Here is a 72,089-nt window from a genome sequence, read left to right as displayed (position 1 = left end):
CTGACAAAGTGACAAGTTTGGAACAGTTAGATTTCGAAACGCTTCCGGTTTGACTTGCGACAAATTTCTAGAACTTAGTTTTTATGTTAACTCGACTTACGCGACTTGGGATGGAATTATTGCTAAACAAAAAGATGGCATATGCATTAAACCATGTATTGCTCCCAGCTTATGTGACTTATATCTAGCTGACGTGACCAGGTTCTTGATGAATGCCTGAAAAATAACACCGATGTCCTGAAAGTGTTCAGATGTATCGATGATTTTCTGATTATTTTGAGTAACGAATCGGACAATTTTGACCCGGTGGTTTCAAGAACCCTAACCTCGTTCACTGAAGAATTGTTCCTTTTGTATCTGACTTATGAAGTCCCCGTAGGCAATTTCATCAGGTTTTTAGACTTGGCCATTGCAGTTTTCACCACAAAAAGTCTGCTGGAGTTATCAGCTGAGATACAATAAGACAGTCCTACCATTTCGTTCCGATCACTAAAGACTCGTAAAACGCGCAATGATAATTCTATCATGAAGTCATGTGACCACAAAGTGTAAACCAGTATCAGGGATCAGGCCAAGCGCTTGGCAGATTTGGCTACCCGTTGCGTATGCTCACCTAGGTCCCGGAGTGCTTGAGCGGGAAATATACAAACGCATCAAATGGAAGCAGTACAGCCCTGCTAGAGCAAATAAAGTTACTGTGGTATACCATACGTTCATTGTATTTCGCATAATCTCAGAAGTATTTTTTTCTGCCCCTCAGCGTCTACAGAAGCTATGCAAACAGGTTAATTCTGAGAATAACAAGACGAACGCATGTTCTTCTAATCATCTCAAACATTTTGTAACCTGCATTCATAACGTTGTCTTTGCCATCCCGCTTTCGTGCAAAAAAGAGAAAAAAAAAAAGAAAAACGTCTGTTGGTCAAACTGGATGCATCAATCAGAGGCTAAAAGAACATCAATATAACGTCACTAGAGTAATATCGGGCCATTCATTGCCGAGATCAGTGTGGCTGCAATGCCATGTTTGAAAGTACTTCTCTTTTATATAAGGCTCATAGCAGGATCAAGTCGTTATCTGAAGAAAGAGATACGATTTCTCCGTTTATCGTTGTAGCTGGCAGTGTATGTTTTTACACGTGTACGGTTCTTCGATATGCACCACTGAGTGTTCTTTTTTGCCCTTTTGTTTCCGCTTGTTCGGTATATATTAACAGTTCGTGCGAAAATTAAAATCTAAAGGTGAAAGTAGCGCTGTCTCTGCGTGTCTGTTTCTACGTCCTCGCGTTCAGTCGCGTTTACACATTTCATCATGAAAAAATGAAATGCTGTCCCACTTCTTGCTTTGAACAAAATGCCTTCTGAATCAGTGCAGGAGAACTTAGAATACCAATCGATTTCTTTGCGCAATTAGCGAAGACATTGGCTGCTGAAACATGGCGCATGCTCCCAGAATTTTTAAAAATTCGATATGCCTTGCGAAATTCCTGGTTGCAATTCGTAACTAGCGGTATGGGCCCCAAATTATTTAAATATTAATTAGCCAACTTGTTAATTAGCCTATTACGCGTTTAGATTTCTTGTGCAAACTGTGTTTTCCTCTTTGATAAACCCAGTTGAAGAAGTAGAATTGTGCTATCTACCTCAGCCAACGTTTTGGCTGAGGTAGATAGCAAAATTGTGTTAGCACAAGTTGTGTTGTGTTCGATTGTGTATACATGGCAGTATATTCTCGTGCATTCTTATTAACCGCGCCTCAGTGTCCTCGTATTTTCAGTGTCTTTCCGAAAGAAACAAAAAAGAAAGATAAATCATTCTTTAACATATCTATGAAACCGCTTAGAAGGCCGAGGCCAAGAACAGCATCATTTCTTGCTTCAGGATTTATCAACACACATTGGGAGACTCGCCAGTCGAGGCACGTATCACGGCACTATCAGCAATGTTTCAATCTGTTATCTTCGTTTGTATTATTGTACTGATTCTTTCAACATCGTCCCTGGTACGCACATCGAAAGCGGGATGGACGGACAAGGCAGAGCGTGGATCAGCTGTTGACTGCCAAAATTTAGGCCTACTCAACTGCAGTTGACATACGCGTAATGCGAAGCATGCTTCGTTTGGCCAACAATGGCTGTTACGAATAATATATTTATTCTGCAGCGAACGATTAATGCTGTTGCGACATGTTGCGAACTGATGTAGCGCATGGCGTTGTTTGTTGTGGTAACCAGTGAACCAAGTTGGCTTCAAAGAAGTTCATTGAATAGCGGCACATATACCCAGTAACACACATCCAAGTTGATGTCAAATAGGTTCAGTAAAGAGAGGCACATATCCATTGGCATATAGCCAGTGGCATATACCGATGGCAACGGCCCACATTTATAGACTGTACTACTGTCAAAATCGGCCCAAATATTTAGACTGCACTAAGTTTGAGATTGGCTCACATTTTTAGATTGCACATACCCACGGGAATGGCCCACATTTTAAAACTTGACAACTTTCGGGATTGGCCCGCATTTCTAGGCTGCACTACCTTCAAGATCGGTCCACATTTTTAGGCTGCACTATATGTTGGAGATTCGGCCCACATTTTTAAGATTGCACATACCGACGGAAACGGTCCACATATTTAGACTTCACAACCTTCGGGATTGGCCCGCATTTTTAGGCTACACTATACCTTCGGGATCGGCCCACAACAACGGCCAGATAGTCTCCAGATAGTGAGCAGACAGCCGCCAGATATTCGCCAGATTGTTGTTACAGAAAGACAACGCGTCGACGTCTCCGGAGGGAATCGAACAGACAAAACCTTTCGTGGTGAGCGTCAGCACGCTGGTTCACGTTCGAAGCTAAGCTAAACCACACACCATATACGTAGCTCAGAGGTGCTTCTTTGGACACCATATCGTTTCCTATATACAATTGCTATAGAGGGAACTCTGGCCTAAGCGTCTACGGGAGCTGCAGGTATAGCGGTTCTGCTAGCATGGGTACGATGGGTACGATGGGTAGTGCATGTAATTTCGTAAATTTCGCCGCTCTGCTTCAAACGACCTCGTCGGTATGCAGATTGATCATTTTCAACAGAATATTGCTTTGTAAATGGAACATTTCGCAATGACTATGCATGTGTGCAGACTTATTGCCTTCCTGCATGAGTTTAGCAAACTATCAAGAGCTTGGAAATTTACAGAGGTAGATCATTATAACAAGAACGTCCAAAGCCACAAGCGTGAAGATCAAACAAGTACATTTAACAACTCATCATTCTCGCGGTTTCTTGAACAAGTGCATCGCCAGAGCAAATTTCTAGTAATTTTCGTACGAAACTGAATGCTGGACACGTGAAAATTCCGCCATGCCGTCGAATTGCACCACGTTGGCATTTTGGTCCAATCGTAGAAGGTGTAGCCACCCTGTCACCCAATCACAAGTGACGAGATTGCGAACCGGACCACATGGCGGAATTTGAAAAGTGTCCTGAATAGCATTCCAGATTCCATCCTCCATGCACACGGTGTAGTAAAAAAAAAAAAAAAAAAAAAAAAAGTCTATACGCGAAGGCGTCTTGAGCGCTGCGAGAATCATTTAGACACGTCATCGAAGAGCAGACGACACTAGCCCTGAGCAGACGTACGGCGTAGTGCGACGGCGTCTGGAGTGCCCCGTGCGGCATTGCGACACATCATCGATGAGCAGACGGCACAAATATGGCAGTGCGTCGGGGATGGTGTCGTCGGGTACGTACGCGGGGATCGAGCCAGACGCCCTAATAGCCATCACAGATCTCTCCTGTGGTCGTCTCTCCCGGGTGTACGAGTCATTTATCGTTCCTTCGACAAAGAAATAAAAAGAAAGGAGACGATTAAAGCAGAGGCAGCTTGCCAACCACGCAATTCCATACACTTTCCTATATTAGATGCGTGCAGCGCTGAGGGAACACTATAGGTGCCCGTGGTAGTTCCGTGGCTGTGCCGTTCTCCTGCCGAGCGCGAGTACGAGGGTTCGACTGCCAGGACGCTGCGGTGTATTACATGAAAGCTCGTGTTCTTAGACATAGATGAAGTTTGGTTTTGGGCTTCTCATCGCTTCTCAGAGCACTTTTCCAAAATGCAGAAGTGCTCTCTTCAGGGGATTGATGAATAGATTTAAATGATACATACTGGATTTAAAGGAAAACACAAGATAAGTTCTAGATACTGCTGGGTGCACGCTATTTAACGTGACTACGTTAATGGCCCCGTGTCGCAGAAAATCCGGCGTCCGGCCGGCGTTGTCTGTCGGAGAAAAATCATCCCGAACCACAACTACGCAGGCTCTCGGCGTGGAGCACAGGTGTTACTGAATTGAATTTCTCGAAGTAAAATGTGTCAGAAAATTCGTAAGTACGACTTACACACAACCTACAGGCATGATAGCGTCGGACTGTAATTTGAATATACGACAAAACATAATTCTGTTACGGCTGAAACTCACACACAAACCCCTTTTGTTCAGGTCCCTTGTTCATCTTATACGAAAACGAACGACAACGGGGAAAAAAATCGAGTATAGATGAATGAGTCATTAAGTGTGCGTCTCTGTAACTCCGCATGCAGCGATAACTGCTGTTGCATACTTACAAACTGCATTTATTAGGGCCTCTGCCAGTTTTCAGCTCCAGCTGAAAACTGGCAGGAAACTGTAAGTACGATCTGGGACACACAACTAAAACTGGAAACTGGAACGTGTATATAATTGCAAGCGTGAAATCACGCAAAAATGGAACTCGAAGAGCAACTGCGATCGTGGAATAATGATTGGTTTGGCAAGTTGTTACGGCCGCATCGCTGGGAGCCAGCGCACGGACAGCACCGACTGAGAGATGATCGACACGACACGTCGCTCGGCTTTCGACTAAATATATTTATTAGAAAAATGAAGATTGAATACGCACGTACACTGTCTTTCTTCTCTTGGTCTGTGTGTTCCGTGCGCTGATCCCCTTACGATGTAACTGCAATGCAACTGGAATACTTGGAATAGAAGTTGAAACGTAACTGTAAAAGGAAGGCAACTGGAAGTTGGAGTTGGAATGTTGCTGAAAGTTAGCAGGGGAAAGAGGCAACTGGAAACAAAAACCTGCAATGTAACTGTACCTGCAACTGCTCTAGGGTAACTACAATGCAATCAAATGTTGGTACACAACTTAAACCGGCAGCAGGAACGTAACTGTATACCTGGAAGGCAAATGACTGGAACTCAAACCGCAACTTCAACTCAAAAATGAAGAAGGGGAAATGGTGCACAACTTGAATCGAGAGTTGGAATATAACTGCAACTGGGATCTAGAACTGTACCTTGAAGCTGGAATACGAGTGGAAACTGAAGTTATAGTGTAACTGTAACTACCATGGAAGCGGAAACCGAAACAAAACTGCGAGTGGTAATTGTAACGTAACTGAAACTGGAAGCTCGGGAGTCAACTGTAACACTGCAACAGTTTGTCAATAATTAACACTGTATAGCTCGCAGTACATAGTGTATCTGCAGTGCAAACACTGGAACTAACAATTGCAACGTGACTGAAACTGGAAGCTCGAAGTCAACTGTAACTGGAAGCGGCAACGTAACTGTAACAGGAAGTTAAATGTTAACTGAAACCGGGTGTGCAAGTGGAGCATGAACTTGGCAAATATAACCAGATACATCTGCCACACCTGTGACTGCAGAGCCTGCGATGCAAGTGGAGCTTGACCGTTTGCTATCGACAGCTCTTCGCTAGCTTCAACAACGCTGCCCGTTTTGAGTACGGCTATCTACACAAACGTGAACAAGTAAAGAAGCAATGACGCGCGAATCGCAGACACAGCAATCCCTCTCCTTCCTCTACGGCGCTGCACTTTCACTTGGCGAGCCTTCGCCGTCCGGTCTGTGTTGCAACGCAAAGCCGCCTCCAGCCTTCTCGGCTACCACCCGCCACGGGCCGCCCATCTACGAGTGTAATTATCGAACAGGTGCTTGCCAGTTCGCCCACGGTAGGAGTAATTAATCGTCGATTTGGGCCGCGATTAGCAGGCTCTGCGACGCTTCGACATCTCGTCGTTGCAAGAGAGAGAGAGAGAGTCTCTTCGAGCAACGTGCGTCTAGCAGGAAGCGGCAGCGGGGATTCAGCGTCGAGCAGTCACGCGAGGCGGCGCTGCGGTCGCAATCGCGGCGCGCGACGTCGCCGAGCCGGAACTCTACCGCCGATGCGCGCGCGATTGAGGGAATGCGGAGGTGGTATTAGCGGAGGACCGGTTGAATGCCGCCGTGCGTGAAAATTCAAATAACGAATTGAGGCACTGCGCAGAGCTTCGCAAAGTGGAGGAAGCTGAGAAAGCCCACAGGGGAAACAGCGCCAATGCTGGGAAGTAGAGACCTCGAAGGTAGTGGCAGTAGTTGTCATGGCGGTGGTAGTATAGTGGTAGCAGTGCTAAGTATTAGCAGTAACGGTGGTGTTAGTAGTAGTAGTAGTAGCGGTGGTTGTAATAGTGGTTGTAATAGTGGTGAAAGTAGTTGTAGCAGTTAGTAGCAGCATCAGCATAGTATAGCAGCAGTAGCTATTAATGGTTAGTAGTAGTAGTAGTAGCAGTAGTAGTAGTAGCGGTTGCAATAGCGGTGAAAGTAGTTGTAGAAGTTAGTAGCAGCACCGGCATAGTATAGCAGCAGTAGTTATTAATGGTTAGTAGTAGTAGTAGTAGTAGTAGTAGTAGTAGTAGTAGTAGTAGTAGTAGTGGTTGTAATAGCGGTGAAAGTAGTTGTAGCAGTTAGTAGCAGCACCGGCATAGTATAGCAGCAGTAGTTATTAATGGTTAGTAGTAGTAGTAGTAGTAGTAGTAGTAGTAGTAGTAGTAGTAGTAGTAGTGGTTGTAATAGCGGTGAAAGTAGTTGTAGCAGTTAGTAGCAGCACCGGCATAGTATAGCAGCAGTAGCTATTAATGGTTAGTAATAGTAATTGTTGTAATAGTAGTAGTAGTGGTAGTGGTAATAGTAGCAGCATCTGAATGGAAGCATGAAAGAAAGATTAGTAGCGTGAAATGGGGCAAGCCTTCCCTTCTATGGAACATGCAGCCTCATTATTGGTTAGCCGGCACGAACCCTAGCATACGCTTCTTTGCACGTAGTTGATGAGACAAAGTACCGAAGAAACAATTTCGTAAGCGGTACGGTACGCCCTATTATAGGCAGCTGCATGTAAACGTCGCGCAGTTGCCCGCGCCGATCACGTGATTGCGGACGAGTCTCTCCACGGCTGCTTTCTCTCTTATCTTCGACCTCCACAAAAGTGCACAGACCGCACGTTTGCAGAGCTCGCGCCTCCGCGAGTAATTTCTGAGGGCGTCGATCGGTGCTTCCTTGCATACAAATGCCTCATTAGCGGCAGATCGGCACTGACGCTCAAACGCGCCGTATGTGTGTGTGTAGCGGCCCACAACTGAGTGCTTCGGTTCAGATGCAGAGATGCGAAGATAAAGCGTGTAGTTTATTATCTGGGTTTATTATTATTTTTTCCTTTTTTACGTGAACCCGCCGTGGATGGTTATGGCGATTATGGCGTTCTGCTGGTAAGCACGACATCGCGGGTACGAATCCCAGGGCTGTGGCAGCCACATTCTGATGGAGGTGAAAGGCAAGATTCGCTCGGGCGTTTCAATTAAAGTGCATTTTGAAATGTATGTAGAAATATATTATAATATAAATTGATGTGCACTATGCTATTGCTATGATAATTAAGATATTATACTATGTTAACTAGACTTATATCGCACTTACAGCATGGCGAACACGCCGTTCTCAACGGGAGCAGAGACCTGGTAAGCCGGGGCAGACTCAGAAAGAGAGAAAAGAAAAGGAAAACTGATGGCGATCCCACCACGAAGTAATCGCTACACTTTCTCGTGATGTCATTGATTTTGTAAGTGTCTTCTCGGAGGTTAGCTTGCCAATAATAAAAAGAACAACTGCATTGCCTTCAGAAGTAACCCAGCACTCAAGCTCGCAACTTTTGGCAACATTTTCTGCTTAGGAGCTGACGGAAATGAGCTAAATGCAGCGGAATTTGTGACTTTGTGACGTACGTCTGACGTCGTCGGTGCTATTGACTTGGCGCGAAGTTCGAGAACAGAAACGCATGTTTCACTCTTTCCGTTACCGATCAAACTTTGCCTGTCAAGGAATGTCGACAGAACGTGTTACGAGACTTCATATTGCTTCTTCTTAGGTTAGGCTCGGGTAGATCAGTGCCATTCTTATATAGCATTAAAGACCAAAGTTGTAAATTAGACTGGTAAAGTGTTGTTCAAAAACTCAATTTTAAATCATTTTTGCTGATAAGAGCGGCGCTACTATTGGAGAAAACGACGAATGAACTGAACTTCGTGCCAACAGCATAACGCCGGTATACGCTGGAAGGACGTGCGTTATGTGAAGTACTCAGCCGAGAGCCCTCGAGAAAGACACCACAGCATGCAAAATTTAATCTTCAAGCAAAGCCAGGCCAGCTCTGAAAGCCAGGCGTTCCGAACGCGCGCACCAGAACACTGACAGTGCCGTACGCGCCACGAGCAGTAGTTCTTCTAGCAACTGGCGAGAGGTGAACGCCCAATATCGGTTGGTGTGACGTCACAGACTTCAAGGCAATGTCTCGTATTCAGGACGAACTTTCTGCAGCAATGAAGGGAAACCTACGGAGGCAAAGTGCGCGCAAGTAGAAAGAGCGCTCCATTAAATAGTCCCACATTTTCAACCGCTTCAGATTAAGCTGGGGAAGAGAAAACGTAAGCGCGTTGTTGAAGACGGCAAAATAAGAGACAATACCCCATTGAGTGTTAAATTTGACTTTTATGTCTGCTTTTGTCATCCGAGTTCGGGGGCTAATGCGAAACCGTCGCACGTGGAAAGCTACGCTGATTCAGCATCTGCTCCAAGAGACCAAGAACGCTGCCGGACTACTTAGCGCAGTAACGCATACGCAGAAGCTCCGCCCCCTTAGCTTTCCCTTCAATGCCACAGAAAGTTATCCGCGAGCATGTAAGTTCACTACTCGGTTGCCTTACAATTCGATGTACTTATTATGTTACCGAAAAACAATTGATTACACCAGATTAGGAGACACTGTCACAAAATATTGAACTTTCGTTTGCTCCGCGATAGCTATGAGCATTTTCTCACCAAATCGATGAAAATAGGACTTTCAGGGCCAATTTTATCTGTCTTGACTGATTGAATGTTCTTCGGAGAGGCCATAAGGTAATGCTTCCTCATTATAATTACCACGATGGTGCTGCTTCATACTTATTGTTCATTTTACAGTGAAGCTGATAGCCTCTAGTTGGTCGGGATTTTTTCGTGTTCGCGTGCTCACACAAAAATGTGGGCCGATCCCGGAGACGTGCAAAGAAGCGGGAAGCGCACAGCGCGCTGCTTCTCCAATAGACATCACATGACGTCATCAGATGATATCATCACATGACGATGATGTCATCGCGTTACGTCACATTTGACGTGATGAGGTCATCAGACCAAGTCATCAGGCGATATCGTGACGTGACGATACCGTTAGCACGTAACCTAACGTTTGACGTGATGACGTCATCACGCGACGTTTGAGGTGATGACGTAATCACGTTTCGTCATCATGTCAAACGTGACGTCACCACTTGTTCGCATGGGTTTCGGTACCATCGGATGTTAACGACGGATGTTTTCGCCTTGTGACCCATATAATGATTTCGTATTTATAAAGAATACCCCCTCAGCAGTTGTAGTGGCGGTTTTCCAGTTTCGATGGACATCGACTTTCGTAGGGCCGGGATGGCGAGCCATATCTTTCGTCAGGTCTGAAGTTGAGACGTAGCGCAGTAAAATGCACAATGGTAACTTGAAGGAAACTGCTGCATTAGGCTTCGTAGCCGAGCAAGATATAACGTGACGTTCCACGCCGTAGTTGTTATACAGGGTGTTTCAGCGAACACTTTCAAACATTTTTTAAAGGTTGCCTTTGGCAGATAGCACATTTCTAGTTCATAAGCTGGTCTACTCGAAGAGGCGCGGACATTCCTTGCAGAAAAAAAGGAAAATGCATAATCAACTAATTAACAAAGATCACTAATCAAGTTTCTAACTAATTACCTTATTGCCCAAATTGTAATTTACAAATTCTAGCCGTGGAGTTCGCAAGGCGGATCTACTTGGACCGAATTCTCAGGATGACACCAGTTTCGAGATATTAATTCGCGAACTTCGGCGGAGAAATGCATTGGCGTTCCAGTTACTTTCTTAGCATAACGTCGTTTTATGAATTGAAGCACCAAAACACCAATGCATCAAAACTAACACTCCTGTTACCAATATTTCAGGTTTTCCTTAAATACTCGATTCTTAGGCTCTAAACGTAAAAATGTATACATCTGTACAAAGGCTACTATGCTAAAAGTGTACTGGCGCGCAGCCTTATTTTTTATGTGTGACACTTAATTACACACTCACAATTTATAATGTCAGTCAGACCAACATTGCTGTTATCACAATCAATCAATTGACGTGCCCAGGAACAACACTGGAGTCTTATTGCTGGTAATAATAATCAATCAATCACTCAATCAATAAGATGTTTATTATGGTATCCAGGAAGAACTACACAGCCTTTGCACTTGTGCAACTAAATAGTAATACACAAGGACACTACGTACAGAAAATACAAATGTGGTAGACATAACAACGTGAGGAAGAGAAACAAAGAGCGGGCTGTAAAAGGGAGTTGATAATACATTATTATCTGCACATGTACATAACACAGGTAATGAACTCTGAGATATATCAATACAGGCAGAACACTTATTACATGTTTTTTGAAGTGGAGCCAAAGGGCAGTGACTGCTGCAACAAGGCCATGCAGAGAACGCGGAATGCCGCCTTCTATACTTTGCGGCACAGAAAATTGTACATGATCAAGAAGCTTTGGGCAACGTATAATGCCATGAACCATCCTGTAAAGGAGCAAAAGGTCTGGTTTATCGCGTCATGATTTTAGAGGTACGAGTTGAGGTACATCTGCGAGGGCTCGATCATGGTCGCCAGAACGGACAAAAGCGGTGCTTGAAACGGACAAATTCATTCTGGACGCGTTCGATGAGGTCAGAATTAGATTTGCAATTTCGGCCCCAAACTTCAGAGGCATACTTTAGCAGTGAAAGGGACACGGTAAAACACAATTTCAGAAAGGCAGCAGGGGAATGGAAGTCACGTGATATACTACAACCAATGCCAACAGGCGCGAAGGTCACGCTGTTTCGCAGTGTCCCCCTAACGTGTGAAGAGAAACATCGAGTTTTGTCGAAATACGCACAAAGATATTTCATTTCGTCGACCCTGGACAGTGGAGCATCCCGAAGGGTGTGCGAAAATTGCATATGGTGTGTTTTCCGCGTTTAACTTAACACCGCAGTTTTGTAAACGTTGAAGATATTGATACGGAACAGCCACCACAGCGTGGTTGCACTGAAGAGGAGGTTGTAGTGATCCTTGCTACAATAAAATTTGCGAAAAGAACCACAGCATCTAAATTCAAGTTTCTACTGAACAATCAATCAATCAATCAATCATCAACCAATCAATCACTCAATAAATCGACCAATCAATCAATTAAACTTGCTTACACTACATCTATAGAACCAGAATTTTGTCATATTCGTGTAAAACCCCTAATATCATCTTCTCTTATTCTGTGGGTCGTGCAACACACAAGGGGTTATTGAAATAAGCAATCTCTGTGTTTTTCTATAGTACGTTAAGCTTCTCTGACCAGTCTAAACGCGTAGCATCGCAAGGTCTGCGCACGCTCGGGTCTGTCTGCAGACTTACAAGAGAATTCGGTACCCGGCCGACTTCCCTTCCGCAAGTTGATTAGATGTATATGCCTCCCATTACTTGAATACGCCTCAGTGGTGGGAAATGACACGAGCGATTCAAATAACACGCAGAAAAAGTTCATGAGTGAGTTTAAAAACGATGTTTTCTTACCTGGTTTTCTTAATTGGTTTTTCCACGTAAAACACCAGAAAGAAGGAATGTAGCACGGGTAGTGCCCGTACACAAATCGGGTGCTAGAAGTGCAATTACTAACTACCAGCTTATAGCTATCCTCTGCGATGCGTTAAAAGTGCTGAATCTGCATTGTATTCCCTGCTTTCTGTTCAGTGCCAATAACATTTTAATAGATGACCTGCATGATTTTGTAGCGGAGCACTCGACAACAATGTTTCCCGTGAGCACCTTATTTAAAAGCTCACGCAAGTGGACATACCTTCTTCCATCACTGCCCTGGTATCAAATATCAGGCCAGAGCAAGTTACAGCTCAGGCCGACCTCTCTGCCTTTCTGTAAATAAATTTCTCTCTGGTATCAAATTACCTAAGCAATTGATCGTGCTTCGTTGGCCTTAATAGACGGAGTTCTAATAGCTATGAGGTCACCAGCAGAGTTCCTCAAGGATCTGTTCTTGGCCCTCTTCTCTTTCTAGTGTTCATAAATGACATTTCGTCAGCAATTCGACACTCTTCATTCCTACTGTATGCTGACAACTTAAAGCTATTTAAAACTGTAAGCAGTGTTAAGGACCGCATTGACCTCCAAGAAGACATTTTTTCACTCTCAAGCTGGTGCAGAAACAATAAGCTACTCTTAAATGCTTCCAAAACTATGGTGTGAAGTTATACCTGGTAAACACAGCATGTGCAATTTCCATACACCCTTCGGTATGCTCCACTGCCCAGGGTCGACGAAGCGAAAAATTTTGGTGTGTATTTCGACAAAACGCTAAACTTCTCTTCCCACTCTAAATATACGAAACAACGTGCCCTTCGCGCTCTTGGTGATGTTTGTCGTATATCGTATGATTTCCACTCCCCTGTTGCCTTTCTGAAGTTGTATTCCTCTGTGGGCCCTCCACTACTAGGATATGCCTCTGTAGTTGGGAGCAGAACAGGCAAATCTAATTCTGACCTCATTGAACGTCTCCAAAATAAATTGATATCCATTATCGAGCACCGCTTTTGCCGTTCTGGCGACCATAGTCCAGCCTTCTCAAACATACGTCAACTCACACCTCTAAAATCAAGACGTGTTAGGTCAGACCTTTCGTTCCTCTAAAAGGTGGTCCGTGGCATTACACATTGTCCAAAGCTTCTTAATCATGTGCAATTTTCTGTGCCGCAAAAGTATACCATGCTACATTCCACATTTCCTGCCCGTCGTTCTTGCCTTAAAGACTGTCCAATCGCTCGACTCCAAATGACATGTAATAAGTATTCTGCCTACATTAATATATTTTAGAGTTCATTTACAGTGTTTTTCATAAATGTAGATAACCACGTTCTTTGATTAACTCCCTTTTACGCCTGCCTCACCGTTTTCTGTTTCCCTATTTGTTTCTCCATCTCGCATTGTTTTATCTACCCCATACGTCTTCTTTGTGCATATTGTCTTGTGTGTCTCTTGTGTCTCTTTAAGTGCACCAGTACGAAGGCTCCGTAGCTTTTTCTCGGCACTATAAAAAACAATTAATTGATTGATTATAATTATTACTTTTGTTATTATTCTGCTGTCGAACAAGCAGACTACCAAGAAGCACCGAGCTTGTTATCACATACACCACACACTTCTTTCTTTCTTTTTTTTTTTGCCTAACCACTGGCCTGAATGAAGCGACGTCCTAGGCGACAAAGAATCATCGCCGGTGCGCACTTCGGCTCGTCGCGTGGTCTTCTTTCCAAGGGCGTCCGCGACATAAACTCACCCACCACATCCAAGCAGCGCGCGACAAAGCCGCTGCGTTGTCGTCGATGCCCCGAGGCGGTAGCGGCCGCGGACTCAATGGCCCCGCCCACCCGCTAGTGACGTCACCGCTTGCGAAGCCCGTCTCGAGTAGCGTGACTGGCTTCACACGCGGATACGCTCACCTCCACGACTCCCTCCCCCTCCACGTCCCTTGTCTCAGCCGAACGTACGCACACACACACCCGTCGCTCTCTACGCCCACGTTTTTTTTTTTACAAAGTGTGCAGGACCTCTCAAACTGCGTACGAAATCAAGTTCGAAAATAAAGTGAGACAAAGGAGAAGAAGATTAGGCTGGCAGGGGAGAAGGGGGCGATACTCGGTGCCGCAGAGGCGAGCGTCTGTACACGTGACCCGTTCCTTCTCTCCACCGTGCCTTTTGTTACTGTTTTTGTTTCTTTTACTTAACCCGAGAGCAATCTCGGCAATCGAGGCAAGGGAGCGGAGGCCTGCGAGAGGCATCACCTAGCTGAGGCGGCACGCCGGTAAAGGCCAGCTCCTCGAAGCCATGGATGGGCAGCGGCGGCTCTATCGGGAACCGCCCCTTTTTCGCGGCTCCTGTCAGCGGGTCTGAAGAGTTTTCGCGAGCCGTCCTGTGACGGTGACGGTGGTAATACCCGAGTGACGCCGTTCTTCGCGTCGTCTGTTACGAAAACGCCAAGCGCTCAGAAACGCGGCACCTCGTTCACGCGGTTCCTGACGTCGACGGCTTGCAATGTTGATCTGTTCGCCGTCTGGAACGATGCTTCTTCTGGCCGAAGATAAGGCACCCGAGTACGTCATCTTTGGTCGACGGTAGCGAAGTGACGTCACCGTGACTGTCGCGGTCGGGGACGCCAAGTGTCCGGCGGTGGCTACTTCGGCGGGCGACAAGGAACCCGAGTGACGTCATCGTTGGACGTACGACGGTAGAGAAGGCAACTGGAGCACCAGGTGTCGGGATGTGGCCACGTTTTTTCGAGGCTCCAAGAGACGAGATGGGACAGTTACAACTTTCAGGCCGTCTGTGACTACGTTTCTAGCAGTGACCATATACCACATCGAAGTGACGTCATCACATCGATTTCGACGGAAAAGCTAGACGCACAGCGGTAGTCAAAACGTTTGCACAAGTAAACGACGTTAACAGGCGTCAAGAAAGATCTCAAAGGCTGATCATTCAAGCGAGAAGGAAGAAGCCAGTAATTAGAGGTGCGGAAGAAGCTTTAGCGCCTTTGAAGGTTAGGATTTCGACATTAAATTCGGGCGAAACACTGTCGCAGACAACGTTGAAGACACCAGGTGCAAGCAATTAGTAGTCGATTCAAAGTCTACACGCGAACGTACAGCAAGCACGGTTTGGTTCCGCATGCTTTGGGGAATTACGCACCACAAGTTAAGGCGGACGAAACACCGGCGACTCTCCGGCTAATGACGTCTGGAAATGATGTCATGACGCACGAGATATGGAAATATTCCCTGGGCTCTTCGCGTGAGCCATCTATGGCGTAAGGTACGGAGATCCTGCACGTAATAACAGTCGACTACTAAACAGAAATTGAAAAGACAAGTGACGCGTCTTTAGGAAGTGTGATCTGTGTGTGCATCTTGAAGCCGTAATGTTGGTGACGTCGCTGGAAAAAAACTTGGAGTCGACGGCTCAGTCAAGAGGAATAATTCCATGACCTTACCGAGTGTTGCATGCCTACAGCAGCAAGCCTTTCGACGAGAGTAATACAGCGCTTCCGTATCGTGGACAGCTTCGTATCCTTGACTGGAGTACGACACTGAGGCTTTCGCCTGGACAATACAAAGCCACACTTTTGTCTTCTGCCACGACACTCCGACAATAGCAGATGACAATAGCAGACGAGTGATTGTAGTGATGAATGCTTTAAAGTTGTTTGTCATACTGTACTCTTATACTTTTATCAGCTGAGAAGACTGAGGAAAGTGGCAACGAGTCGGCGTGATACCAGGACAAAGATATCAACCTGATATCCATCGACAGATGGCCTTCGATGAGCTTGAGTTCCAGTGATATCTGGATCGACAAGGCAAGCCTAACACACACACCAAAAGACTGTGCGAACTCTCCGGTGGGGAAACTTTGGCGAATTCACAACTGCCGGCACAACTGGGCAGTTGGTCCAGTTTGTTTCAACTACTACCATTACAGAGATAACGGATGACCTCTTGAAGATGCCAGCTGGAAATGCACTGTAGTGCAGTGACCTAGAGACATTGGATCCAGCCCGGCGGCAAATGATCGATGACGTAGAGTCCGCGGCGGCTCTCTTATTAGGTTAGAGTGCAATTGCAATCCAAATAACGTCCTGTTCCGACTGCAGAGTCCCACGGTTAGTTCGTGACGGGAAAACGTAATCGGACGCCGAACGAACATCGTCGGTCACTGGCTAACGACTCGGCACCGGTTGGAAACGTAGTGCACTTCATCTTTTTCTTTCGTCTGCTTCACGGTGCGCCGTCCGCTGCGGTAAGGACTCTTTCACCGAAGGACTTAAAGCCAAGTAAGTCATCAGAGAGACGAAAACAGACGTAGAACGTTCCTTTCTTCTTTTATATCTGTATCTGTCTCTCCATTCGATTATCTTCCACGCACAACGCTCTAATCAGCCCTGAGGCTTAGAAGGCTGACCAGGCGGACGCTATAACGAACGCCGATCGCTCGTCTGCTAGATCGAAGAAGAGAACTATACGACATAGATGACGCCTCGCTTTGTCGGCTTCGTTAAAGAGACAGCCTTTTAAAAAAGAAACACAGCCGCAACAGTTAGTTGCGGCGACGATCGTCGTTTCCGAACGTTATTGTACAACGTGATGCGAAAACTGGAGCGGCCGGGAACAACGTCGTGATCACTGGGCCGCTCTCCGTGTTCTTCTTTCGTACACGTTTTTTCCCCCGCATCTTTTGGGAGGTGCATCGCATCCCTCCTTTGCACCGCCAGTCCTATAGGACCAGCGGGCGGGCAGCCTAGCAGCAGCAGCAGCAGCAGCAACTCTCCGAAGCGGCGCCCAAACGCGAACGACGCCAGCGCCGACGGGGTGGTGGTGGTGTCCGTCGCAAGCTGGCAGTCATGAAGACCGCACGGCGTACGGCGGCCAGTCCGGCTCCTGTCCCCTGACTTTGAGGTGGGTGACCCATTACGTTATACGGGGGGCGCGCGGTTTTGTTTTCTCCGAACTGACAGCCCCCGCTAACGGATCACGCTTAGTAAGCACCGCATTAAGTTTACTATATAGTTCTAATTATTAATTATGTATTCAGTGGTTTTACGTACCGAATCCCCTATCCGATTACGATGTGCGCCGTAGCGGGGTACTCCGGATTAATTTTGAGCACCCGGGCTTCTCTAACGTGCATCCAGTGCACGGTACGCAAGAGTTTTTTGCATTCTGCCGCGGCCGGGGTCGAACGCGCTACCTCGAGCTCAGCAGTGCAACGTCATAGCCAATGGGCTACCGCGGCGGTTAGTTAACTAGCTCTCAACCCTGTAATGCCCCAACACTGTTCTACATCAAGAAAAAATTAAGAGAGTTTGTACAGCTTTATTTTTGGTCATGGAGAGTACACTTGTACAACAGAAAGCAACAGTCAAACGTTATTTGAGTCAAAACCTAATTATTCTAGTAATTAATAAATTATTTGTTTTAAAAACTACCCACACTTGAAATTATAGGCTATGCGTTACGTTTTCCGTGTTTACATCACGCTTTTCAGCTAGCCAACTAAGAATAGCATATATGCGATACGTTGGGCATTACAAGGTCGACTGTTAACAGTTTCTTTTCTTAAAAATGAATATGGCGATGGAGACCTTCCCTAAGGCATAATATTTGTTACGTATTATATATATCTGTGCCGTGAGGTCTGTGTTGTGAATGAATTCAAGTACTCTTTTGAAGCATCTGTTGTCATGTGCCCAACGACCACAGGTGGTCGTTGCCCTGTAGCGGAGGCCAGGTTTCAGTGTAGGTGACGGGAGCGTTCCGTTTGTGAGCCTGAACAAGTCCATACTAAGCGGACTAGTTAAGTAAGAACGAAAGTTAGATAACCAACGTCTGCCTCGTTAACGTCGCCAAATAGCTGGCCGCAATTTTGAATGGGTGCAACATGTCCAAACTGTCCCTTTCCATTGACGGAAGCAGATGCCTACCACCTAGCACATGCAGTTAACTTTGGTTTAGCTTAATTTAGTTTTCAGTGAACTAGTTCTAGCAGTTAGCGCAGTTATTAAGTGTGATAACTTTAGTTAGCTCAGTCAAGTTTAGTTTATTGACACAGCGCTGTTTAATCACAGCAAGAGCGCGCGGGGGTCTGTCTCTCTCTCTGTGTGTGTGTGCGTGTGCGCGTGTGCGCGTGTGCGTGTGTGTGTTTGTGTGCGTGTGTGACTGGAATTTATACCGGGTGTTTTAGCGAGGGCTTTAGGTGATTATAAAGCGCTAAATAGTAGCGAGCGACCAAGTTGTTTCTTTTCTAAACGCATCTTACGCGGCAACAGACGTTTGAATACAAGTGCAAATAACTAATCGAATAACTAATTGGCGAAACTTCGTTAATTATAGTTATAATTGCCAATTTTCGGGGACAGGATATGTAATTGCAATATTGAAGCTTTCCTGAGTATGAATGAAGTTTTAAAGGTTGACCGAATTGGCTATATAGACGGTTTGTGCTGGCGGCAGTTTTGAGAAATACGTCATCAAATTCGGCGGCAAAATACACTGCTCTTCTAGTTAACGCTCGCCAGCCCTGTCCTTCCTTTTATTTTTTTTCAGAGCTTATTTGGTTTAATTGGCACAGCCATGCATTTCGATGATAGCTCGGTTCTGGGGTCGAATTCACGAAAGTTTGCATTCTTAGCGCTGTTTATGATTGGCCCGCTTATGATGCGATTATGACCGACATTATGTTTGGCTGGAATAATGTCTTACAAACAGTTTCAGCGTAAGAACTAAATTTGTGAATACGGGCCTATTTTCCTGTTCGAATACATCAGAAAATCCGGAAATGCGTTCATTAGGCAATCACCGAACCGATTTGAACCGGACCCCTTGAATTTTATCTCTTGATAGGGAGTTAAATTGCAGTACATGCTGTTGAGATCAGAATTTTTTATTTATGGTCTCAACATCTTCCGAAAAGATCGGTGAAAATCGGTCAATTAAACAATTAAAATATACCTGTAACATATCATTGCTAACTTCGTAACTGTGCTCTGAAAAGTGACATCATGATTCTTAAACTTGTCTATTTGGGCGTCTGAAGCGTGCAAATTTTATGTATATATTTCACCCCATTTTGCGTAATATTCTTTCTAAGATAGCAATATTGCGTTCTGACTGTTGTAGAATGTGCTCACTTTGCATTCACATTCAATGTATTCCACTTTTCTGCTAAATATTTACTGAAATTACGCTCTTCAATTTTGACAGGTCCTCATGGCAATTTTTCCTCATGACCTTCTGCAAAACTTATGATCATGTATTCTGACAACGAGCATTAATTACTTAAACTAAACTTCGAAAATTGCCTTCAAGTAAACTTTTCTTACCGAAGGAGACATGTCTGAACAGTGGAAATTTTTGAAGTTGAAGTTTATTTCTTTCTTGGTTACAGAAAGAGGAACAAGTTCGAGGCTCAAGCAGTAGAAATATTTAAAGAAAAACTGGCTTCGAATATCGAGTCAAATATGTAACATTTTTTTTTCAATAAAGCTTAAAAAAAGGTCATTCCGAGGCTCAATCGTTAACCAAAGATTAATTATATCCTGCAATACAAGTTCATGTACGGATGTAATACTATTCGAAATTTCCTTAATCAATTAGATTATGTGGTTTTACGTGCCAAAACCACGATCTTATGAGGCGCGCCGTAGTGGGGGAGGACTACGGAATAATTTGGACCACGCGGGGTTCTTCAACGTGCACCTAAATCTAAGTACACGGGTGTTTTCGCATTTCGCCCTCATCAAAATGCGGCCGCCGTAGCCGAGATTCGATCCCGCGACCTCTTGCTTGGCAGCCCAACACCATAGCATTCGAAATTTCGAACACTGCCGCGCGTGCCTTGTTTAATTTTTTTTCTTTTGTGAGTGACCTCTTTTACCAAATTATCTCTGTTATCGTGTTATCGCTCGGCGCTACACACACTTGCTCATTTCGAAAAACTTGTGAACGCTGTTGTCGATTGGACAACCTAACTAGGCGTTGTCTAATCAGTTTGCACGCGTTAGACGCGAATACGTTTGAACGATCTCGAATCTAACACGATAGCACCGGCAATGCTTTGAAATGTGTGCTGACGCCTGTATGACGTCACCAGTGAGATTAGACTCGATGAACGTGCTCACCGCTATCATTGTCATATAGGAATGACGTTATCATTTTTTTTCTGGACACAAGTTTGCTCAATAAGTAGAGCTGGATTCTTGGGGAAAAAAAGGTTGCAGTCAACTCGAAAGTTGTACAAAACAAGGCAACCCGACACGGGTTCCTCAGAATGGAGCTTCCTTTGTCCTCTTCAGGGGATCGAACCGGGAAGACCTTGTTTGGGGCAATCGTTCTACCTAGTTACATAACAAGGGGCCGTATTCACAACGCTTTCCGTTCGTATAGCGCTTGTTTGCCATATTGCTTGGCCGCGTTCGTTAATAATATGGCCGGCATAGGGATTGGCCGGAATTTGTTCTTAAGAACAATTCTATACGTGAGAGCTTCTTTTGAGCATGGCCCGAGGAGGCTAGCAGACCAATGAGCGAGGCCGAAGTAATCGATAACTGGAAGCGCAGGGATGTCGAACATGGGGCGTGTGCTCACACAAAGATATTACGCTAGAATCGTTCGTAGGAGAGAATCACGGCCATGTCTGATGTCGGACATATATTATAAACGAAGGATGCAAAAACGCCCGTGTGTTTGCGTTATAGTGTACGTTAAAGAACCCCAGGTGGTCAAATTTAACCCGGAGCCTTGTACTACGACGTGTCTCATAATCAGAGCTGGTTTTGGCACGTAAAAGTCCAGAAAGAAGAGAAGAAGAAGAAAACATTCTATGACGAAAAAGCACTTAACAACGAAACGCTTTGTGAATTCGGCCTCGGTACTGCGCAAATCTACCAAGAGGAAAACGTTTCATTGGAAGTTTTATCACAGAGATGGATTGTTTGATTATTTATTCCTGATATTACTGATTCATTCTACTTTGTAATGTTCCTGTTTTATCACCGTCGCTAAGCCATGGCTATATATATTAAAAACTTTTGCTTCGAAACAAAGCATTTAATTCGAAAGTTCGATAATCGACTTCATTGAACATTCGATTGCGGCTGCATATGCTGCATTAGTGCGATTGCTGGAGCTTGAAAAAAAAAAAAAAAAAAAAAAAAACAGACCTATGTATGATATCCACCGGCCGCTTCGAGTGCTCATCATCATCATCATCATCATCATCAGCCTATTTTATGTCCGCTGCAGGACTAAGGCCTCTCCCTGCGATCTCCAATTACCCCTGTCTTGCGCTAGTGTATTCCAACTTGCGCCTGCAAATTTCCTAACTTGATCATCCCATCTGGTTTTCTGCCGACATCGACTGCGCTTCCCTTCTCTTGGTATCCATTCTGTAACCCTAATGGTCCACCGGTTATCCATCCTACGCATTACATGGCCTGCCCAGCTCCATTTCTTCCGCTTAATGTCAACTAGAATATCGGCTATCCCCGTTTGTTCTATTCGTTCGAGTGCTATTTGCGGGTAAATCAGTAGCTGTAATGGTCTTTCAAAAGCTTGCTAGTTTTACAATTGCTCAGCCAAAGGGTCATTTAAATTGCGGTGCGTATATTGAAGGAGATAAATACGAATGTTACTCATACAGTGGTAAGAAGATCGAAAGTGCGTCTGTCTATTCGTTGACCCGCCGTGGTTGCTTAGTGGCTATGGTGCTGGGTTGGTAAGCACGAAGTCGCGTGATCGAACCCGGCTACAGCGGCTGCATTTCGACGGGGGCGATATGCGAAAACACCTGTGTACCTATAGATTTAGGTGCACGTTAAAGAACCCCAGGTGGTCCAAATTATTCGGGAGTCCCCCACTACGGTGTGCCTCACAATGGGATGGTGTTTTTGGCACGTAAAACCCCAAAATGTTTGTCTATTTGCCTGCCTGCCTCAGATCTTCTAAAATACTCCATTTATTTCCTTGTGGTGCATCTAGCATCTGTGGTGTCCATGCCTTTTTCAATGTGCCGCGTTTGATTCCGTGCTGGTAACACGAATCACGAATACAGTGATCGATCGGCCCGTCTAACGGCGTCAGCCGTGAGATGAATCTACAATTTCATTTTAGCGAACGCTTTATGCAGATCCCTGGAAATTCGTTCACGTGTACCGCGTTCTGTCACGAATAAAGCGTGACACACACGTGACCCCGCGACTACTCATTGCGTCACAGGTGGTGTGCGCGGGACCATGCAGAGACGCCGGCTGGCGGGTCCGGTAGTGCTCGCCCTGCTCGTGCTCCTGCTCCTCGCGATGACGTCACGGACCGCACAGGCCCGCACCGGAGCGCCACCAAAGCCCCCAAGGTATGCCTGTATACTGAGACCCTCATGCACCCTACGTGTGGTCGGTGTCGGCGTATAAACACTCGAAAGCAGAAAATTGAATCGAAGCCTTTGTTACGGTTCAACAAAAATGGTTCATTTCTGGTTCAAATCAAACTAGAAAGAAGCTGTATGCTCGTTTGCCTTACGAAAGAATAATTACATGAAAACAGCATACATTTATTTTGTGCGAAATCTTAATGGTGCTCCTAAGCTGCACGGAAAACTTATTTTAAAAAAGATACGCGTTCTTTTTTTCAATTCACAAGTTGCTGAAAAGTGATCTCGTTGTGGAAGCACACATCAGAAGCAATTGGTCATAATTTCCGTCACACCTACTTCAGTTTACATGGCAGTGTCATCAAGAGCGACCGCCAAGCTATAGGAAGTGCGTCTTCAGTCCAGTGATTTATAAGTATCTAAAACGGTATAAAGGATTTATAAAGCGTGTGAGAGCGGTGACCGTATCATAGTTCGATGGCGAGAAATTGAATAACTATTTGACGGTCACCACTTTCAAGCCCTCGTGATTGTATAATTATAATGCGTGTCTCCCCACGAACCACGTTGAAAGGTGCAATAAAGGAGCTGCCTCTTCTAAGTCCATAGCCTTGTCATGCGCGTTTACAAATTAAGTAGCACGTTTGAGCAGAAAATGTACACAATGCAAGAATGAAAATCTGCAGGGAATGTGGCCATCTTGAACCGAAAACCGTTATCTCTTGTGGGGCCTCACACGTGCTCTTGGGACAAAGGAACGCAAGGGTATTTATTGTACCTTTCATACACTAATGCACGCTAGCCGAATTACCACGCATAGGACATACACATGGGTGCGCGACAAATCAAGGAAGTTCGACTCAACGCGACCGGATAGCGAGCTAATGTGTTCGCCCGCATGCTAGACACAAACGCCTAATCGTTCACGTGTACGGTCACGCGAACGGTGGCGCGTTCGAACGATTCGTAGCCTCGCGAGGCGGTCTCGCGAAGCGTGAATCGGCGCACGCGCAGAACGTACGCATCGCTCACCGACCCCACTTCGAAGAGGGAGCGCCTTCTTCCTTTTGCGCCCAAGTAACCCCGCCGTTAGGTGGCGTTAGCTGCGCAACGCTCGCGCCATCTCTCGCAATACGCCGCAACCACACCGACCTTCGCTGCCGTAAAGCCACGCGGCGAAGCCGGATTACAGGAGACGGGAGCCATGCGGGGAAAACGACATCAGGGGACGCGTGAGAGTCGCGCATCCCCACACTTTTCAAGGTATCGTCCCGGAGTGGAAAAAATCGTATCGTTCCGGTTCAGTTCCTATTCGATACTCTGCTCTTAGGTAGCAATGAACCGGTTCAACTTAGAATCCAACGTGCGCCGATGTACAGCCAATATCGCCCCTCAAGTATTTTTTTTTTAATCTGCGGTGACATTGTTTCTTGCTACTAGAAGGGTGGTTTTCATCAGGTCATTGAAGCGTGACGCCATCGGGCTGGGATGGTTCCTGGGAGGAAGACCATTCTCGCATCATCATCCGTCTATGTTTATGTCCACTGCAGGATGAAGGCCTCTCCCTGTGATCTCCAATTACCCCTGTTTTGCGCTGGCATAAGCTTAGTTAAACCGCATAACGGAATTATTTACAGTGTTCTTTTCTATGAAGCTAGTAGACTGTCTATTAGACATCTTGCAAAGATACGGTCACTGAATATTATTGACTAAAGCATAAAATTTCCGCAAACAGCCCATTCGGAAGTCTGTGGATCACAATTGACCAAAGCAAACATACATCTCAACTTTAGTCTATATAGATCGTACACAGACTTTAGATATTCAAAATAAGAATTTTTAAGAAGCCAAAGAAAAAATTCGTCGGCCCTTCCACTCCGTGAAGATGGTTAACGAGCGAAGTTGAAACATGCGTCCCCGGTGTTTATCGCTGGGTTCATCCCGAGGGTTCATTAAAGTATTTCTCCATTATGAGGTTACACGCACGTTCGACGGCGACGGAGAGAACGACGTCACTGACGGTATGCCCGCAGTCCGCCGTTGTCGCTTGCGTTCGGTGTCTCGAGTTTGCTCGGCGGAGTGGTTAGCAGCATTGGCCCGCCATTGCCGCTTGCGATTCTTCGAAATTAAATTGCTTCAAAAGTACGTCTGTCCGTTACGTAAGACAATGAATGGCTGATACTCCCTTAAGCAATGGTTCATAACCCCGCAAACACGGCCTCCCCATTACGAAGACAGAAGAGAAGTGAAATTCTACGCTGGAATGATGAGCGGTAACGCAGCCAGCGTGGAAGAATACGACGACGACGAACGCGGGAGCAGTGGCACGAGCGCGTGCCGAGCTCGAGCACGAGCGCAACCCGAGGGGCGCCAACGAGCCAGCTGCGAAAGAAGACAACGACGCTCGAGCCAATGCCCATGATGATCGTTTTCTGTACGCAGGCGATTTTGCCTAGCCACGTAGGATTTCAATTAGACATATAAAGCTTAGCTTTAGAACAGTAGGAAACCAATGCGAGGGCGTACGACGAAGGCTGTGGTACAATTTAGATATATTTTTCATGTGACGTCATGGACGCATCATCTCACCAAGCTAGTAACCAAACATCCCGACCAGGATGACGTCAGTGCATCATGTTGTCACGTGCACATTGTTTTGTTTTTTGACGGCCAGCTTTTTTCACCGTTTTATCAATTTTTGTCGATCTGCCGCTCGGCGCAAGACACGCTTGTCGTGCTGTCACGCTACTTGTTCGCGCATCTTGTCAACGTGCTGGTACCCCGAGATGAGGGCCACGACGAAGTCAACGCATGCAGACTATCTATGCCATAGAGTTTCATATTACTATAACTAGAGGGCAATGTGGCGCTGCGATCGTTCAACTATCATGGGAATGATGGGAAGTACAGGCTACGGATTGGCATTCTGTTGACTGGCGAACTAGTCTACAGGTATTTTTTTTATTTTTTAGGTTTTTATTTTTTATTTTTTAGGTTTTTTATTTAGAAACTCTATGATCTATGCAGAGTCTAAACTTATTTCAATGATGATGGCACGCTGACTGCCAATGAACCCTCCTCCTGCTGCACAATGGTGCAGAGTTATACCACATTGAGCGAGACAGTTACGCTATTCCCTGACACTATTCAGCACTAACTGCACTAATTTACAGTCGGTGGCAAGCTAAAGAAATGAACAGTAGCCATCTGAGGATGATTGTTAAAGAAAAGCGATAGGCTACTTGGTATAGGCTTGCGGCTCGGGGCACTTATTGGTCAGCTCTGTCGGTTAATGCTATGAGACGTGTGGGTGCTGTGACGGATGAGCATGTGTGGGCGTGAACTCGACCGGTAGCTATGACGCTATGATACGAGAGACTCGCTAACGTATGATTGGTAACGCAGCTATGGTTCTACCATCAGATGTGCTGGGACAAGCGTCTCGTGAAGCGTTGGCCGCATAGTACGACGTGCTGTTTAAGCCAGCCGTAATTTGTGGTGCGTATCAGGAAACTACCAAGAAAGAAAATAAACTTTCTTGCCGAGGCGGGATTCGAGCCCGCGTGCCCCCGGTCCCAAGGCGAGCGTCGTAACCACTAGGCTATACAGCCACGCTTGCGAAACATGCATTTATGCGAACCATATGATTGCGTTCGAGCGTAGTCGTCTTCATCCACAGCTGGCGCGTTCGTACGCTCGTGCTCTGCGAGAGAGAGAGAGAGAGAGACATTATAGTTGGAATTGGAAGGGGTAAACGTGCTCTGTGAGGTGAAGAGGTTTTGCGCGCTATGAGAGCGAGAGAGAGTTCCTGGAACGCGGTGTCGGTGTTGCAAGCTGCGCTATGCAACGCGCAGTGACGGCCGTAAGTCCGAGACGCGCGAAAAGAAATTATAATCTTAAGTAATCAGATGAAAAGTTCGCGCGCACTTCTGGAAAATGCTGGGCTACGATCGCCCAGCTTCGCTGTGGACTCCATCGCCGTGGATCGCCCAGCTTCGCGGCGGACTCCGTCGGCGATGGAGTCCGCCTTGCGAACTCCAGGGCTACAATTTGTAAATTGAAATAAGAGCCATCATGTAATTAGTTAAAAACTTAATTAGTGGATTTTTTATTTATTCGATTATGCATTTCAATTTCTTGTGCAAGTAATGTCCGCCTCTTCGAGTAGACCAGCTCATTAACTAGAATTGGGCTATCTGCCACAGGCAACCTTAAATAAATTTTGAAAGTGTTCGCTGAAACACCCTGTACAATATGCCCTTAAAATTGCAGAACACTACAATAAAATAATCTTCATGTAATTAGACAGCGACATTTTTTCCAACGTTTATTTATCAAGCTTCATTTCAAGCAGCAAGATCGTGTGCGAAACTGCGACTATGTACCTTCCGCATGCTGAGCGGCCCGCTGCTTGTTTACAACTTCACTCTAGGAAATGGAGTGTTGGCCGCTTACTACCGAGCAGAGGAGGCAATTGCTACTATTTAGGGCCTCGTTGAAGGTTGCTTTGTCCATTTTGGGTGAATACGATGCGCGAACGAACACGTGTAGCACGTGTTACCTTCGACGCGCGCGCCAGTTCTGCCGAGAAAAAAAGAAGTTCCGCCAAAGAGGTTCCGCCGAGAGGCGCGGAGAGTAGGGCCATCGGGTGGCAAAACTAAATACCCGATTCCCACCGGGATCGAACCCGTCTCCGCTGCGTGGGAGCCAGATACTCTACCACTGAGCCACGCAGGCTTAAAAAAAAAAAAAAAAACTGAGCCACGCAGGCATTTGCTATCGGGCAGCGGAAAATGTCCTATAAGGCAAGCGCGCAGGGGCAGACGACCCGAGCCTCGGCCATTATGGTGGCTCCATCTCGGTAAGGTGCCTGCAAACGCAGCGTGCGCAGGCGCAGACGACGATATGCAATTCAGACGAGGCGCGCAATCAACGCGATCCCGAGCTGCCGAGCCTCCGCCAGTATGGTGGCGCCATCTAGTTAAGTTGCCTGCAAACGCAGCGTGCCCTAAATCTGAGTTGCAGTTGTAAGGCTTGATCGGGCTCAGCAGACTGCTGTGCAGAGGGCATTACAAGCCGCAGCTCGCCGTCGACGCCAGGCGGACAGTTCAAATCGTTCTCGTCAAAACGAGGCGAAGAGACTTTGCCGCGAAAAACCCTGTTGTGCGTGGTGCCATGGTGCCACCAGCTTACGCTGTGACTGTGCTGCGTGTGCCGCGCCGTCCTGTGACTTTTTTATATAAATAGGCATTTGGTGCCGCAACTAAACGTCGCCTCCCCCCCCCCTCCCTCCCGTCCCGCTACGGCCTTTCACGCGACGGAAGAAGTCGCGTTTGCTCTAAATAAATGATGATTGTAAAGGAGGAAAGAGACGCCTAATTCTGCAGCCCTTCAGGGAGCACGGCGCAGAACGCGCGTTTCCTCTCCGCCGTGCGTTCGCTCCCCGTGAAAGCGCGCGTCCCTCGCGCGCGTTCACATCGCATATACAGCACACGGCGCGCAGCGCCGATTTCATCGCCGTTGACGTCATACGGAACCTCACGGCGACGGCGACACCGACAGCAGAAATCCGCTTTGGAGTGTCCATATAATTGCTATCGCAATAAAAACCAAATGCCACGTGACTGCACTCTGAACTCTGATTGGCGGACGCGCACGCGACGCGCCGCGCGAGGCGTTTTTCTCTACTCCGAGTAGCAGCACGCAGCGGCGCGATTCCATGATGGATCCTGCTGGGCACGCGTAAGAATGATGCGCGTGTCACATCATCCGCGCGTCAATCGCGCCTGAAATCGCGCCATGCGCTTCCAGTTTAGCACAGAAGCCCGACATTGAAACCATTACGCCACGGACGAACGCCTCGGCACGCGACATAGAACGCCTTTACGAATTTATCGCGGGCAAGCCAGTGCCTTGAGACGCTTGGCGCGGTTCGATTTGGTCACCTCGACAACCTGAACCGTTGCCATTAGTAACGATTGTGCGTGTTGGCAGCGTCTTCTGCACTTCAAAAAGTACAGATTGCTCTGAAATTTACGACAGCGAAGGCGTGTAAAGCGTAGTAAACAAAGCCACAACAACGTCTGAATCCACAAGCACGAAGATAAGACAAGTCCACGTACTTCCCATCATTCCCACGGTGGCTGAACGATTGCATCACCAGAGTTCCCTCTAGCAATTATTGTAGGACACTCTACGGACATCATCTGCTCGCGCAACAACTAGACAACGACGAAAAAAAGAAGACGATCACAGTCGCTATCTACCAACTGAAGCTATAATGCAAACACGTGGCCAATTTAAACATTGGGAGCCCTCAGCCGCGCAAAGTACGCAGTTCCTGGCCGAGTAGAAGTCGCGCACGCTCCCTCCCGCGCTGCCTTCCCGCTTTCCTCCTTTCGGGTGGGAGATTGAGTCTCCAGTTCCCCTTGCGCTCGGTCGCAAGTGCCGTAATTTAGTTCCGCAGCTAAACGTCGCCTCCCCTCCCTTCCTCCCATCCCCCCACGGCCTTTCGCATGGCCGGAGACGTCGTGTTTGCTCTCCGTCGTGCGTTCGCTCTCCGTGCAGAATACGGCGCGCGGCTACGAGTTTATCGCCGTTGGACTTTATACGGAACCTCACGGCGACGGCGACGGCAGGAATGCGCTTGGAGTGTCTATATAATTGCTATCACAATAAAACGTTGCGAGGCGAGAAGGTGGTAAAAACTTCCGACGCTGCTCGATGAGTGTCCCGTTCTGATCTCGTCGAAAACCTTCCAGCCGCCCCCAGAGGCACCGGCAACAGTCACCAACGCCGCGCGCGTTTGGTGCGAACGCGGGCAAAACGCCGACTGCGTCGACAACAGTTATGAGCGTTGCGATAGTGCTGCTGCATGTCCAATTTTATACAGCTGATAATACTACTATCCTTACTCCGTACAGCTCTCTACTAATTTGCTATCGCAATTGATGCTTCGCATTTCGGGTGAAACGGCGACATCTTTTTTTAAACCTTCTTGATATAACCCTAACCTTCCAGCACACTACCTGTCAGTGCCACTACTCCACAGCGTCAGCAATACATCGCGTTGGTGCACAGAATCAAGGAGACCTTCCCGGGGCATTATTAGCAGTCCATCATTCGGAACATTCCTTCCGTCGTGTGCCAGTTGAATCAAGTTAAAGCCAAGTTAAAGGACGCGAGGCGGGGGTGAAATGCTTCACCAAACTCACATGCGCTTTCCGGTCTTAACGATTGTTAGAGAAATGTTTATGCAAGAACTGAACAACCCGCCGGGTCAACCATGGAGGTTACATTGTACTGTAACCCTTTGTCACAGTCTGTTCAGCGACAGTGAATGCCGTCCTGTCTCCTGAATGCTTGGGTGTTTCTTTCCTTCCTTCATTCATAAGGGCGAAGCAATGAATGCGATAGTAACATGTTAGAATATTCTCCGGGGTATAATAATCGTAGCTGTAGTGGCAGTATGAATTGAACTAAACGTTGTGCTAGAGGTCCTCTGCTTGAATCCGGCCATCGGACAATTTCATTTATGTTTATTAAAGAAGCCACTTGCGGTGTTTTAAATGCGAAGCCTTTCTTGGCGAACATTTGCCATTTTGACAGTATCTATCTAGCCGCCTACGTCTTGGTGCTCTCGTGGTCGTTTCGTTAACTTGGTATGTACCGAAATTGTCATAGTATGACAAGAGCGTATGACAAACATAAATGACAGGTCGTGACAAGAATGTCATGACATGCGTGTCATGTAGGTCATGAAATAGCCGCCTACGTCTTGGTGCTCTCATGGTCATTTCGTTAACTTGGTAGGTACCAAAATTGGCATAATATGACAATTATGACTAATATGACAGCGGTTGTGTACGGTCACACAAACAACGCGCACAACTGTTGTCGACGGCAGCGGCGTTTTGCCCGCGTTCGCACCGAACGCGCGCGGCGTTGGTGACGTGTTTAAGAAGAACGTGCCAACCTTTGCCGTATACACCCATGGCGGTGTAGCGTAGCGACCATAAGGCCATGGTCCCTGTGGTCACTAAATAAATTAAAACCACCGGATCATATATATTTCTCATTCTCTAATAGTTCAAATAACCAATTACACCATCACATCTTAATAGTCATAATTGTAAATACATAATTCCCACCATAGTACAGCTTCGCTGGTCTTCCATCTCCACCCCAGTGGAAGGGCTGACAGTTTTTTTTTTTTCTGTTGCCGGACGCGACCATCGAAGAGTGAGCCCTTAACAGCTGCGCTGTAAAAAAAATTGCTTCCAAGTTCTTTCTAATGTTTGTTCACAATATCACTCACGTTGTAATTTTTAGTATGCTGAAGTTTCATTAGTGATTTCCAATAGCGACGTTCAAAAGGCAGATACAGGGCACTAAACACTTGACTCATCGTTTGGCCATGGTCTTTTGAACGCTAGCGGTTTGTGAGTTCCGCGGCGCGGTTTCTGTGTCGCCTCGAGAGAGGGCGCCACGCTGCGTCTCGCCTCCTTCAGGTGCTTTTCTTCTTCAATCTGGGTAGTGTGGTCTATCTCCCTGGCGTCTTTCGCTGCCTGTCGTGCCGCGTTCAGCCGGTTTCCTTCATCTAGCTGGGCACCGTCCATATGGACCAGTGTCCAGCAGCAGTGCGGTGCGGTGTGGGGGGCGTGCTGTTGCGAACATGCACTACACCCATTTAAGATTGTGGAGAGTATCGTATCCAACTAATGTGCTTTGCAGGTAGCCATTTCATGCTTACATCTACTGCCGATCAGGGGAGAGCCAGCAATTTTATTTGGGGAAGTTCTCGCGGACAAGTTTCCTTCGCCACGATGCAAAACCTGCGGACCCAATGCGCACCTGATGTAGCAGCGCTGCTGGAAGTAGTCCTGGTAGTCCCGTCGTTTTTTTTTTTTTCGCGTTCTCTTACGTAGAAAAGAGAGAACATAATTGTTTCTTTTTTTTACAGCACATCATTTGAAACGATACGTGTAGCATTCCCCAGTCTGTTACTGATACTTTATTGTATTTCTTAGCCTCCTCTGGGTGTTCGCACAGGCAAGAACGTCGCACGTTTTAACCGTTCCTCAAAGGAAAAGTGGCGCGCGCGTTTTCTTGTCAGTGTTCGTCGCTTACTTATAGCTTGCTGTCCAACCTGTCAGCTTTTCTAAAAGACGGATGATCAACTTCAGCTACAAATTGCTGTTGAAGCGGCCAGCACAAGCGTGCACAATGTCTACGCAGAAACCAGGGGAACCCACCGGCGAATGAAAAATTGGTAAACGCTTGAGCTTCGCCTTTTAGAGTAGGACGCGATAGCATTCAAGGGTCCCTGACTGCTTCTCACGCTTCTCGGCAACTTTAGCTTATGCAACCGTAATATTTACTGGGAAATGCTTGCGGCGAACGCCTTGCACGAATACGAGCTTTCTGCTTCTTTTTTTTTTATTTCCCCCGCACGGTCGGCGTCGCGGCGGCCGCGGATACGCGCAGGTGCTGCAGCTAGCGTCATCTGGTGGTGCTGCATGGAACCATACGGTGCGCTCCATACTGTGATTGGTAGAAAATGTTTCGTTCACGGTCAACACACGGTTATAACGCCGGATTTCCTGCGCAACTGGGCCCTCAAAGCTATCGACAGGGTCCCTATCGCTTTAAAGCTGTCGGCATGGTGAAACGAGTGAGCGAGCTGGCGCCGACTCTATACCAACGCCAGCGTCTGTAGTTTGTTCTCACAGACACCGCGGTTGTTTCGGAGTTCCGACGCAGGCTATACGTTGTCCGCTGTTCAGAATTATAATATTCGCGGACAACTTTTCTGTGGTAATGAAGGGAAAGCTACGGAGACGAAACGCTCACACTTGTGAGTCACAACTGAGAGCGCTTCTGAAACAGAGTCTCGTGTTTAAATCCACGTTAGTTTAGGCTGGGGAAGAGAAAACACCTCATTAGGAGCACTTAAATAAGATAGAACGCATCACTGAGTGTAAATGTTTGCTCATTTTGCGGTTTTACCCTTCTTTGTCTCAGCAAACGCGAAACCGTCGCACGTGAAAGCTGCGTCGATTCAGCGTCTGTTCCGAGCAAACGTCAAACGCTGCCGGACTACTTCGCGCGGTAACACATGCGCAGCAGCCACGCGCCCGTAGCTTTCCCTTCATTGACACAGAAAGCTGTCCGCGAATACAGATACATATAGGTTGTATTTAAACATCGATTACGCACAGAAATTCACACCAAGTCAACCGTGTCTGCATTCGGGAGTCGTAGAAATCGGCACCGAAACCATTTCCAAACACGCCCGGACTACATTGCGCACGAATACATGTGCAGAAGCTCCGCCCCCATAGCCTTCGCTTCATAGCCAAGAAGAGTGGAGTGGTCTTGGTTTTTGCCATCTGACAGTGCTCAGCGGTGATAATTATCCGAAAATGACGCCAGCTGTTCCCTAGTGAGCTTTGGTTTGGAGTCCGAGTTGTTTTATTCCACCAAAGTGCATTTCTTAACCACCATAGTCTTAACTGCGTCCGGGATTCTCGGCGTGATGTCAGGGACCCATGATCGGGGTTGCTCAACCTATTCTGCGCGGGGCTAGATCGGCTACGTGAGAAAATATTCCTTGCGGGATGCTTAGATTTGTTTACGCACATGATACGTTGTCTGGCCCGGGTACATCAGAAAGTCGTTAACGTATGAAGCGCACGTCCCTCCTACTTCGATATTAGGCATTTCCTTGGGGGTTGTCGTGAGCTCGCCTCGTGATGCTCCTGTTGTCAGTGGTCACGCTTCATTGGCTGCAAGAATATCTTGTGCTCGCTTGAACGATTATCGGATATGGCGCATAAATGTGGCGCTCTTTGCCCGTTACGCCAACTCGGGGCTCTGTAGAATAAGAACGAGCTGGTTAATTAGTCATCGTTGAAACCATTCCCTTCGTGTTTTGAGCTCATTGGAAAATCGCTGGCGTCAAATTTTTATTCGATGGCCGGTATAGGACCAGACCTGTCCGAATCACGCAGGAGCTAAACTGTATATCTAGCGACGTATGAGGTTGTTATAAACATGGAAATGTTAATTTCCTTTTCATGCAGTAAAAACCACGATAGGCAACGAGTTCGCTATCGCCAGATTTTAGAAGAAAAAAAATGTTGGTGCTTCTACTCAGAATGATTGACACCGAGACCTCTGTTGACAAGACCTCCGTTTTGACAATACCACTGTTGTGTAATTACCAGTCGAGACTAAAAAAAAAGTGTACATACTGACATCTAAAATTTATCTTTGCCTTTTTATTGCGTTTAACGAAGGTTCAAACCCTCTGAACTCTAGCAAAAAATACTGGCGAGCGTCACAACACCTTGAATGATCTATTATAATGCCACTTACAACGAACAAGTTTCGGTTTCGGCACTCAGGAACCGGGTGCGACATGAATGGTGTCAGCCTGTTGCGCTCCGTTCCTGTGATCGCTACTGCTGCCGCATGTGAGCGGAACCTACAGAAGAAACACGCGCAGCATGCCTGTTAATTTTTTATGAGCAACGTCACCGTATACCTAGCCTTATCGCTATAGTTAGTAGTACTTGAATTGAGCTCTAGTTGGTACGGATTCATTTCTTTAAATCAACCCAAGCAAACAACGACACAGAGAAGACACACGAAGAAAAAACGACGACAACGTCACTCATCAAACTAACAACTGATCGTTTATTCAGGAAACACTCATTGTATGCCCACAATTAGTGCGTACTTAGCGCATGCGCCGCATCGAATCCCAGCATCCATCCGGCACACTCATCATCTGTGTTCCAGAAGTGCTATTTCACTATCTAGTAGCATTAAGGAAGCTCCGAATAAATCAGAATGATGATGGATGTGCACGGCAAGATTGCTTAATCTGTGACGTCACACTAACATGCCGGCGCTGAAGTTACGGAGCGAAATTCACAAAATGGAACTTTGACTTTCGTTTATTCTTCTATTAATCAATCTATTGCCGCAAAACCTGCGCAGTTAGAGTTTTGAAAGGATACTTTATCAGCCTAAACTGATATAATGCTTCTCTTTAGTGTCTCTAAAAGTTAATCACAAGTCGTGCGCATGGAATCTTCCGCATCGAAAATATTTTCAACGTTTCGCGCAGGCCCTCCAGGGCTCGTCAGAGTCACCAGATGGCGCAACTGCAGCAGCGCCAGGACGGTCATCAGGGTCAGGACGTCAAGCCGCCGCTACTGCTGCGACCACTGCCCTCGGACGACCTTCCGGTCATCGATCTGGTCGAGCCCGTCGGGCACCTGTACGACCCGGGACCCGAAGACCTGGACCCGGTCAACCTTCAGAGGATCCTGGCGGGGCACTTTGACCCAAAGTTCATGGCCGTACAGAGGCCGAAGGAAAGCTACCTCCATCCCAACGGTAAACAACAGATCTGTAAAGCTTCCAGTGCGATCCCAAGCAGGACTGGAGTTTGAGCCAATGTAAGACCAATATGGGTTCAACGTGACTGTGCATAGATCTCGCTAGGGAATCACTTTGAGTGATTGGAAGCATGTGCACGTGAACCTACATTGGTCATATGCTAGATCGATATGAGCCCAATGTTGTGCCAGCATTGGTCCAACTTCTTGTGCTGCTGGAGAAGGATCTTTGAGGAACCTCCAAGAGTCTAGTATGGGTGTCACGCCACGAGAAATTTAGGAGTGAATTTCATGGCTAGCACAAGTTGTTTAGGAGAAATGCTCTTAAGCTGGCGCTCCCTATTTCATTATAACTTCAGATATCCTCCGATTTGGCCGTCTCTCAACTTATGTGAATAAAATTTGTCAATGTTAAATGAAACAAGGCAAATTGTCGTGATATTTGGAAGCACTTTCTTTTGTTTTGGCAATCATTTTCAGAACACTGCTGAAAATTGGGATATTTAAGAAAAAGTATGCTCTATTATTTACAAGTCTAACTCCTCGATAAAAACAGGCATCGCATTCCTGTAAGCATTGTCGATTAGGACGTCTAAAACGCGGAGTGTTAACACACTATAAGTTGACTATAAATGTTTAGATCCTCTGTGAATCTAAATTTCGCAGAATTCACGTAGAGTAACTATTTCCCGTAAATCACAAACTAATACATAAATCTCTTATGCACTCCAAAACGTGCACCTTACAAAATTGTAATCGTTTGCGGTGCGGGTCATTATAAATTACACAAGGACACATGGAACAGACGAGGACAAGCCCTCGTCTGTTCCATGTGTCCTTGTGTAATTTATTCGCGCTTGGTTTTCCAGTCAACATGTCAGACCTCTCAAACACGCAGCCTGCACAGGCCTAGTTTGAGGCCCACCAGGTCGTTTTAATTTCTCAGTCACCTTCGTGCTTTCAAGATGGCCAGGTCCTACATCAACGCTCTCCCTCTTCTCTGAAATGCCAAAGCACGGCATGTGCTGCGAGTCACGTGGTACTGGCCACAGTGTGGTGACATTGGCAGTGAAGAGGCAAGAATGCCACCAAAACAGTGCACGAACAATCGAAGTCTTTATTGGGAGAACGTGTGCCAGGAGTAAAAGCAATACTTAAACGACTACGATAGCATTAAGCGCACCATCGCCGGTCGTCGAATAAAAAATCACTCTGCGCACGTCCGCCCGCAATAATGTGCACATGCTTCACTGAACATACGAAGGCAGTAGTCACTATGGCTCGCGGTAGATTCTAGGTTGTTGGCTTGTGCAATCTGATTAGACACGCCGGTCTCGCTATCAAATGAACGGCAATTTTCACGAAGTTCTGAATACAGCAAGCGCATGATAGAATTCGATAAAAGCGGTTAGGCAAAAAATTAAACAATTTGCGCCTAAGTGAAAGAGAACACTTAATTTCTGCTCAAGCAGCGAATCCTTGTAACGTGTAAGCCAGAATGTGCCTTACCTTAATTTGCTGTAAACGAAAATATGTGGCTCCCTTCCATATCGGCGCGCGGTGCACAGTCCCCATCAAAAGTTTACGGACCACAAGGTCTGAGAAAATGGTGAATATTTCCGCGGCCTTGTATTCGGATATATTATGTGTTATTACTTCAAGCAAACTTCATATAGTGTCGTACGGTTTCACTGGCTGCGGCCACAAACTGCTCTGAAATTCAACTATCTGGCAGAACCTGCGCCCCGCTAAGTTTTATACCGACGTTTTATTTCCAGCACTACGCATGTCGCCCAGCCGATATCCCTAGCCAAGACGCTCTCATAGCACAATATGGGGCCGTATTCACAAAGCGTTTTATTCCGCAAGTGCTGTTCGCCATTGGGCGGCCATATTCGCTAATATCATGTCCGACATCGTGATTGGCTGGCTTATATGCTCTTAGGAACAATTCTAATGTGATAACTTTTCTTTGAATACAAGTCCTCGTTTGTCGCTAATGCAGGAAGCCTCAAGCCGGGCTTCCGGCTCAGGAAGGGCCGCCTGGTGCCCGCCAGGCCGATGCCCCGAGAGCTGCAGAAGATCCGGCTCAAGAACATCGAGCTCCCCGGCGGGCTCCGGGTCCGACTGGACATGGGCCGGAGGTTGAGGCGCAAGATGCGCCAGCTTCTCTGGACTTACACCTACTGTCCGCTGGTGTACCGGTGGAAGGACCTGGGCCTGCGCTTCTGGCCCCGATGGATACGCGAGGGCCGCTGCTACAAGAGCCGGCGGTCGTGCTCGTTCCCGCCGGGAATGTCATGCCGAGAGAAGAGCTCCACGGAGAAGACGGTGCTCCGCTGGCACTGCCGGGACTGGACGCAGAGGCGCCAGTGCCGGTGGATACTGGCCACCATATCCATACTCGTCGAGTGCTCCTGCTCGTGCTGAGTGCCGTAGCGCTGGCGTGCCACCTCCTCGCGTCACGTGAACGTTTGAGACGGTGCGAAAGTTCTGTGCTAAATACCATTGCTGGAAACCGTGCTACGAGCTCTTTTTTTGTCTAGCACGGTTCTGACGTAAATCTTGTCAGGAAGCGAGCCGCAGAGTGATTCAGTGTGTGTGTCAGACTTCGAAAGTGCTCGTGAATATCTGCAGACGACGTGACTCAGGTGCGCATGGAACAACTGAACACCCCGTGATCTTGCGCACTTCGGAGGTGATCGCTGCTCGAGGTGCTGAACTAAGAATCACGTGATCCAGGTGTCCAGAACATATGAAAGCCGCGTGTTCTAGCGTACTTCGAAGGTGCCCGCTGCTCGGGGTGGTGAACATGTGATAACCACGTGACTGCGATGCACAGAACATCTGAGAACCACGAGATTCACTGTTGTACGTATAGCACACGTGAACTGCAACTCTAGTGCCGGTTAACCATGGATGGCAAGCGCACGACAATCCACTTAAGCTCCGAGTAAAAAGAGACCCAAAGTGATTCAGTGCGCGTGAGTCTTCAAATGCGTCCGCTGCTCGAGGTGGTGAACATGTGAGAACTACATGGTCTATCGTCACACCGAAAGCACACGTGAACTTACCTCAACGCTATTGCCGGTTAACCACGGATGTCGAATGCAGGACATTGCACTTTCCTTGAGCGCCGAGATAACAATGGTGACCTCTGGAAGTTTTCGAAAGTGAGAGTAGTTTAGTCGGACTTTGAGTGGGCAAAGCCGAAGAATCTTCGACAGAGTGATGTCGCATTGCAGCTAAGAGGTCCTCAGCAGTTTTCGACGCTCGCGATAATAGGACTCTGTGCGTCGACTCGGGGCATAACTTTTACAACAGCTAATCGTATTTGCGTTGGATTTACACGACGAGCCCGCATTGTTGGAAATGTCGCGGCTTGGTAGCACTTTATGTACGAGTGTATGTGTCGCTCAAGATGGTGCGTTGACCTGTGTCGCCCAGAAGCGCACTGCAATAACTTGATTCTCATGGTGAGCGCAACGATCCGACGTGCTCCCTGCGAGTGGGTTCTCAATATAGTCGACGCTGACGCTAGGCAGTGGCCTCTCCCCGGCGTCGTGAAGTGCGCTGAACAGCAGGCGTACATTCTCACTCGCACCTTGCAACACTGGAACTTGCAAGCATACTGAGCGTCAAACAGAACAAGGCTGACGACCCACCCATGCTTTCTTTTGTCTCGTTTTCCGGAAACTGTGAACTGTAGCCCACTGCTTACATGGAAGTTCCAGTCCCTAACTTAAGGACATGACTGCTGTCCAACTTGGGCACTACAACCCTGCTGGCTCGCCGTTCTTTGTCCGGGATACAGGACCTGAAGTGTGTATGACAAGTGGCCTGTGACACTGCTGGACACACTTGGAGAATCGTGCCATCTTTATAAACCTGGGCCAATGGTCGTATGATGGCACTTCTGCAAGTTTTGTCGGAAGTAGCCTTATAAGAGTGCCCGATTCCAAAAACAAGCTCTGCCCCTGACGGTACTGGGTGCTTCTTTGTCGTACCCTCTCAAATGCCGCAAGGCCTTGAGGGTCAAATAAATAAACTAGGTTACGGTCTGCAAGTAGCTGTACCACTTAGGCGTGTCGTACGTAGACGGAGACGCACATGCTATTGTACGCGATTGCTAGAAGCTGGTCTTGTGGCAAGCTCGCATAAGGCAGTGCATCGGCTGGCTTCTTTCATGTTGCTTATCTCTAAGCACCATGGCCCTGATCTCTCGACGTGCTCGTCAGTAAATATACGCATCAGCGTGTCTTTCTGAGTGCGCAAACGAAGACCTTTGTGTTTAACTTTTGAAATCTGTGGACAGCTTACTGACGTGCATATAATCAGTGTCCTTGATATAGGTACTATAGCACTGCTTTTGTGTAATGAAGAGAGTGGGCTCGAAAGAATATTTATGTGTACTGGTGGTGAGAACACGTGGTTTTGCAAGATGAATTGCACAACTGTCCTTCAGAAAAGAACTTCACAAACGCAATGCGATCGAGTTATCGGAAACTTGAGCGAGGGGACCTCAAACAAATCTAGAGAAAGCCTTAATGAATTCGGATTTCGCAGCATGCTGTGTGCGAAAACACTGGCATCCGGACTCTGTGCGAAATTTCAGGCGTATGAGGCAATTCCCGGACACTGCAGTTTAGTATTTAAGCAATATATTAGTCACGGCAAACCAATTCAGACCTTCGAGACATTGGAGTGCTTCAAGAAGCCGTGACGCCTTCATACTTCAACCTTCACGTGAATTACGCTTAAAAATGGGAGCGCCAAGACAATGTCTTGCTTAAAAACCCACGCAGTCAATGACGTCGGTTCATGCGTAACCCTGCGCGCGGGTGCTGTAATATGCCTTGCCGTATCTTGTTACCTCAAGCGAAGATATACATACTTCGCGATTTCAGGCCTTGCTGGCCAGCTTCAGCGGAAGCGTGTGTGAAGTCGCAGATCTTAGAGGATCGGGTCGCACAGCAGTTTTGGTGTGCAGAAACTAACAGGGCTATATCCTGCTCCTGTTTGTGAATCTCCTTTTACAGTTGACAAAACCGGCTAAGGGTGTTATGAACTGAAATCCTCATAGACTTGTAGCCCTTCATTTGAGCTACAAGGAGCCTGATTAATCCTGGCATTAACTAGTATCATCAACAAACCCCAATCACCTCGTCAGATGCTGCTCGTCACGGAAGTATATCATATTTTAATCTATCACGAATGATTTTTTCCCCTCAGAGATAAAGCGCTTAAGATGTACTGACTGAGTCGCACTGAGCTTGCACGAGTACAGTCCTATCACCGAGCAAGTGCGAAAGACATACGTTTGTTCACCGTCAGGCAGCATCTTGTCGTGGGTTGTACGTTCTTCTTCTCAGGTTTACTGTGAGATTTATATATACAGACAGTGTTCAACAGACCATTAGTCTTGCTATAGGTATGCAAGCGAACTGCTCCCGGCGTTCTGCAGTCACAAGCTCTCTACTTGAATGTCGTATAGTACGCAAGGAGCTGTACATAAAGTTTCAGACCGCAAGATTAGCTGCTTCAGATGTACTGCTACACTACGACCTCAGTGCAATTTATCACTACCTCTACTTAAAGGTCGTATCTTCACGTATTTCTCTCGAGGTCGTACGAGGGATAAATTCCCCAGCTATCGTGGCTATATTCGTCCTACATGTTTCCCTAGTTCCTTGTCAACTTCACGTGTGCCATCCTTGAACCTAGCAGGATACCCTGCTTACAGCGATGCCATATATTACATATTGTTCTCCATGTTATTTATGAGCATAGATGCTAGTTCATAACCTGACTGCGCTGGCGGTTGGAAGTTCTCTGTCTTGGCACTAGAGGGCGCGGTGGACGCCGGAAGTAGTCCGTGCACGTGCCAAGAGTCACGTGAGTGGGGTAGGTTCGCGCAGCCCGCCCCCCCCCCCCCCCCCCCCGTACCCAGTGTTGGGCCATTTGTACTGTGACATTTTGTTTGTGTGTGTATGCGAAAGAATATGGTTCAAGTGTGCATTGTTGATTTTAGTGGTGACCGAATAAAGTCTTCAAGAAGTAAGCAAGCTCCGAACTTTCTCGCGTTATCCTTGTAAACATCATTTATAGTCTAGACTCTATAGACAGTCTGCAAGTCTTTTGTAAATAGCTCTGCGTTCCTTCAAACTTGTCGTTTCGGCTATAAAAGGTCTGTTACGGAAGTTCATTTTCCTTCGACTATCGTGGTTCGTAGACTTCCGAAATAGTTGTTTGCGGAAAGGCTGCAGGCACTGGCCAACAAAAATCGAGGGACAGTACATAAGTTGAGAGGCTGTCTGCAGACAACATAACACTTCGCAGAACTGAGTCACTAGACTACCTACAAACTGTCCGAATGATGTTCTTTTTTTTTTTGAGCGTAGACAACCTGTTTTGTCTCGACACCTGGCTGTGCCAGGGCCCTTTAGCTTGTCGCCTAGTCAAGCTATAGCTAGCTAGAAAAAACTATGAGCTAGACAGTCAAGCTAGTCAAGCTTGTGAGGCTAGTTGGTGAACGACCCTTGATGCACATCTTGCACAGGACTACACTCTCAAGCACAAATAATAACAAAGTCCTTTAATCACATAGGGAGGACCAGATGTCATTTATTAGGGAGGGAAACGCAGGATATGGTGAATAAGCACCAACTAAATGGCACGGCCAGGCCACCGCCACAAATAAAAACAGGACTGCTAACAGCTGATGTCTCGCCTTTCTCTTCCAATTCGTGTAAGGTAGCAAACCGCTTGTCATACTAGAATATTCTCTTTTGATTTTCTTCTCGCTTTTGGATTTCGACATATCTCTCGATAAGGATGAGATTAACTATGAAGGCTTGGCAAGTCAGTATACCCGCACGAATGTCGGAGGGCTTCTATCGTCAATGTTCACAAGCGCAGATCATAAAAGTTGAGCTAATGACAGCTCCAAAAATGGTCGATTGTTGTTACAATCTGTCCTCGAGTGACAGCAAGCTATCCAGGAAGAATAACTGATAACAAAGCCCCTGGTGAAAGCTCATTTTAAGATAAAAACAAAGATAGCGAGATCAGTAGAAGGGCACGATGCCACGGAACTCATAATCCTTGTAGACTGTCCCTCGACAAGGACACTACTAGCCTTTGCAATTCGATAAGCAGCCTGCGAAAAGCGATCTGGAAATCAAGCATCTAAGAAAAAAGAGCAGACAGCGAGGTCAGAAGCGATACCACAAAAATCAGACTCGTCGTCTAGCATCGCTCCTTCGACAAAGACACCGCTTGTCCTTGGCATCCGATAGCAAATCAGCGAGCGAATACTTATTCCGACATCAATACAACGAAAACAACAAAACAGAAAAATAAGCCAAACTCGACGATGTCGTCTTCGTCGGTCCCTCGACAAAGACGCTATAGCCCTGGAAATGCGTAAGCCGCTTTGAAAGGTCCTACAGCATCGTTTCTGGTTCTTTTTTACATCTTCGGGATGCTTAGTCGGCCTCAAACGAACCGGCGCATGGGCCCGCTCAAAAAGCGATAGAGGAGTCATACACACGCCACGCAAAAACTAGCCAGGCTGCCGCCCCCTCCCCCCTTAAAAAGCCGCGCCGTGATCTTTCAGCCACGATCAGTCGGGGCGCCATCACATCCTCCTCGTTGGTCGTGCCCATCCCCGTGCGATCAGAAGTGGAGATCCGCCATTTCGGCCCAGAGCATCGACGCAACCTTCGCCACCACGTTCCGAAGAAGAAAGAAAATAAGGAAAAGAAAACGATGAATGAGAAGAAAAAGAACAAAAGCGAGAAGAAAGGGGGCGAGGAAGATACGTGTGGCCCTCGGCCGCCCACGGCCTGATTCGACCACGGAATAAACAAGAGACTCCCCCAGGAAGCGCACACGGCGCTGCATCGAAAGAAGGGACGGCGCTCGCAGCTTTGCACGCGCGGGCGCAGGGTTGTGCATTCCGTGTACAACGCCGTTTGGTGTTGCACGCGCGGAAGACGCGTGAGAATATGCACTGCCGTGCAGTCACGTGCGCACGGCTATATATACTCACGAGTATAGCAGCACTAGTTGTTCCGTGCAGTGCAGGACTCCTAATAACTGAACGGGGACTCGTGACGACCAAAGGGTATATACTTCGGCTCATCGGCCATTATCAGGTCACCATCGTCGTCATCATCGGTATCATCATCAGCAGCAGCAGCAATAACATCTTCATTATCATTGCTACCACCAAACCAACAGCCCGTACCCATAGTCAATAATCAATACCACGATCACCGTAATCGTAGCCATCATCGCAGCCACAACTACCACGTCGGCATCACTGCTATCATCATGATCATCATCATCGTTTAGGTCGACTACGGGACGAATGTCCATTGCAACGATCTCCAAGTACACTTCTACGACGTTGGCCGACACCCGTTCCTTGCCTGCAAATTTCGTAATGCCAGACGACCTATACATTGTCCTCTGCTGTCCTCGAGTGCGTTTTCTTTCCCCTGGAACTCATTTTATTATCCTAACGTGCCTAATACACGTTTACATCTGATATCCCAATACCACCCGTTATCTGCCCTATACGCATTACGTGAGCAGCCCCATCTACATACTCCTTCATGCTTTTCACTCCCCCCCCCCCCCCCCCTTCCCAACTATATAGAATATCAGCTACACCCGTTCACTAGTTCTATAATTCATGCTGCCGTCCTCCTGTTATAACACTTTGCGCTGTATCGTTTATTGCGCGGTTTCCAACTTTTTGCACAAGTTTCGCGCACGCAGGTTAGCGCTGGTTGAAATGCATTGTCTGTACACGTTCCTTTTAAAAGATAACTGTATAAGCAGCCGTTCAATGTCATATAGTGCCCGACTTGAGCGCCTGCGATATATACAGTCAGACCACCAAAGGCTCAACAACAGGGCGCGTTTTGTTAGTACAAGGGCGGGGGCAGATCACTTTGGAATGGTGAGCGTTGACAGGTCAGGTGTCTCCTCGAAAAGTGATGTACTCGTCGGCCCAAGTTTGAACGAGCACTATATGATCTTCGAAGATTCGTCACGCTACCTTCGGCAAAATCCCGCAAGTAAATTTCCAGATTTCACCTTTCCCGTCATCATATGTGCTAACGTGTGCGCGATGGAGAAAAAAAAAAACTGACAGTCATGAACTCGCATTAGTTGCGACACTTGTTTGCAATGCGCTCGTAACAAATGTCGTGACAAAGGCAGCAGGGTAAAAAAAAAGGGGGGGGGGGGAGCATAGCAATAACCACATGCAAAACATCGTAAACGAGGCCGATGTCGTGATCTGGTGCGGAACAATTACACGCGTTCTGTATTTTATTGAACTCATGCTAAGGTTAGGTTAGGTTGGGCTACGCTCGGTTAGGCTATTCCGACGGTATCCGGAGCCGGTCGCAGATTGCGTCCGTATAGTAAAGTGTGTTGAGATTCGGTTTGCGATACAGAACGCAAGCAAAGATGCCCACTACTGATTCTATCTGGCAAAGACAGACGTCCAGCGCTAATACGCGCGGCGACATAAAAACACACGCCAGAAAAAGAGTCGATACAATGTGTTCGAACGTCTCGGGCTTTCCCCGATCAGGCCCTGCCCGCAACTTCCTCGAACAAACTGCCCCACAAGCATCGAGTCGCGCCATGCCGCCAGGCACCCCCGAGCAATCGTGGCAGGTTGAATGAGTGCCCGTGCGCTGCCTGCACAGCAGGTGTTCGTAGTAAAAACGGCCGGCGCTTCATTCACGAAAAAAAAGCCCGACCAAGCAGGTCCCTCAGCCGGCAGCACCCCTCCCTCCACAAAACCCCCCACTGCCACCCCCTCGGGCGTACAGCTGGCCACAAGTGGATCGACCGGTGTGTGTGCGCGCCGGGAAACACGTCGCGGCAAAAACCTCTACAAGTCGTCTTCCTCCTCTCATCTTTAAACCGCCGCGAGCGCTCTATACTCCGTTCCTTCATGAATGGGCGTCAGTTGTGTGTGCGTTCGCGCGCTCTCGTCATGGCCAGGTTTATGTTACTCGGAGAAGTGGCGCGTGCGTGTGCGTTTAATTGCGGGCGGTCCGACGTTTACGCCGAGGCGCGACGCGGCGTTTTAGGCGTCTCTCTCGCGTCTGTGCGCGCGCGTGTGTGTGTGTGCTCAAGACGCCGGCGGTAGAGACTACTACGGCTGTCTGGTTCTTTTACAGTGTATAACACATTATACCAAAGCGTTGCGTTTTGCGTGGGCCATGCGGAACAAAGGCCCCTTTAGCAGACGAGGTGCTGGCAGAAATAAAGATGGAGTGCTTCTTCGTTCCACGGGAATCCCTCGACTACAGTATATAAACGCACTGAAAGGGCAGTGCAAAATAGATAACAGCCAGTGTAACGGCTGTCTGCGTCGTCCTTTGTTCGCCTCATGCATCGATCATCTCTGGCATTCACGCTGTCACAAGCGCGGAAGGAGCAGCGCGTTGTAGCCTACGAACAAAATCGCGACCCTGCGATTAGGGTTAAGCTTGCAGACGACAACGACGTCGCTGCTGCCGGCTGTTCCAGCATTCCTTCCTTTGTTTCTAACATGCGAGAGCAGACGAAACAGAAATCGCCGTGCGGAACGCGTCTGCGATTAGGGTCAAGCTAGCAGACGACGCGCTAATACGGGACAGGTGTCTGTTCCGGTTGTCTGTTATCCCAGTCGAAAAAGAAAACAGGACTTCAATGTTACCCAGCCTTGAAAGGGCCACGAAAGAAAGCATCCCATTCGCAGCGATTCGCTGCGCCTTTCAAGTTGTGCCTTGTTCGTCGCCGACGTGCGGCGCGTAGCAGACGACGCCACCAGGATGTCCCGCGGAGGCGTTTCGAAACTGGCGAGCAGACGACGCAAGGCGTTGTCGTCTGCTTCTCTCCTCTTCGGCTAATAAATGTGATGATAACAAAAAAATAAGTATGCCCGTCTCTCCTCGATGGCCCCGCTTGTGCGTGGAAGCAAAGCCCACGCGTTAGGGCTCTCCTTCACACAACCGGCGGTTGTAAGAAACTACGCAGGAATGGAGTGAGCGCGCACTACTACGCACGCGGTCGCATAATACACGCTCTCCCCCTTTGGCGGCCATAAAAGAGAGAATGGCCCGTTCGCTTGTCTGTGTGGGAATCGTATCGAAAACAACGTCGCAGCGCCGCGCAGTCGTCGTTTTGAAGGAAACGCGGCTTGCGCGCGGTCTTTTCTGAAGAAGCGTGTTCTTGTGTAGGTGTGTCCCCGAAAAATCAATGGAATGCGCGCGAGAGATGCCACAACCGATATGGAAATCCGAAAGTCGTCGAGAATCAATGGTCTCTCGCGGAACAGCTTTAGTTCCGAAGGAACTAGAAACAAGTATCGCGGCGACCAGTTGCTTCTGTGCGTAACACCGAGCGTATTAGCGAGTTTGGAAACAGTGGACTCCATCGGCCAGGCGTGTAAAAGACACAGCAAGTGAATGAAATAATTGAAGAGTTGAGGTTCTGCGCATGCGTGGCTGCCACTGACTATATTGGCAGATATGCCAAGCCATACTCTATTCTTCATCGCTCTGTTGATTAAGTATTTGTGGTCTTTCGTCATCTTCTTTCTTTCTTGTTTCCTTCCCTTTTTTTTTCCTTTGTCTCATTTCTATCTTTTGTTCCATTTGTTTCTTTCTTTTTCCTGGTAACTATTCCAGCGGTCAAGGATCTCAGGTGGGTCGAGCCCCTTGCAAATGGTCTGTTTGTCTTGTCTTCATGCCTGTTTTCGCGCCTTTAGAGAGCTGTTGCTAATTTTCCCTATCTCACCTACGCTGGCGTCATACCTTCCCCCCTCCCCCTCATGGTCTGCAAGCGAGCCCGAAATTTCACTATGGCATCCTGCATCCAAGCTTCGAAATCCGTATCCTGCGTGAAGTCATTTCTGGCAGCCTCCTCCTCAAGCGCACTGGAAATTTTCTCAGTAGCCCAGTTTGGCAAAATATTGGACACGCGTCCTGGAGGGAGAGCCTGATTTGTCTCTGGAGGCTCCAAAAAGGATTTGAATGCTGGTGTGGTCACTGCGGGCACTTTCTTGACCCGTAGCTTTAATGACCATTGCGCCTAACCGAACTCAAAACATGCGGATTTACTCCTAACCTTCCGTGCTATCTCTCCAGTACATTTTGGGGTAGTGTTCACCAAGATCAGGTCTTTCTTATCTACCCAGTCCAACAGCAACCTGCCCATCCGATCTTTGACTTTGTCCAACTCCTCTATGTGAGCATTGAAGGAGCAATAGACGGAAAGACAGGGAGGTTAGCCTATGTGGGCATTGAAATCACCCACTATGATTGTAGTGGGAGCTGAGTTTGCCATGTCCTCTTCCAGGCATGCCAGAATTTCAACATTCCGGTCAGCATCTCGACCTGTTCCAAGATAAACAACTCCCAAGGCCACTTTTTCTGATCCCAGCTGGTCCGTCAGCCACGTGTGTTCAACACAAGATTGATGTGCTCTCGTCGATTGTGACTTCGCACCGGTAAGGTTAGCTAATCCCTCCATCTTTACGTTCTCCGTCAACACGATTGAGGCCTTGCCATACATAGTTTGCATTTGGAGGTAGAGCCTCACCATTTCTAAGGTGCGTTTCTACGAAGCACACTAAAGAAACTTCGTTCCTCTCGAGTTCCTTCTCCTTTTGTTCTCGTCTGCCACCGTGAATGTTGAGAGTATATTCGTTCCCTTTTGGTACCGCCTATTTTCTTTCCCCACCGCCTCTTACACCCTTACGATGACAGTTGCCACCCTGCTTGTTCCCTAATTTTCCTGTCTATCTATTCGTTATTTGTCTCCAACCCAAATAAGAATGGCTATTTATGGCTATCGCCGTCACAGCGCTATCGCTATCCGTAGCTATTGCTATAAGTAATGGTGCGATGTTATCGCTATCCATAGCCATTTATTGTGACAGCTGTTGCAACTATTGCATACAGTGATAGTTGTACTGTAAAAAATTGTTTACGCCTTGTATTCTCTCCAGTTTTTCACAGTGGTAGAAGTCATCTTAGGTTCGTTTATGGTATGTAATAGTAGCTCTCTGGCAATGACCGTTGTCGCGGACATGACGATGGTAAGGTAAAATAGACAAAATTTGAAGAAAGCTCGAAGTGACCCCTCAGACAGTGGCTACTGGAACAGCGACAAAGATAACGGTGAAAAAGCCGACACCAACGACAACAGCATGGCAACGACAACCCCAATGACGGCGTGACGGCTCACGTTTCGTAAACCCTGGATCAAACAAATCCTAGGTGAGGACAGACCGGAGGGACAGACAGTTTTCCGACGATTTCTTCTATCCAAGGGAACAAGATGACGATAAGCGCGATGATGGCGCAAACAAAGTATACCACCAAAATGAGCGTAAGCATCCTTAACAGCTATCGCTGTAACATTGAGCGTGCGGCTGTGGGAAAATAGTGTCTATAGGCACGTATGACCAGAGATCCGACCTCTGTCCACAGAGATCATTATATACAGCTATAATGATGGTAACTGCTACAGACACCAGGATAAGTGGGTATCCTTAACAGCTATCGCTGTAGCACTGAACAAGAGGCTGTAGCAAAAAGTGGTCGTAAGAAAGGCGCACGTGGGCAGAAACCTCGGCAGAAAACTCGGCAGGTTGACGCAAAACGAATTCGATCCCGTTTCTTTCGCTCACAAGTCCTGGAGCGCATTGGAGTGCTTCATGGTATGCCATTGGCGAAGGATGGCGAAAATTCAGCACGGACCGTCAGAGCGAGAAGCCACGTGATGTCACGGACACTTTTTCTTGCGTAACAAGAACTGAGAGTGAATTCGGCAGGCATCGCCAATCGCCTTCACCCCACTCATATCGAACGCCGCGAGCGAAGAGGCGCCCGCTTGCCTGGCTCGCGCCTCCTCGACACCAGCATAGAGACATGAATGAACGGGCCTTCTTTCTCGGCCAGAGGTTCTCGTGCCCGACGTCACTCTGCTAGGATCGCACTCTCACGAAAGAAGCCCCCCCCCCCCCTCCCCCCCCCCGCTCTCCCCGTCCGAGCCGAAACGTCGCCGCCGTCGACAGGCAGGCTGTGGGTTGGAGGTCTGGATCAGGTGTAAGCCCACGGAAGAGGTCATGCGCCGGTTATCCTCACCGGCGTCTTCCTCCCAAGCAGGGCGGATGGCAGTGGAGGGAAAGGGGGGGGGGGAGGGGTTACCCCGCTTATAACTTAAACTTCACTTTCTTTCTTTCTTTCTTTCTTTCTTTCTTTCTTTCTTTCTTTCTTTCTTTCTTTCTTTCTTTCTTTCTTTCTTTCTCCCACCGACCACGACGACTGTCACGGCCGCGCTGGAAGTGCCATTCGATGCCGTTGTAGCGTTCCGAGGGCGTGTCCCGCCCTGTCGCTGCCTCTTGCTTCGGTTCGTGAAACGAAGGAAGGGGGCAAGGAGAAGACGACGACGAAGACGAAGCCAGTTCTGTTGCCGACGTTAGTACACACGCCGCCGAGCCGAAGAAGAGGGCGAGTCAGTCGTGGAGCTGCCGCTCTGAGCCGAGCGCACAGGGCCTCCTCGGCGCGAGCGCTTTGCGTGCGTGCGTGCGTGCGTGCGTATGCGTACAAAACGGCGGTCGCCGAAAGGTGGGGTCGACGCCGCTGGGAGCCGTTACAGCAGTGGCGGCGGCGGCGGCGGAGACTGCGTGGGCGTCCGGCGTGCCGTGTCCGCCGTCTCTGCGGCGCCGGAGCTGCCCACACGATGCCGTGGCGACCGACGACGACGACGCCGCAGCAGCCGCGAAGAGCCCCCCGAAACCAGCTCCTTTCCCTCGGCAAAAAACGGCTCGGCGTCTCCCAGCTCGTTCGAAAGAAAGAAGACTCCCTTATCAACGCTGGCCGCTGACCTCCCCCCACTACCCTCCCTGGCACCTAGCTGCCTGCTGCCCTTTCGATCGAGCGACTACAAACGGAAGGGGGGTCAGGGGGGGCTCTGTGTGGCTGGGGCCTATAGGAGGAGGCCCTTCCTTGCTTCGACGAGCCGAAGGGTCCCGCAGGTCGACAGCACGAGGCGGACTCGTTCGTTTGCCAAGCGCGGACGACGTTGTTCGGCTAAAACTGCCCCGTGATCAGCAATGACGATGATGACGTTGCAATAGGACAGCTGGACAAGTTGATGCGATGACATAGTGAAACAGCACGAAAGGGCAAAGACGAAAGGAAGCAAACGACACGACAGAGACCTCCGACTCTCAATTAAATTTATTGAAAACACACACATGCGCAAAGAAAAAAGAAAAAGAAAGTTAGGCAATTGCTCCGGTTCGGAACACATTTACTGCGACTGCCAGCAGACTCATGCAGCGGACGCCGTCACAAGAAGAAATGTTTTGTCGTCGAGATTCGCGCAGAACGTCGTCGTCTGCCACGTGAATAGAGCACTGCAAGCTGTGGCCTCCGAGAAGTATGCTCAGACGTCACCAATCTCTGCGTCTGCGCGAAGGTCGCACGAGACCCAGCACCAATCGCCAACTGCCAAAGGTGCGGGATACGTACGTAGCTAGGTGGTCGGCGCGTCCGTATCCAAACTGATCATTGCCACAGCAGTACGATGTGCAATCGCTATACAACGGCGGTGGCGGGCTTCATTTCATTTCACCCATTTCAGTCACCAATTACGATGCGCTGTCAGCAAATGTGACAAAGTCACGTGACTCTCATTCCTAGGTGCTGCAGAGTTCCACTTTCACGAAACTTAGAGGGGATTATAAATGTTACAGGGCGATCTAACTGAGCAATTGCACGCTATGAAATTATGTATTTCATTGCCGCAATAGCTGCTCTGGTTATCTTTGTCTCACGCCTGGTATTATTGCGCCAATTTTAAGGAGACATGACAAAGCATTTCGTTAGGGTCGTAAGTGTGTCAACCTAGCATATCTGTAACGTGAGAAACCAAACAGGCGTAACAGGGAATTCGTCATTGATGCCGTAGTTTACTGCTGTTGTCACTGACGTTCTTTTTTTTTTTTTAAGCAACGAAATCAATTAGAACTGTTTTTATCCGATTTCGGGCTCGGCTTTGCTTGGATCCGGCGCATCCACTCTTAAAATCGTTTGCACCCTTTGGGGCTTATCTTGTGCCACAACGATAATCGTCATCAATATTGCCCCGCATCTCCTTTCGTTAACCTGCGAGTCCGGTTTTTCCAGGTCCCGAACGGGCATGCACGTCATCAGCGTGACATAGCGTTCTCGACAGGAAAGTAGCGAGCGCACAGTTTTCAAGAACGGAAACGCAAGCAAGGCAGATGACGATTATCGTTGTGGGACAACATAAGCCCCAAAGAGTGCAAATTTTTTTAAAGTGTCCATATTAGGCCGCAACCCCGAGCACGGCCGGTCTAGCGAAGGGTATTCGTAGCGCATTTTCGACGCGGCGTAGCCCCTGGTCCGGGAGTCCACTTGACGTCAGCCAGTAATCACGCTATCGCAACGGCCCAGAATCCGTATAGCCCGTCGTTTACATTACAACCTGTAATGTTGATGAAAGAACAGAAAACACGAACATCTCATTTACAAGAGCATAATAAGACTGTGTGTTAATATCTGCGTTTTGCGCAAAAGCGAGACATTCGCACGGGGAAACCACGCTCATCATCTCATCAAAGAAACTTAAAACGCTTTCTAAGTCTGCAGGACTACTTGGTGCAGTAACGCATGGGGAGAAGTACCACCCGTGCAGTTTTATCTTCACTGCCACAGAAAGCTGAATATATTATAGGTGCTGCAGTGAGCGACACGCCAGAAAGACGCCTCAAATGCGCTCCATGCGGTTGACGCTCTGGCTCCGCGCTTTGTCCGCGGTCTTATACTACCGCCAACAATGTGTTTCACGTAATTACCAGTTTGAGAGGAGGGTTAACGTTAATAGTTCCTATAGAACTAAGCAGTCGTCCCAGCACGTCGTCATCACCATCATCATCATCATCAGCAGCAGCAGCAGCCTATATTAGATCTACGACAGGACGAAGGCTGCGTTTCTGTCATAGACGCCGTAAGATAAAATGTTGGAAAAAGAGGGGTCAAGGGGGCTATTTACCCCTTGGAAACCTTGGTGCGTTACGGCACCAAGTAGTCCTGCAGACTTAGAAAGCGTTTTAAGTTTCTTTGAGGTTTGTTAACTTCCTGCTTATACAACGTTTATCCCGGAATGCTTCCATATATCTGTCCGCCCCCATCTTGTAAAAGACGCGTATAATTTTTTTCCCGTTAATTTCGTCGCTTATTGTGCGCTCCTTGAATTCTTCTCAAGCTTACTTGTTAACTTCCAAGTATCTGTCCCATATGTTAGTACACAGTCGACTCCCATTAATTCTACACTTGCGGGACCACAAGATTTGGTTGATTTATCTGAACGGCCGAAATAAACGAACGACCTCACAATGAACGAATTCAGACCTTTTCTATTGCTTGAAGCAGTCTGTCGGTGGGGGACTGACTACTTCAATACTGTATTACAATTACTATACACTGTCGTCATCGGTCAGTAAGTAGCACACAGACCTCAACACTGTCGGCGGCGCTGATAAAATCCCGGGGACAAACATCACTCAGGGCGCAGCGCAGGTTGTTATGATCACTGCACATGCAGGTTACTGCCGTCACCAACATCGCCTAGCAAGGAAGTAGCGCCATCGACAAAATTTTTTGCGCTTCCAAGCTTTTAGTAACCGCTGCATACATGACGGGGCCCGGTGGATGTGGAAATAACCAAAAAGGCATCATTTTTGGCTTCGAAATAAACGAGCTTTTTGTCCATAGCGATGTAGGATTTCTCGCACGGGCCTTCCAGCGTGTTCGCATTAAGCGAAACGTTGAATTACCCGAGGTCAAATTCACGGGTAATTCGACTGTACCATTAGATTGCGATGATTGCGCACTTTTCTTCTAAAAGACAGCGGTATAAACTACTGGACATGACTCGCTAATGCATGCCGTTGGGCTCCAACCCATATTTTATTTTTCCACAGATCTAAACAGGTGTGGACGGACAAATTGTTTTACTCATAATACGCCAAACCGGAATTTATAATTAGGTTAACCTAATTATAAATTCCGGTTGTGGCCTTGTACTTGCAAACCGAGCTCTGTGAGACTAACAATATGTGATGAGCAGATCCGTTGCAGGCCAGTACGAACATTGGAGAATTTTAGCTTTTCCGTAAACGTTCGTAAACCAAAACTACTTGATAGCGTCACACTCGCAAATTATTCGTATATGTTTCGCTTAAGGCGATGACATTGTTAAGACTTACAACTACCATTGTGCAAAAAAAAAAAAAAAAAAAAAAAAAAAACAGCTAGCAATACTTTTACGGTGAACGTATGTAATTGTACATCAGACGTAATGAGTGTGACGTTTAACAAATGACTCTGGCTGTAGCCATAAAACAATCGCAGCGGTTCGGTGTGATTTAATACGAATCCTATTGAAAAAAAAAAGAAAAAAGAAAGAGCTCCGGTATAGCGAAATGCAAAGGGAAAGCAATTCGTTATTGCAAGCAGCGGTGTAAAACTTGCTCTCTCGAAGTGATCAGCTAGTTAAAATTATAGCTTATGATGTTTTCCGCTGACTAGCAAACAAAAGCCGAAGACGCGTCAATCAAGGGGCTTTAACGCCACTAACCCTGTGGCCGATTTTTGCGAACCTTCGCATCATACACCATCACAACCCATTGTTTCTGATTCGTTCGGTCGCAGTTTTCATTGAAACTTTGCCATGGACGATCAACGAAGTGGACAATGATTAAGTTAGGTGTCCCGGTTTCCCACTTCCGCATCGGATTGGTTTTCGTCTTTCGACTGACCAATGAACAGTTTTGTGTGTGAGCTCCGAGAACAAATTTGCGGGCTGTGGCAAGCGCAACTGCTTTCGTAATGAAATTCCCAGTGCGTCCTGCAGAAAATACTTGGCCTTTGTCATGGTTGGTTCACTTCAGTGGGGTAGAAGGCGACAGAAACAACGAATTGACTACGAACACGATAGCGAACTCGAAGAGGTGGCGGGATTGCCGGCGGGGTTACGAAGACCGATACGTGTATATAATCAACAACGGGAGGTCTACCCAATGCTCAATGGACCGAGATCTCGAAACGCTGGGTCCCTGGGAGCGAGGGACGGTCGACTTTATCACCGTCCCTATTTGCGCGATGACCGGCAAAATAAATAACCGACGCCCCGGCCTGCTCTAGACGTGCACTACAGACGAAATATATCGGCAAGACACGCCCCCAGCGCGGGTCACTGACAAATAACCGATCAGATCCCGAGTAGCCATCATCTTCCGATGCTTTGTCCCGTCAACGTCGTGATCACAAAAAAAAAGAAAAAGAAAAAGTAAAAAAGCCAGCAAACAAAACTCCAGACGATTGAGAAACGATTGCGGGACCGAACAGCTCTCTTCTTTCTCATTGATGCTCTCTTCTCGCAAACAATAGGGCCATCTAGCGGTTGGAGGCGCAAGATTAATGCCGTCTCAGCTCAGGACCCTTCCGAGGGGCGGCGCTGCCTTCGCAAAGAAATAGCCGCGCCATTCGAACCCACCCGGCAAAGTGATGCGTTTGGGGGATGACAGGCGAGCGGTATGGGGACGACCGGGGCAAAGTACATCAAATGAAGTTATAGACGGGTATTTGTGTTGCGTTGCATTTGTGTTGGGCGAGAAGGGAAAGAGAAGGGCCCCACTGTCGGTGCCGATTTATGTATTTGTGGCGAAGAAAAGAAAACATTTCAAAACGAAGAGAAAGTGCAATCACTTCAAGGGCATCGATAAGCCCCAATAATGTAGTGTGGTCAGACGGGTGATAGGCGATAAAGTAATGTGATTTCACAGATGGATGATGATCTTCGTATACGGCGTCATTCGCTCCTCTGTACAGACGAAACGAGAGAAAGAGAGAAAGGGAAATGCTTTATAACCGTTCAGACGAGTTATCCGACATTAAAAAAAAAATAATAAACAAGCACGAAAAGGCACATTAAATGCGCGCTCTCGTTTATTCTGAGCGGATGATCAAGCGCAAGTATATAGCTTGCGTCGTAGTTGGGACTGAGTTTCGCTACAAATTCCTTTCATTTTCCGCGCTCTATAGAACATGCGCGTGTCGTTGAAAGGCTGTTGACCTTTGTTTAGAAGTTGTGACGAATAGAGCGGCGGGAAGTGTGCTTCGAGAGAGCGGTGAAGAAGTGCACACTAAAACCACGTTCGTCCGTATACGAGTGCAACGTGATAGCTCGTGCTTACGTGCAACTCACTCATTCCGCATGTCGGAGTCAAAGCAACGCGAAAGCACGGGACCGGGGAAAGGAGGTTAGGTGGGCCGGAGTAAGAGAACGGACGACGCCGAACTCCTAAATGAATAGCGCATGGTCTTCAATTGCTTGTTTGATTTCCTTAAATTTTTTATACTTGGATTGCCCCCATTCTACTGGCAGCGCATTAACATAACAGTGCGAACAGTGTATAAAGATAAGCATTGCATGATATTATTGTAGAGGCCGGTGCGGGACACACACATAAACACAGGTTGAAAATAAACACACAGTTGCATGCATTGCATTTATAGTTGTAAAGGATTCAATTACCCACTCCATGTGCACAAATGCTTCGCTTCACATATAGATCCCAATTCATATGCGTTGTACCCGAATAATGTTTCTTGCTGTTGTTGTAATAATTTATTTATTTATTTATTTATTTATTTATTTATTTATTTATTTATTTATTTATTTATTTATTTATTTATTTATTTATTTATTGCTTTGGTTGGCTGCGCAACATCGATTTTATAAGCTACGCCATGGGACTTATTAACACTGCATGGTTGGACTGGTTTCATGAAACTGGGGGGCACATTAAATCTGATGCAACGTGCTGAACAAAGATATACCACTTCTGAAGCCCTGCTCGTGTGAATACGAGGAAAGTTAGGCAAACAAACATATCCGCATACATAAAGTTTCTTTCTTTTTTTGCTTTTTTTTATTGGTGGTGGCGTCGAGGCTGCAGATGTTCACGTGTTATCGATCGTCTTTCGTTGAAACACGTTCCTTTCTAAAGCAGCGGTTCAATAGCGTATTCAGTGTCCACGCCATCCATCTGCACAAGGTCGACTAGTGATCTTCGCACACAAGCCTTTATTTCTGCCCAAATAAAAAAAAAGCAAGAAAAAAGAAAAAAAGAAAAACGAAATGGACGTGCCGGACTCAATGCCACAACTTCCTTTTTTTTTTCTAAATTGCGCGTGGATTAAGATTGCCGCAGCGACCGTAGTATGTTCGCGTCAACGATTCGATCGCTTGTAAATAACAGCCGTACGTCTGCCGATCAAGAATGGAACGTCGCGTGCATCATGACGGCTTGCGATGGCTTTGTGTATATGAACGACCGCAACCGAACAAACACACGATTGCAGCAGCAATTTTACCTCCTACCCGGCGTATTCTAACCTTTCAGGGTCGCACGTCACTAAATTGCCACTTACAGCTGTGGCTATTACTATGCTGTGCTTCTGCTGCAATGACTCGGCAGTGTGCTTAGAGCGAGCGATGGCGCCAGTAATTCCGACACGTGAGCAATGTCACGTCCGGCGCACGCTCTTTCCCAAACAGTGCCTGTTCTTTTTTCTCTCTCTCTCTCTTGCTCCGAGGTCTCTCAGTGTAAACGGAAGCAGTGAAAATGGGCGGGATGGCGATTTCGTGGTCGTTCTTTTGTGCCTTGACACTAGCAATGTTTCAAGGACAGTGCTGACTCACGACAGTAACCCTGCGTATAGTTTGCGTGCAATGCATTGAGACTGAGCGGTACTGCATGCTGACAGTCTGTCCGCGTATCTACCTGCCGACCTATATATCTGTATATGTATAGAGAAAATCGCCATTCATCAGCCTGCCAATTTATCTGTACATTTATCCGCTTTCCTGCCTACAATCTATCTATTCATTTACCTATTCATTCATCTAGTTATATTTCTGCCTGCCTTCTTGCCTGCCTATTTACCTGTATGTATGTGTATGTGTGTGCTGTGCTATGTGCTCTCTCTCTCTTTCTCCTCCCCATCTTTCATTCCTCCCCATCCCGCTCCCATGTGTAGGGTAGCAAACCTGTTGTGCTAAACTGGTTAACCTCCCTGCCTTTCCTTCTCCACTATTTCCTTCCTTCCCTTCCTCTATAGATAAAATCGCCATCTATCTATCTATCTGCCTGGTTGTCTAGGCATGTGGACAGATATACAGATAAATATGATCATCATCATCATCATCAGCCTATATTTATGTCCACTGCAGGACGAAGGCATCTCCCTGTGATCTGCAATTACCCCTGTCTTGCGCCAGCTGATTCCCAACTGCCGCCTGCACATTTCCTAACTTCATCATCCCATCTGGTTTTCTGCGGTCCTCGACTGCACTTCCCTTCTCTTGGTATCCATTCTGTAACCCTAATGGTCCACCGGTTATCCATCCTACGCATTACATGGCCTGCCCAGCTTCTTTTTTCCAGCTTAATGTCAACTAGAATATCGGCTATCCCCGTTTGTTGTTTGATCCACACCGCTCTCTTCCTGTCTCTTAACGTTAGGCCTAACATTTTCCGTTCCATCGCTCTTTGTGCGGTCCTGAACTTGTTCTCGAGCTTCTTTGTTAACCTCCAAGTTTCTGCGCCATATGTTAGCACCGGTAGAATGCAATGATTGTAGCCTTTTATTTTCAACGACAGTGGTAAGCTCCCAGTCTGGATTTGGCAATGCCTGCCGTATGCACTCCAACCCAATTTTATTCTTCTGTAAATTTCCTTCTCATGATCAGGGTCCCCTGTGAGTAATTGACCTAGATAAACCTACTCCTTTACAGACTCTAGAGAATCTATCTATCTATCTATCTATCTATCTATCTATCTATCTATCTATCTATCTATCTATCTATCTATCTATCTATCTATCTATCTATCTATCTATCTATCTATCTATCTATCTATCTATCTATCTATCTATCTATCTATCTATCTATCTATCTATCTATCTATCTATCTATCTATCTATCTATCTATCTATCTATCTATCTATCTATCTATCTATCTATCTATCTATCTATCTATCTATGGGAATACGGGAATACACAAATGCCAGTGACGATCAGACTTGTACACGGTACAGAAAAAAAAATGTCACCCTTACAATTACAATCACTTCATTAAAAAAAAAAAACGCTTAACTTCGCACTCGGCCGCGCAACGCTTGAAACAGCGAAGCTGGGCGATCGTAGCCCAGCATCTCACAGGCGGACATCTCACAGGCGGACAGATTGTTTGCTCCAGAAATCAAAATGAATATACGACTAATTATAGATTTCTTGCTAATTAACGTTTTAACTAGTTATACTCTATGCAAATATTGCAACTTATTAATTGTAGCTGGTGACATTGAAAGTCACATCCACTAGTGGAGAAAGAATTCTGAAACTGACGCCAGTTTCTAGATATGCTCCCAAATTTTGCGACGAAATGCATTAATGTTCGACTAACGTTCGAGCTTCAATGCATAAAAACCAGTTTTGTTGAAGTACGTGAAACAACAGGTGCATGCTTACTGCAATATTTACTGCGGATATCTAAAAAGTGGTGCTTGTTACAACACTCGTTCCGATTGGAGGTTCCTTGTGAAATCACTGGTTTCAATTCGTGCATTGCAATATGTGTCCTAAAGCATAATTAGTTGAAACAATTATTAGTGAGATTTGGTAATTAGTCAATCATACATTTTGATTTTTAGTCTAAGTAAGGTCCTCCTCTTTGAGTGAACCATATTAGCAAGCAGATTTGAGATGTGCGCCACAGCCAATTAAAAAGAATTGTCAATATTACAACAGAACACCCGTGTATCAAACAGATATAATCGTATGCGTTTCATATCCAAGCACTTCTGTATATCTAGTAGAACTCATAAACTGCCCTAAGCGAATAATTGACTATCAGCTCTTACCACTTGTAAAGGCAGCGCAAAAGCGGTTCCAGGAAATTTATGAACAGAGAGCAGAGAAATTGATTATAAGATAAACGCTCAGAGGCCCTATTTCCAAGAGGGGTGTGCAAATCTGCGAACCTGCCATGTTCAGGTGGTCGAGACGTACGTAGTTGCAGGACGCTGATTGTGCGAAGGCGGTAAGGTAACACATTGTACTTCTTTTCATCCCTTTGGACACTGTCGTTCCAGCCAAATTTAAGTTCTCAAAGTTACGTCGCATGTTATAGTTTGTTTCGTCAAAAAATGTAACTGGTCACATGTAATTGGTTAATAGAAAGGTAATTGAATTAGACCGAGCGCTAATCATTAAAGAAAGAAATTGATAAATAACAAAATTAGCAGAAAGCGTGATTGATTACAAGTAATCAATTACATGCAATCCGTTATGCGCTGGTCAGGTGACGATCGATATACATTGATGGCCGAACACCAATAGGTGCACGAGACTTTGTCAGGCCTAGCAGCCTGTTGCTGCTGTTATTCTTCTTTTTTACGTGCCAAAACCAGCTCTGATTATTAGGTACACCGTAGTGGAGGGCTCCGGAATAATTTTGACTACCTGGGGTTCTTTAACGTGCACTACAACGCAAGCACACGGGCGTTTTTGCCTTTCGCCTCCATCGAAATGCGGCCGCCGCGGCCGGGATTCCGCATTTCGATGGAGGCTGTTCCCGTCTCTGTAAGGGAAAGAGACGAACTTCAAACATCCGACTATTATAGACACCTCTGTGCACGGTTATCGCTGATTGGGAAATTTCGTTAGTAACGCTGTGATTCTGAGCGACGGTTCTTCGTCTACTGTTCTCGTTGTCTTGGTCCTCATTCGACGCCCAGCTATCTACTGTTCTGCATTTTAAATTTTATTGCTTTAAGAGTAATGAGAACGGTTATAAAGGATTATGGCACATAAATTGCTGCGAGAAAAAATAAATAATAATGTCATGACCCCTGCTTGGGTGTCGATTGCACTATTTAAAGGCCAACCATTGACCAACATTTGCATCATCATTTATTGATTAGAAAGCCCTCTTTGATTGTACGCAATCGCATATCTTGAAGCGATAAGAGAGTGTATAACACCACTCCAGGTGCGACATATATGCAGTGAACCTGTATCAAATATGCCACATTATACTGAGCTACAATCTGCAACAAAGATAACGAAGCTAGAGGTTTCCGCAATTAAGCCTTTACGTTATTAGCCCGGATCATTCAACTATACGTATAATTGCGAGCGTATCCGGTCTCATGCACTAAATTATAAGGCGGCATTTCGAGGTAGGTGATAAAAAAAAGAAAAAAAGAGAAAAAAAAAAACAGAAAGAAAGGAAAGCACAATGCTATGCTGATCTTTGCAATTGCTAGCGTGAATCAAGACTGACGCAATAGCCAAGGTGTGCGAAAAAATTGGGCAGACAGTGACTTTGCAAGTGATCATTCCTTATTAGGATTGCAAATGATCATCCCCTGTCATTGTCACGCGCTTTATGCTCTGCTGAATTATTTCGCTGACATGCATGCTTGATTTATTTTACTGTCTCTATACCCTTTGTAATGAACGTATCGGCATTGAGGACCGTGTCCACCCTGTCTCTATGTCGACATTTCTATATATATATATATATATATATATATATATATATATATATATATATATATATATATATATATATATATGAGCGAAGGTCCTCACATTCGTGGGTTTATTTAAGCCTTACAACGTACTGACCATGTTTTCCGATAATTTAGCGCACTCTTCTTCGGATGTTTCCAGCACCTTTATTTTCGCCAATTATACCCGCTAGCACAAGCGCATTTGTGTTCTATGTATAGTGTCGAGATGTCACAGAGTCAAGATGTCGGCACATATCGATTGACGGTATGATCGCTGATCGATCCGTCAAATGATCGCCCGAGCACTGTTCTGTCGTTGTGCGTGGGCTCGCGAATTGCGCTGCACCTTTTGTCAACAAGTTCAACGCGCTATATCAGATGCGATAACGTCCACGCATCAATGGATGTCCACGGGGCAAGATTAGACAGAGCCCACGCGATGACCTGCCAAAGGTCCGCAGGCCGGACCGCTCACCCAACAATGGATTCCTCGGTATACGAACAAGAGCAGTGACCGTGTGCGTGAACTTCCGGCACGACTCGCTCATCACGTGACAGGCGGGAGAACGATTGACTTAACGGCGCAAAGCGTATTGTCGGCAGCTCGGACCAACTTCATCTATAGAGAGCCCTGCGCGAAGGCCACGCCCTCGTTCGCTCTTCAAATCACCCTCTCACGTGGCTAGTACGCGAAAAAGGCAAACCGGTCCATCGGTGGTACCTCCCGGAAACCGCAATGTACGAAATCTTTGCGTTATGAACAAAAAAGAAAAAGCATTTCTTCCGTCCTGCTTTAAAGGGACTGACAACCAATTGTTATGGTACGCGTCTGTTTTTCTTTTCCTTTTTTTTTGTGCAACGGGAAGCTTACTGGTCTGAGTGTCCAATCATACAGTGGTAACGCGAGAAACGCCGTGTAGCATTTTTATCCCAATTTTTCTATCTGCATTGACGATGCAGTCGTGCTCAAGAAACATGTTGGAAACAGTGATGGGTGAGCGCGATAGCGATAATACGCCGGTATTCGTGGGAAGCAAACAAGTGCGTCTCCGAGCTGTAAGAAAGCAATATTTTCGTAAGATATTGTAAGATAGCTGTCAGAAAGTAATAGTTATAAGAAAAAAAATATATCTATGAGTCAACGTGGTTTCCCTCTAGTATTTCTTTCGTATCTGTTGCGGAAGTTTTTATGCATAAAAAAAAACAAAAAAAAACATCGCGATTTCGCTGCCAGGAATATTTAGTGTGCACAAAGATAGAACGACACAACGACAGAAAGAATAGCAGGTCCCCGTTTCGAAACTACTTCATCGAAGGACGACCGCTCAAATAACTACGTGTTTACCCGCTGCAGACACCACGACTCTCTTCAAAAGTGGTAACGCGGAATAAGCCCACGCGGTCCCCTATATACGGTCCTTCGTGTGAGGAGCAGCTATATGCATTCTCTCGCATCTTTTGCCAAGCGAGGGACACCCGAAGAACGCAATTTTCTCGTCAAGAGCCCACAGTCCGTAGTAAATATAAGACGATCGAAAAAGAAACAAAAACGTTGAAGTTAAGAACTAAAGGGACAGTGGGCAACGTCCATGCGCTCTCTCCCAAGTCACGCCACAGAAAGGCGACGAAGCACGGATTCGGCGTCATCAACACCCTCACACCTTTTTGGCAGGCTCCAAGCTTGCGGGGTGTTTCTCGGGGGGCGTCCAGCTAGCTTTCTTTTTGTTGTGCTCGGGTTTTTGTTGCAACTCTTATTCGTGGTTTTGCGTGTGTGTGTGTGAGTGCTGCTTCGAACGTGAGGACGCCGTTCCCGCGAGTGAAGACCAGCACGACAACGTGAGGAAGGAGCGAGAGAGATAGATGTAAAGAGAGAGAGGGGGTGTACAAGTCAAGACTGCAACGGCGTCGCCGTCAACCTGCAGGGGAAGGCCCGACCCTCGGCGTTTCGAAGGGGAAAAGGAAGCCAGCGCCGGGGCGAACGACGTGCCCCTCTCCGGACCGCTCCTCCCTGCCAACTATACCCGGGCGAGGCAAGCGCTGGCGGCCACAAAGCGGGCGGACGACAAAGAAGAAAGGGTCGCAGCAGACCTTGGGGGGCGACCGGTGCGGACGCCCGAGATCGAGAAGTGCATCAAGCGTGTGATTCGAGGCGACGGCGTGCCCACAAAACCGCTCTGACAGTTCGCTTCCCAACTTCGAAACAGACGTGCAACATTAAGAACGCGTTTTCTGAAGACCTCTTCCTGGACTTCACTCCCCCACGCATCTGGGCGCCTCGAAGACTTCTAACGTGGCTTCTTCTTCGAACACTACTGCAAGATAGACGACCGTGACGACTGTCTGGGAGTTTCCCTGCTGACCACGCACCGAATGACCGAAAGAGACAAGATAGTTTCATGGGAACCGACTGCTTATGCACTTCATAAACGGCTGACGCGTCATAACCGTCTGTGAAAGTTAGTCTTTGTTAAGTAGACGACAGAGTCTCGTGACGTTGGAAAAGCCCTACTTCCTCAAGGCTGCCACAAGATACCTCAAGGCTGAGGCAGACGACAGAGTCTTGCAACCTTTGCAAACCTCTCGGCTTCCTCAAGACTGCCCCAAGCTTCCTCAAGATTCAAGACTGATGCAGATGACTGAGCCTTGATACCTCGGCAAAGTTCATAAAATCGCCCATCGTCCACACAGCGATCTCGTGTGTTCTCACAACTTAAGCTTTCTCAAGACTGAAGCAGATGACACAGCGTTTTTTGGTACGTACGTCAAGATTGCCTCAAGCTTTCTCAAGGTTCAAGCTCACTCAGGACTGAAGCAGACGACGGAGTCTTGCGGCCTTGGCAAAGATCTTCGCTTCCTAAGCTTACTACAAAAGAGAAGGATCAGCGGCGACGTCTGGAGTGTGGAACTTCCTTCTTCTGGACGAAGAAGATCCGAGGCAAACGCTTGACTTCTGACCACTCTTGAACAGACGTTTTCATTCGGACAGCTTACCTAGTGCTGTGTTTACAGATGAAGGACTTGCAGTGCGGACCGGAATTCCGAGTGAGATAACCGAGCGTGTCTCTCGATCTAATCATTGACACCAATGCAGCTATACGCTGCTGCTCGTCGCATATTCCAGAAACGTTTGTAGCGACCGAGTGTGAAGTTGCCTCTCCGAAACACGAAAGGCTATCCTGCTTCCCGCAGCACTGTTCGCCACTTCGTTACGACCACTGCGCACATTTCCCTTGTTGTCGGTGTCACCGGCACGTCACGGATACAAGGCGGGGTGAATACAAACGCGGAACTTTTCGGCATTGAGTGCGCCATATAAGCAAACGACACAAACTTCCGCCACTGACTTTGTGAGGTCTCTGTTCTCCCCCTTCGCTTCGACAGGCCAATGGAGTGACCAGTTTCTTGACTGTCTACCTACTGAACCGAACTTTCCGACACAGCCGTTGCCATGGTCGCCGAGGAGAATGGCAAGCCGTCGCCCGCCAAGAACGGCTCCACGAAGAAAAGCAGCAGATCAACGACCAAAGATGGGGTCAAGAAAGCCGTCTTAATTACGGGTGAGTTCCAGTTTTACCACATCTCGAGGTTTGCGTGGATATCTACAAAATTTCCCTCCAGTGTCCGAATTCGCAAAATTTTTCTTTCGTTAAGTGTTTTCTGCCATCGCCCAGCTGGCTTCGCTAACGATTTCTAGCATCGTGATTGGCTGTAATTTTCTCTTACGAACGATTCTAGCGTAAGACGTTTTTATCAACATACGGGACCCAGGTGTACGGATGTATCAATAAATTCAGAAATTTCCATATTTATCTTGCTTTGCTGTCACAATTTCTGCTGAGTTTTGGAGCAGTATTGCCTGAAAACGCAAGTAGGCTAATCATTTTTTCTTCTTTTCAAATTCAGTTTATGTGTATTCATATTTTGCAGGGAATAGCCCAAATAATACGCACTTGCAGTCAAGACTCAACCATGCAACAGACTCCATCATGCAACAGCGTATGTAGGGCCACAACGCCAAACCGATGATAATTAACTCCATCTTTTTTACTTGATTTATATCATTGATATTTAAAATTAACCACTTGAAGGACTAACGGTTTCAATGCAAAAGGTCTATTGCCTCAGCCTGCGCACGATTATACTATGATGTCTATAGCGATATTACTAAAGCGCCTTTCCCCAAGGAATGTCTGCATTCCTTTCTTCTCATAAGAACCGTTCTTCTCAAAAACTGGAGTCTTTTGTGAGCAGAAGCCTGCAGGTTTTTTTTTTTAACCATCTTTTATTACCCACACAAAACTCTTCGCAGTGTTGAATACGAATTGAATACAGGAGTTTTAGGTTCCAAAACCAAGATTTGATTATGAGGCACGCTGTAGTGGAGGACACCGGAATAATTTTGATCACCAGGGGATCCTTAACGTGCACCCAATGCGCGGGACACGGGCGTTCTTGCATTTCGCCAGGGTTGAATGCAAACACCGAGTGCCTCCTTTAACGGACAAGCCAGTGCTCTTCACAATGAGAACTTCTAATAGACTCTTCTTCTGTGCCTAGTAGTTTCTTAGAAGGATTAATAATGTCTATAACAGCACTCAACGCCATTGTGACAGATAAATCTCCTTCCACGACGCTGGTGTAAATTTTTTCTCTGAAATTGGGTACTTCTCTCACCAGTAAAAAAGATAATTTAGGTGTACAGCATATCCGCTGCCTATACTGTGATTGCGACGTGGAAAACAGGAATTGGCAGCATGCGTAGACCCATTGAAGATTACAACACAAATTTCGGCAAAACTCGCGTAATCATTATTTATTTATTTATTTATTTATTTATTTATTTATTTATTTATTTATTTATTTATTTATTTATTTATTTATTTATTTATTTATTTATTTATTTATTGCACGTGTACCGCGCACTGGGTGCACGCGTTAAAGAACACTAGGTGGTCAAAATTAATCCGTAGTGCCCCCCCCCCCCCCCCCCCTACAACGTTCCTCAATATCAGATTGTGGTTCTGGCACGAAAAACACCAGAATTTAATTTTCTGTTTTATTTATTCAATGCATACCACAAACTCGTGGTCTATGCCGAGATGGTATCAATTCACACGAACGCATGAGCCTGACAAGACAACGATAAAATAAAAAAAAGTTCTATTACATTATTTCTCACTGTGTAACACATTGTACTCCAACATTTGATCGACACCACTCGACAATTAACGGTTCGTGTGGGAAACAACGAGTAATTATATTCGTCAGTTCGAGCGGAATAATTGGTAAAGGTAAGCTAATTATAGTGTCTAGTGTGTATCATTAATAGCGGCCTTGTACAGTGAAAGCGTTGAAGTGCTAACTCGTTACTAAGAAACTCAAAAAAGAAATTCCAGTCATAATTTATTCCTGCGTAGTTCGGGCAATGAAATATTGTGGCATTTCATTAGTTCCATTGGTGACGCATACTTAGATCTTTTTTCTTCTTGCTGAATTGGTTCAAATTTTTTTTACATTATATTTTTTCTCTGAATACCCCAATTTATCGCCTCTTCTTTTAGCAACGCCGGTAAGTCCGCCGATCAAACCCCAGTTTCGCAAGATGACCACAGGCGATACTTTGCGCCGTTACGAGTGCAATTACGATAATTAACTCATTACCATGGAGATGAGATACAGACATCTTGTAGGCATTCTCGCAGCCGCACATCGAAAGGAAAGCCCAGCATACAGTTGTGCAATAAGTGTTTACGAGCGGTTGACGTAAGTGGAAATGGCGGGAGATATATCACGCTGGACCTTTCAGGGTACTGCTGTGGCTATATTTAGCCATTGAGCACATGCCACGATTTCTCGTAAAGGCTGTACAACTTGCGTGGGCCAGGCTTTACGAAGTGTCCTTCATGTGAGCTACACTGCGCCCTTTGAAGAGTGACTCATGCAGTCAATAGCTCTGCCGATAAACGTCTTGTAGACGTTTGCGCGCTCGCACGGCCTTTTTTATTTAATTTCGAACGGATAAAAAAAAGGCCACTACTGGCGTATAGCGCGATTCGGCCTCTTCAACAAGAAAAGAACCTGAATAAGCTGATATTACGTGCACGCGAAACTGTATTGTTTCGACATGTAATTGACACATCTAAACTGAACTTGTTCTGTTATTAACTTTACGTCGCAGACTGACGTTACGAAATCGAACCTGGGAGGTACTTAATTAACATCTGTGATACAGAAATACTGAGGCTGTCACAACCGAGATATGTGCGGCCCCCAAGTTTGCTACAAAACGCTTATCGGGGCTTCATTTATCAAGTGCCGGATAGCTTTTGTGTTGTACTTAGGGAGGAAATTAACTGGAACGCCTACGCACCCTTTTTGGCACTTTTCGCCAACGGATATTTCGAAACAAGCGCTATAGACTCGGAAATGCAGCTAAGTGGCTATGACTGCTTTGTTGCGAATGGTGCCAGCCCCACATTGCCCCGCACTGCGATAAATGCTCGGCTGCACGCCTGAGCGTGCAAGAAGTCCGCGAATGCACGCAAAGTGCCTCGAGCGGCCTGTCGCGCGGAAATTTTGCGTGTATTCGCGGGCTCCTTTCACGCTCGGAAAAAAACAACAACGTTTATGTAGCAGGTATTGAGCAGAATAAAGCTGTATCGGGAGTTTCTCATATTGCTCGACAATTTTCTCATTGCCAATTTTCATTTGATTATAATATTTGAGATGTTGATTAATTAATTAAGACGAATTATGTAGTTAGGCGGAATGCTAAAAATAATCTGAGTATCTCGATCCAAGCGACGGCAAACCATATTACCTCGGATCTGTCAATCTACGTGGCATTTGCATATTTTAAAATCTTGGTGCATGATAGTGGGGACACCCTGTATATTGCGCAGTTTGTTGCGAAGAAACCTTGAGTTGAGAGTGGCGATTCTGATGTCGTCTCTCTTCGTGTCCGCCTTTTTTTTTTTCGTGGTGGCGCCTTTCCAAAATGACTACGTTATTACCAGATTCTATTCAGGCAATCTTAACGTGCGCCCTAAGGGATACAGCTGAAGAGCCAAATCGTGCAACTTCGATATTTGCATACCTGAACGTAGCGATCCGTCATGCAAGCCAAATCCACCTGAATAGTGAAAACAGGTAGCATGTCTTTCATGCTGCCTTACGTATTTGCAAGCACATGTAAGAAATAAAGGTGCGAGGCCACGGATAATAGGGTAGTTTGTAACATTATTTTCTTATATGAACTTCTAATGTGGGTAGAAGGTGTACGAAATGTTTAATCTGTACATTATGTATCATGAATCTCTACATATGAGGATCTTTAATTTTTTAATTTTTTTTGATACCGGGTGTCTTAGCGAAGACTAATCCGCATTACATCTTGGTGTTACATCATGATATTACGTCATGGTAGAAAGAATTAGGTTATTTTTCGACGACATATTATTGTCACCAGTCAAGATAGGAAATTGAGCTGTACAACCACTGATTAAATATTGTGTTATTAAAAGCCGCTAATAAATTTCGAATTCCTTGCTTAGAGGGACGTTAAGAAGCAGCACTGAGTTCATTTTGTCTGGCGAAAGGTCTAGTCAAAGTTGTAGATTTGCATTTAGTTTTGTTCCAAAAAAAGAAAAGTTGATTAGTAGCTCAGCAAAGAAAGGGCAAAGTTCTACGTTTCTGAATTTTGTGCCGAAACACAGCTCCATTACGCTGGTATGACGTCATTGATTTCCTGATATTTTCGTATGAGTACAAATCGTCAAACGTGATATAACAATAAAAATATTGGTAAGCGTCGAAAACACATATATGAAATAATATACAGTCAAGTAAAAGTTAGAACAGTACAATAAATATTACGCACCTGAAATAGTACAATAGGAGTTACAAGATCGTACAGAATTGTACAAGCTTTACACCATGTTTACCACAAGAATATTTTTTTAAAGTTCGTCAAAATTAATCCGGACATATTTACTAGTGCATCTCTTGTGTGCTGTGTTGCACTGGGACGCTAAACCTCATAAATAAAATCACAATCACCTAAGTCACTGTTCAACTGAAGTTACACGTTTTCATGGCCTTGTTAGACATACTTAGAACTGAAGGTAACGCAACAAAAAAAAAAAAAAAAGAAGAGGAAGAAGAAGAAGAAGACACGTTCACAAGGGAGGGAGGGACTTGTATAGACCAGGCGCAGTTTCACGAATCATGGCTTATTGTCTGCAGATGTGTCATGCATAAATGTCAGTCTTCTCACGTGCCTATTTGAAATGTCCTCTACCGTATTCTCGCGCGTCATATTAGAGAAATGCTGTGAAATAATTTTAAAAATCGTCAACGTGTCTCGAAGCCTTCAGAACCGTGCTCTTTTCAAATGCCTGATGAAGTTCACTGTCATTAAAGGCTAGAGGGGTGTGCGAATATTCGAAACTTACGAATAACGAATCGAATAGTGCCTACTTCGATTCAGTCTTCGAATTGAAAAGTCGATGTTCGTAAATGCGAATATTTTGAAAATACTTTTCGAATCTTTCAAAACATCAACTGCGCCCAAATAAACATAAAGTAGCAGCAAAGTACCGTAAGTTTTCACCCGCGAAAGCGTAGCATACAAACATAATATATGAGGCCTTGCGTAGTGGAGCCGGCTACGTCACTTAGGTAGCCATACTTTACAGGCTGTACAGTGATCATTCGCACTCTGTGAACAACACTGCTGCATACGAAGAAACTGCTTGTTTGCTCCTAATGCTCTGTTTGGGTGTTTAATAAACAGCGCTTCATAGCGTACTGTGTAATGAGAGAAACTTGCTAACTTTAAGAATACTGGCATGTGAAGTTCGTTTTATAATTATTGTGATAACGGCTATTCATTATTGAAAAACTATTTGAAAAGTATTCGATATTCGATTCAATACGCTTCTGGCGATATTCGACTCGTATTTGATTCGGTTTCAAATATCACTATTCGCACACCCCTAAATTAAAGGCTAAAAAATGTCGCAAAGAACATGAGCTACAGCAGCACTAATACAAATGCCCTTCCTTTGTTGAAACATGTCGTTGTCAAATGAGATGAGCGCGAACTTGAGATAAAATTTCAAAGTCATAAATCTTTCAACTGTGATGGAGGCTTAGTTCACAAAGGCAAGGCCGCCGTTATTTTCGGTGCGTGCACCGACCGCCTCGGACAGTTCGTCGTCCAAGACCAAATAGAATAAATCGTAAATATCGACAGAAAACCCGAGCCCTACTCTTTTAGTAATTTGCAAGAAACGAATAGCATCATTAGATCTATAGTTCTTCACTTGAAAGGAGTTATTTAGGACAGTCTTTCCGAGTGGCAAAAAAAAAGGAAAAAGAAAGAACTTGTAAACCTGGAACTGCCAGGTGACCACTTAACTAAACATAGTACCGAGGGGGGTGTCGACCTTGTGCGTGTTTTCGGTTAAGAAAACGATTGAGAGACGTTGCCTTCGTCTTTTCGACGCACTTGGGTCACGCACCCTCCCCCGTCAAGTTAAGCCGCTTGCCAACCCAAGCGAATAAAAAGAAAAGAAAGTATGTGTCGTCTTCTTCGCTCTACCTTCAGTTCCAAGTATGTCACCCTTTAACTATTTCCGAGTTGCGTGACCTCTAAAACTAAGCATCGGGTGCGACCTCTAAAACTATAAGCAACAACAAAAAGAAAAATAACGCATGTGGTCAAAATTAATCCCTCGTAGCCCTATAGCTGGTGATTCTTCGGGACGTCAAACTCCGTACACTGAACTGAACGGTCAGTTTCCGTTGCCCATATATTTCGTGAATTCTAAATCGCAAGGTAAACTCCGCGGAGACTGTCGCACCGCGCTCGCCTCTTATCGCAAGAAAGGCTTAGCATCGGCCAGCGCCCCGCGGAAACTGAACCCGCTTTTTCTCGGCAAAAAAGTATCGCTGTTTAGCCCGCGTTGTCTATCTTCCACATCCCGCGGTATTCCGCTGTCGGTCCGCGAAACGTTGAAGGACTTTTTTTGAGTCGACCGAGATTCGTTCCCGCTCAAAGTAAGGCGGAAACTCTCTAGAGCGTTAAGGCGCAGTTCTCGGAGCTTGTATCAAAACAGGAGAGAAGGGGAGAATGAGAAAACTTATATATTTTTTTAAAGAGCATGCAGACAACACGATGTCAGTCTTCCTTCGTCCCCCTGTACCGCAAGATGCGCCAAGTTGAAGGGGACGAATAATCAGTGAAGAAGAAAGAGACAAGGTTAAGCGGATGCTTCTCGGTAGAAGCGTGCCGGTGTTTCCGGCGCTAATATCTGCGGGCCAGCCACGGATGGGCGAGGAAAAAAAAGGGGCCGGAACGGAATTCCAAACAGGAAGTTTCAAGGTGTCATGTATGCGCAGGCCGGGTTGCGAGGCGTGCAACTTGGTTGCGTGGCATTTCTTAAGGAACAAAAAAATGACGGGAGGTTTCGGTTGCTCGTCGATGTGTCACGATCGAGGCTTTCGCTACGCATGGTTCAATGACCATGCAGTTTCGCTGGGCAGCGGACAGCTACAGCAAAAAGCAAAAAAATAAAAAAGAATTTAGTCACTCCTAAGAGAACCTGCAGACGTTTTTCGACGAACTCTTCGGTTTGTCTAGGAAAAACAGCCTGTAGACGTACTGGCTTCGACTTCGTTGTTCGAATACATTCGATCTCGTGCGCTTCGATGTGTCACGATCAAAGCTTTTGCTGCACATATTTGGTTCAATGACCATGCAGATCTACTGCGAAGCGCGCAGCCACAGCTAACTATTTAGACACTCTTAAGGGAGTCTGTAGACGTTTTTCGACCAAGTATACAGTTTGTCTACAAAAAACAGCTTGTGGACGTATTACTTCGACTTCATTGTCGAGTAACGCCTCTATACTGTTTTTTAAACAGCTGCTCGGATGTCAGTGGTCTCGTGGCGTTCTGTTACTAGGCACTGCACACACGCAAACTTACGGAGACAGTGTACAGAACACTTTATGGACAACATTATAAACATAAAATATAGATTTTTATGTGAAGTGTACAGATTGTCAGTAAACAAGCCTGTGGACCTACCCAATGCAAAAATCCCGCATGACATTCAGTTGAATCCCAACAAATAGTGTACTGAAGGCAACAAAATGTCAACAAAGCGGTACTATATTGTCCATAAACGTTATTGTAAGTTACTGATTTCCACTGTTTTCCAGAAATTCCATATAAACCTTGTTCGAACAACACGCTCGGTAGTCTCTAGACTATACAATAGACCGAGGGAACTCGACCTTTGCTAATGACTTTTGTCGATAGAGTATGACTTTTACAGCCAAACGAGCAAGTCCTTAAAATACTAATAAAATGCTAATTTGAGCAGTCTGCAAGAAGTCTATTTTGAATACCTATAGACCATCCAAGTGTTGCGTTCGATTCCTGGCTGCGACTACCGCACTCCGATGGGGTCAACGGAAGTAATGCACAGGCTCTTGTGCACTAA

The 72,089-nt window shown here is 46.5% G+C and overlaps 2 protein-coding genes across 3 annotated transcripts in view; both read left to right on the top strand.

Annotated features, from left to right (window-relative positions):
- The first annotated feature begins 14,055 nt into the window (after window positions 1–14,055).
- LOC119453301 (noggin-2) lies at window positions 14,056–40,933 on the top strand. 2 transcript variants are annotated; one of them, XM_049667750.1, is made up of 4 exons: window positions 14,056–17,000; window positions 22,317–22,449; window positions 34,604–34,875; window positions 36,883–40,933. In XM_049667750.1, the coding sequence occupies exons 2-4, from the start codon at window positions 22,334–22,336 to the stop codon at window positions 37,305–37,307; spliced, it is 813 nt and encodes a 270-aa protein (XP_049523707.1). In that variant the 5' UTR covers window positions 14,056–17,000; window positions 22,317–22,333; the 3' UTR covers window positions 37,308–40,933. The 2 variants fall into 2 exon arrangements, with proteins under 2 accessions (XP_049523707.1, XP_037571267.1); XM_037715339.2 differs by lacking the exon at window positions 14,056–17,000 and having other exon boundaries at window positions 22,168–22,449.
- Window positions 40,934–62,152: 21,219 nt separating this feature from the next.
- The window catches only part of LOC119454078 (11-beta-hydroxysteroid dehydrogenase type 2), a 28,318-nt gene continuing 18,381 nt past the window's right edge, over window positions 62,153–72,089 (top strand). Inside the window, exon 1 of the mRNA XM_049667903.1 lies at window positions 62,153–64,134. Coding sequence (XP_049523860.1) covers window positions 64,026–64,134 — 109 coding nt within the window. The 5' untranslated portion in view covers window positions 62,153–64,025. The remainder of the gene's footprint in view (window positions 64,135–72,089) is intronic.

This window comes from Dermacentor silvarum, chromosome 5 (genome assembly GCF_013339745.2).
Source record: "Dermacentor silvarum isolate Dsil-2018 chromosome 5, BIME_Dsil_1.4, whole genome shotgun sequence".
In the NCBI taxonomy this organism is placed as follows: domain Eukaryota; kingdom Metazoa; phylum Arthropoda; class Arachnida; order Ixodida; family Ixodidae; genus Dermacentor; species Dermacentor silvarum.
This window is presented reverse-complemented; position numbering and strand designations above follow the sequence as displayed.

What these genes read in the sequence shown, in the direction of transcription:
- LOC119453301 (XM_049667750.1), top strand. Translation starts at nt 22,334, where the DNA reads ATGCAGAGACGCCGGCTGGCGGGTCCGGTAGTGCTCGCCCTGCTCGTG. An exon ending in GCGCCACCAAAGCCCCCAAG is followed by an intron (nt 22,450 to 34,603) that starts GTATGCCTGTAT and finishes CGTTTCGCGCAG; the next exon opens with GCCCTCCAGGGCTCGTCAGA. An exon ending in AAGCTACCTCCATCCCAACG is followed by an intron (nt 34,876 to 36,882) that starts GTAAACAACAGA and finishes TCGCTAATGCAG; the next exon opens with GAAGCCTCAAGCCGGGCTTC.